The sequence below is a fragment of the Puntigrus tetrazona genome, chromosome 19, assembly GCF_018831695.1.
Source record: "Puntigrus tetrazona isolate hp1 chromosome 19, ASM1883169v1, whole genome shotgun sequence".
NCBI classification, from domain to species: Eukaryota; Metazoa; Chordata; class Actinopteri; order Cypriniformes; family Cyprinidae; genus Puntigrus; species Puntigrus tetrazona.
In genome coordinates, this window is record NC_056717.1 from 6,816,897 (window position 1) to 6,878,026 (window position 61,130).

Sequence of the window (61,130 nt, forward strand, 5' to 3'; positions counted from 1 at the left end):
ATAAGAGCCTCAGCGCTTCAAAACAACATATCCGCGGTCAAACCACAGGAGCATGATGGGAGCTGTGTCACCACACACACACACGAACCCAAGCTCTGCGTAAATGAAAGATGCGGGTCCCTGCGCTCTGGGCAGTAAATGTTACCGTCTGAAAGAATGGGGTCCAGGGATGGTCACAAACGGCTGACTAATTGATAAGCGAGGTCGATGAACTGAGATTTGTTCCGTTTCGGTGGCGATGCTTTAATTAGCATGCTGACAGTGTTCTGGGTTTAAGCCGATGGGGGCTTCAGTCTGCACTTCTGATCTCAGCCCTCCAAAAGCCATGGACTGAGATATCAATTCCATTAAAAACAGGTGATTACTTGATCACGATGAAGTAGGTTTTGCTTTATTTCTCTAACCTAACCTCTCACCCTTCTAAGAAATTCACTAAATAAAAAGCAACCCGTTATTAAATAGGCGTGGGCGATATACCTGATTAACCACAGACTTTTCTCAAACGGTTTGACTAATCGACTATTTTCTCCTTTGCAGCCACACAACTACGTTTGCATGTGTTTTTACGCATTGCAGCTTAAAAACAAGTGATTCAAAGCCATTGAAACATTGGGAATTTTGCGTTGTTGTGAAGGACTTTCGGCGCATTTTGCAATATGCACAAATGTTAAAGAGTTTGATGGCAAACTAAAAATTCCATAAAAACAACTCTCTCCCACCAGTCTTCGCTTCGTACTCTCATCCAGCACCTCTGAGTTTGCCGTGGAGCTGTAAATAAACGGCCAAATCCATGGTTCTCTGTTTGCACATATAGAATTACGATTGCACTTGAAGCTTTCATGAAATTAAAAATTAAACACCCAAATCTGTATTTGGTACCATAACTAAGATGAATTGTATGCTAGTACGTGGAATTCTGGAAGGGGGACGTAAAGATGTGTGCCTTATAACATGTAAAACGGGGAACAAGAAAGTAATATTGCAAAAGTAATGTAAACACTGTAAAAAGGTCACTGGACGCCCATTTTCCATAGGTTGATATGATGCTTTAGGGTCTTAATGAAAAGTCTTTAACATACTTTGGTTAAAATTGATCAAACTAATTTTTTACCCTGCCAAAACCTCACAAATAAATCACAAATCTTTTATTTAACACAAACCAACCACATTAATACTTTGCTAGTCAGCTAGAGATGTTTCATGTTACAGGTCTGTAACCCAAAATGTTTTTTTTTTAAAACTCACTGACGTTTACATGAGAATATCCCATTTGTCCAAACCCGATTTGTTCACATCTGATTTATTTACACATATGAATGAGGCCTGAAACCAATCGGAATCCATGTGATATTTTTCCTGCTTACACGGTCGTGGGCCATATCTGATCTGTGCCACATGGGAGAAAAAAAAAGCGGAACTGGGTCACTTGAACTATGCGGTGTAAATACAGCCTTTGTCTTCCCCTGCACCAGAGTGACACAGCTCACTCAGGGCGGAGCTAAGGTAAGACGGCCTTGTCAATCAACTATGTAAATGTACTTCCACTTTTATACACTTAATAAGAATAAATATATATTTAACCAACACAGTGAAGAATATGTAGCTGTTTTAATACATTTGATTTCCCATTGTATATGTACACTGGGGTTCACCCAGGTTGCATTAATAGCTTTCTATTGTAGTATATTATAAATGTAATTTAATCCTGTGATGCAAAGCTGAATTGTAGGTTTTTAGAGTCATATGATCCTTCAGAAATCATTCTGATATACTGATTTGCTGCTCAAGAAACATTTCTAATGAATGTTTCTTATTCTTACTGTCTTAATATTTACGTGGAAGGTGTACTGCTTTTTTGATAATGATTTCTGGGAGAATAAAAATGAATGTAAATTCATATAAATATCAATCTTTTAAAGCATCCTAAAAATTATTTTAATGAATCCATGCTAAGTACCAAAGTATTAAAAAACTGGCCTCATACCTTTAAACAGAAGTGCAAATCGGATAAAAATGTATCTGATTATGGTGCATCTCAGGCTTGGTTCGAATGAATCAAACTCAAGTTTGTTCCCAACCTTGGTGCAGATCTTTTGGGCAGGTGTTAATACAGCAATGATATGGACCAAAGCAAGTGAACTAGAGGACTTTCCTGGTGTGAATACACTCTCAGTTATACAGGCCTTGCTTCACACACTTAGCTTCATAGCAGTTAAGGTAATTCACTGACTAGCTGGTTTTGAAATATGTAGTTTTGCAATCCTCTAATAGGGAACAACGTGTAAATTGCTTAGCATCAAGTGTGTTTTTAATTCCAAGTCATAGTCTTCTCGTAACTAGCTAACTTAAATGATTCGCTTTTTTTTCTCCACATTAGATTACACTCAGAGAAAACTTCATTACATTGAGGCAACCTTAGCGTTTACAGTGCACTCCAAGCACACCGACTTCAATAATCTACAAGCCCATTACACATAAACACAGACAACCGAGCATCTGGTGAGAGAGAAAGAGAGTCAGAGAGAGAACGGGTGAAACAGCAGGTGAAAATGAGGGTTGCAGAAGTGGCGCTCTCAGAAAACCGCTCTCTCACCAGAGAGATTCACACAATCTGCCACGCAGAGAAAAAACACACACACCCGCAGACACAGAGAGAGTGCTGCACTGCACACACGGGTAAAAACACTCTCACAGACAAAAAAAAAAAACATTTCTGCAGCGCTACCACAACCACAACTGTGGGAAGAGAGAGGAAAATGAATGGCCTCCCAAAATAGGAACAAAACAAAAACATTTTAAAGGGATAGCTCACCCATTCAGTCACTGCCAGTGAAAAAGTCTTCCTGTTTACAATGACTTTTCATTATTTTTACATCACAATGGATGTGAACTAAAGCCTCAAAGCTTCAAAATTGATACAAAAATGTCATAAAAGTCTACTGAAGTCATGACGGCTTTGTTTGAGGAACACATTGAAAGCGCACCTACAGTCTGTTTAGCGTCAAAAATGTTATTTGTGAACTGTATTTTAATTTTTGAATTAATCATTTAGATCGGTTTTGTGAATGGCTTATATGTTGGTCTACTATTCGCTCACAAAAAAATATTGTATGACTACAACATACTAGGAACAGAGCTATGATGCTTTTGCCTTTTTTTGAAGCTTTGAAAGCTTTACTCACTATTTATTGTAATTAAAAGAAAAAGAGTGACCAGAGCATTCTTCACAATTACTCTTTTTGTGTTTCACAGACAAGTGAAAATCAAAATTTTGGGGTGAAATATGATGAACGGTTCTCAGCTGGTATGTCTTTTTTGATGGTGTTGCAAATAGAAATGAAAATACAAGCTTATCGGCTTTTTTCATTTTAAGATTACACCTATTAGTTGCTTATTAGCATGTTTATTACTAGAATATTAGTCATTTTATTAGCACTCATTAAGTACATATTAATGCCTTATTCTACATGACCTTATTCTAAATCCCTTATCCTACCCAATACCTAAACAACAACTACCTTAATTTAATTTAGGGAAAAGTCGCATTTAATAGTGAATAAGTGTTACCTATTCTAAAGTGTTACAAAAAGCACTTTCCTTTTTACTATTGCCAACAAAGGCTGTGTGACCAATCAATATATGCTATTTCAGCACACGTTCATCTCTAACTTAGAAGCCAGCCAAATTTAACAGATGCCAATATGAGCGGCTAACACAACACACCCTCAACCTGAAAACCATTTACCAAACTAAGCTAAGGTCAAATGAAAGTGTTAGGTACCACGAAAACTCACTGTTCAGTCTCAACTTTCAACGCAAAGTCCTGAAGCGAAACCAGTTAAGAACCCCCGAGAAGCACTGTGCAAGACAGAAAAGTACAGAAGAGTAGGTGGATAAAAAACAGAGAGTCTCACCAGTCCGGTGGCAAAAAACACGGCGAGCAGAGCCAGACACGCTCCCATGACGATGAGCAACAGGAACACGATGAGCGGATGCTGCTGGCTCATGCGGTAGTAGGACTCGTACACCCAGTCTGGAGACTTTAGCCCCCCGGATGATGCCACCATGTCCTCCGGACCCTCCAGCAGGTATGCCGTCTGTTGGAACATAGGGTCCGGCTGGACCCCGGAGCCTTCGTCTTCGTCCTCTTCCTCCTGCTGCTGCCGTTCTGGCTCATCCTCTTCCGTAAGGGTGCTCAGCTGCGGCGGCTGGGACAGATGCGTCCCGCGCCAGGGCAGGAGAGAGAGCGCTGCCGCACGCAGCATTCTCCAGCCAACATGATGAACTGAGCAGCGGAGAGCGACTGAGACACGCACGAGAGAGAGCGTGTGAGAGGAGGAGGAGGAGAGAGAGGGAGAGGGAGAGAGAGAGAGAGAGAGAGAGTGTGTGTGTGTGTGTGTGTTTCTTTGACAGGGTGCAAGCTCTTAGTACTACTGACTCTGTGTCGTAGAAAGGAAGAGAAAGTCTTCAAAAGAATGTGGAGGGAAGAGAAGAGGAAAAGGGAGGAGAGAGGAAAGGGAGTGGTGGGCTTGACGGAGATCCAACATGCACAGTATAATGTCTGCAGCGCAGCACGTGGTAAGTTCAGTGATATGAGTTAATCAGAGATGACTGATTAGACACCCAGAGGAACATGTGTCGCTCAGATGTTGCTCTTTCATCACTCGGGAGACTTTTGCACTGTTATGCTTCACTGAAGTATCAACTTAGATATTTCTTGGGTGGAATATATAAATAAATAAAATAACTATTAATTGAGATTAATTGCATCCAAAATAAAAGTTTTTGTTTGCATAATATGTGTGTGTGTGCTGTGTATATTTATTCCGTATATATAAACAAGCATGAGTGTAACAGTTTATAAGCAAGTTAATAAATCCTGATTCTATATCTATAACATATGCATGTTAATACATGTAAATATTTTCAAAATATATAAGTAATAGGGACAGGTAGAATTGTAAACATCAAACAGAGCAGACAAACATGAACAGATACTTGTGAGGATTAAGGCAGGCGGCAATGTGATACATGTGATGTGCCTGGTCCCTCGTCTCCTCACTTCCTTGGATCTAGTCGTTAACGGCAGACATATTGGAGGGCTCCACTGACCAGGGGAATAGCGGAGGTTGGTAGCCTACGATGAAATGAAAAAGTGTCAGACCTGTGGATGGTTTGCGGCCCACATCAAATAGCAACTCTAGTCCTGTTGGTTCTCACTGCAGTAGAACTAGAGAAACCTGATGAGCTCCTGGCTAATGGTTCTTTCACAAAGATCTTGAGGCACAAACTATTTATCTTGGAGACAGGCTGGAGGTATCTCGTGCTTAGCATTGGCTTGTTCGATTTCGGTAATAATATCCCTTTGGATAGGGTAGACGATGATGGTTGGTGAAATTACATTTTCGGTGTGCTGGGTTCAGGCTCTCTCAAATTGCTGTGACAGGGCGTCTGCCTTAGTGTTCTTAGAACCGGGATGATATGTGACTGTAAAGTTGAACCTGGAGAAGAAGAGTGACCATCTAGATTGCCGGGGATTGAGTCTGCGGGCAGGTCTTAGGTATTCCAGGTTGTGATGGTCCTTCAGCACAGTGAATGGATAACCACAAATTAGGGGTATGTTGTTCCTTTGAGCAAAGTGACATTAAATTCCCGGCAGCCCCAGAATCTATCATAGCCTGCAGTAATATAGCCGCTGTGGAGGTCTCTAGAGTAACCAGGACAGTTAAGCAATGATCTGAGTTAAGGGCGAAAAGGGTTACCTGACTGGATCTTGGCATAGGCAAAGATGTTGAGGAGATGTGGTGAGTGTCTAGTTGCATGGGCTCTGGGGTTTCGGGCACAGCTCTTGTGAGCAGGCGTGGGCTAGTTTGTCGTGAACTGAGGAGGCTGTCAATCTAAATTGTGAGTTTGATGAACTGATCCAGAGTCCTTCCCTCGTCATGGCAGGCGTGTCTGCGCTGCGAGAGTACGAAAAGCCAGAGCATACTCGGTTATTACTGCAGTTTTTCTTCTGAGTTAGGATTAACAATCATTCGCCAAACACCTCTCGGCAACATTGAAGGAACTCATGGAAAAAAATTAAATGGAGATCCACTCCAGCGTGTTTCTGGTAAATAAGGAACAAACAGAAGAAATCTTCCCCTCTTCAGTGATATAAGGTGGTATAAGGTGGGTTGTTGATTGACAAGCAGCGTGCATTGAAGAAGAAATCCCTGATATTGAGCCAGATTACTATCGAACTTCTCCGGAAAAGCCAGACAAGGATTTACGCTGGGTAGTGGGGCTGGAGTAGCTGCAATGACAGTGCTGGTGTATTGTGTTGGAGGTTCTGGAGAAGGTCATTGTAGCACCTGTAACATCATAACAAGTTCCTCTATGAGAGGATTTTGCAGCTGGTGGAGTCTGCTGAGCCTGAGAAGACAATTCATATGACAAATGGTATATCGCTGCTGGATAGTGTAGCTGCAAACTTTTCTGTAATAATTCATCACTGGGATCCATTCGCAGCTTTATTAGGGATAGGTGGGTCTGTTTGCAGTACAAGACACAAAACATGCAAGTAATAGGGACAGGCAGAATTGTAAACATGAAGATACTTGTGAGGGTCAGGGCAGGCGGCAATTCAGTAGCAGTAGTCGATATTCAGGCGAAAGTCAGTAGGCAGGCAGCAAACAACAGAATATGTGACGGGTGATTAGTGCCAAGTACAGGGCTTATGGGAAGTGTAGTTAATCTAATATTCACGAGAAAGTTCCCGCTGATGACCCGAAGAAGGAGTGGCAGAGGCTTTCTATGTAATAATAGTATCTTAATAGTTCTATAAAAAAACTTCATACCTATATATATATATATATATATATATATATATATATATATATATATATATATATATTGTGACGGGAGGAGCCAACGACAGACACAGTGGGCGTGGCGTCAGGCCTCGGAGAGGCTTTTTTTTTTATTAACAGAATAAAAATAAATACAAAATAAAGTGTCCAAGGGGAAAGTGTCCAAATAAAAGGGGATCTGGTGTCCTCGCGTCGTGCTCGGGAAAGTGAAGGTTGAGGCCGTGTTCCAGGGGAAGGGTCCAGGTAAGGGGCGGAGTCCGGCGGTCGCTGCGCCCCCTTTTTCTGGTCCGGGCGCGAGGCGGCGGCGGCTTCTTCCGCGGCGCGCTCCGTCGCCGTTGCTCGGGCGGCAGAGTAAGATGAGCTCTGTGTTCTCGGACGGCGGGGTGAGGTCCATCGCGCACCCTTCCTGGACCCACGAGGACACCAGCGTGCATGCACGGGGGAAGAGACCGGTCTCCCGAGGAGAGGCGCGTCACGGCCCTTTAACGGCGACGGCGGTACGAGGCTAAATCCACTTCAGGTGTGCCTCGTCACACGCCGCCAGACCTGAACAATACCACGCCCCTCCTCTCGAACACACCCACTCCCGTCGGGAGCCTGGTGAAGGGCGGCGAATAAAGGACGGGGTGATGGTGACGATAAAGAGGAGGGGCAGCAGACTGACAATATATATATATATATATATATATATATATATATATATATATATATATATATATATATATATATATATATTATGCATTACTTACCAATTATTTATAACTAACAGTATATATAACAGTAAATAACAGTATAAGTAAGATAATTTATTCTTGGAAATTTGAGTAAAATGTTTTAGTTCATAGTGATGAACAGATTTCTTACTTTTGAGAGATCTCCATTATTTTCTTTTCCTATGGGGAGAGACTTACAATAATGACAACATTAATGAATGAAAGACCAAACGCAACAGACTGGTTTAGAAGAGAGGAGAGGAAACAGGAAACATGATAAAACATTTCCTTGTAGCTCCTGTCTCCAAGATCCTGGAATAACATTCCTGTCAAGGTTTAACTTTAAAGTGAAGCTCACCCCGTAATAGAATCCATACTTCACTTCTGATTTAATTTAGCTAATGCTTAGGAATAACAGACAGGGATTTGACAGAAGAAACAGAAACATGTCGTACTTGTTAAAATCACTGTCCCCAGCTGTTGCTCTTTTACCTGTGAGTCTCTCAGAAGACTCTCTTTATGTGCTCCTTTAATCCTGTTGTATTCCAGAAGGTCTTGTGAAGCTGCGAGGAGTGACTGTGATTACACTCTCCAGAGGTAATTAGACAATAAATTGTCTGCTTCAGTTGAGTCAGCAGCAGCGGCGGTCAAGAGCACTGTGAAGAGAGAAACTCCCAGATCTTCTCAACGTCTCAAGGCAATGCCACACTTGCAAAAGAAAGACACAGACTGTTCAGATAACATGAACATGATTAAAACAACTTTCACGTCATTAATAACAAAGCAGTCATTACACCAGCGCTGTTACGAGAGACACTTGAGGTGAAATCATAGCAATCAGTGATTAAACGTTCAACTGAAGACAATTGGAGTGAATAATTCAGAACTTAGTTATTGAATCAAATAATACAGGACTATATTCCATATGCTCATTTTGCCCCTCGAAATGAAATTTAAAAAAAGCATAGTGGGATATAAGAGTAATAAATCAAAGAGAAATCAGATTTGCCCTTAAGTCACCAATTCAAGAAAAGTTCAAAACCGACCAAACCTACTGGAATAAATAAAATGCAAATCTGACTCTACGCATTACAGGTAATCATCTATCTATAATAGACTATTTAAATTCATGTCATCCATATTAAATTGATATGGCATTGTGGATAAAGCTCACTGAAGATAACCCAAAAAATTGTATGCAAAATGTGAGCTTTCTTCGGATGGGTTTGCATTTTTGGAACTTGTACTGAAAATCACTTAGATATACTTAACAACCCAAAAGCTTTTTTTTTTTTTATGTTGCTGTGATTTAAAAAAATGCTCACCAAGTCTCCATTCATTTGAATAAAATACAGCAAAAACAGTAATCTTGTGAAATATTATTACATTATAAATAACTGCTTTGTACAAAGCTGATTTATTGCTCGTCCTTTTTCACTTTATTCAGCTCAGTCTCACAAAGCTGTGCATAAATAGTATGCCAAATAAAAACAAAAACTTGTGGTATTGAAATGCAAAAAAGGGATTTTAGTGTACGATGAAACGCATGTGTTTGGCGTACAAATAATATGTGTTTTTGCGTCCGTATGATACAAAAATTGTTGGCTTGCATAAGATATTCAGTTTTTGTGTACATATGATATGCATTTATCGCACAACCCTACCCATCGCATTTAAAAAGTACATTTTTTGTATATTTTATTTGCCATACTATTTAGACGCTTATTTGCTTGCACTGTTTTAAAACCTGTTTTGCTTCACCACCTTGGAAGCCCATATGGAGTCCAAGTCTGAGGCTTTTTTTTTCAGATGAAACACTTGCGAAGCACTGCGTGGTTGAAAAGTAAGCATTAAAAACCCCTCATTAGATAGTCTCCATTAAAGCTTCCCTGTCTAATGGCTGTGTGAGACTGGCACTCTGCTGAATTTTGACTCCATTGAGTCTGTCCAGTGTAATGGGCTGACGATCTCATTAGATGTACACATCTGAGGAGCTCCACAGCCACGCAAATGCATGCATACATACGTTCACTCAATTAAGGGACAAAGCCGGCCAGTGCAAGCATGACCTTCGCTTGCTGGTGCAAACCTCATCTTCTTCGAGTGCTAAAGGCATCACCAGTAATCTCTAGCCTCCCGTAATGGACGTGACATCTCTACATTGCCCGAAGCTCACTGTTGCCATGTTGTGTGGTATTATCACCAATAGACTTCGATTGGAGAGCTTACAAGCCAAATTGCTGTCCTGCTGAGCATCGACAAGCCTGGATCCCGACTATCTGGGGTACAACACTTGCAATCTCACAGATCCCAAGAAATCAATGAATCTTGTTTTTTTTTAGTTATGCCACCATTAAAAGTTTGTCTCTCACACTCACAACTGCTGCATTTATGGGATGAATATTGTGAAATGTTATTTTTTGAAACTTAGTTTTAATTAAATTTTAATTTCCTCTACTGAAATGTAAAAAAAAAAGTTTTAGCAATGTTGAAAACAATTCCGGAAACTAGCAATTTTTTGATGAATAGAAAGTTTTAAAGAACAGCATTTATTTAACTATAAATCTTTTTAACATTACATAATGATATTTAAAAAAGCTTTTTTTTTAAAGAAAAACAATTTCAACAAAACGTTGAAAAAAAGGTTTTAGCAAACTTACTGCTTCAGCAAAAAATATATCATTACAGGAAAGAAAGCATGATGTATAAACATTGGTTCATTTAAAAGATAAGCTCAAAAGAACAAATAATTCACTGATTTGCGTCACAATTCGCTCACTCCAGCCACATATGCTTTTGAGTATCAGTAAGTTATCAGCAAAAAAATGACTTAAATTTATTAATAATGATATAAATAATTTACCACCTGGGCAAAAAAATCAATTGGTTCACTCCAAGCAGAACTGATATTTTAACCTTTCTGTTTTCACGTTCCTCATTAAACAATGTGTCTTACCTTAAAACCCAAAGGTTCACCAAAAATGTCCTTGTTTAAGAACTTCGGCTACTCATGAGGTAAATAGCCGTGTAAGAGTGATACATGCAGACGACTGTTATCTAAATAATACTGTAGCGAAATAAAGCCCCTTCAAAGAAGCTACAAGACCCTCCTGATCACACTGCAAAAACAACTAAATATTGTTAAATATTGTTTAGATGTGGTGCCCCATCTAAAAGCAATCGACACTCAATAATAAGCTAAGCACTGAGAAAAGTTTAAGTGGGTGGACCTACATAAAACGGCACGGGCCTAGTGTAGTGTAGCCTATAAAAACTGCATATACAGTTCCCCAAAAGAAAATACAGTACAACGGATAATTAACATTTAAATTTTCAACTAATAGTATTTTTTTTTACTATTAGTTTACATTATTTTATACAATATTATTGTTATTACAAAATTAAAAGTAGCTATAGTATCTCAACATTCATGTCTTTTTCCCCTCCTACCAAAATGGCTTACTGTTTCAGCGATCAGAATAGTTTTGTGAGTAATGGCAAAATGTTGTTAATTTAGAAAAGCATTCGCCATTTTTATGTTCTTTAAGTATGTGGGCTTTTTTTTGTCCCATGTCCCATATCATTTGTTTTTTGTTTTTGTTCCTTGAACCGTTTCAGAGCCCCGTTTACCACTGATTACAGAACCGTCTTTACTGACATGATGCACATTACATATCAGCCGATATTTATTGTGCTCACTAAACATGATAACAACATGCACGACTGCTAGGAGATGGGAGTGAGCAAATGATGACAGAATGTTCCTTTTTGAGTGAACTTCTACTTGAAAGCAGCAGCGGGGGGTTTTAATCATTAAGGGAGACACGGCACCATCTCCGGCGAGAAAGTCTAACTTCAATAACTCTATCGAAAGTCTAACTCATGTTCTTTAATACTTCAGTCCCTGCTCGAGTCTTCCATCTCAGTAATAATCTGTCTGAAGAGCCTCTTATCTGCAAGGACAGACTGCAGGCATCTCAAGACGCTCAAACCAGAATCTGCCTGTAATCTCACATACCAAATCATTACTGGTCATTACAAGTCACCGCACGAAGAAGCGTCCTCTTGATACGGACAGAAAGACCAGATGAAAGCGAAAAAGGTCAATGAAGCCAATCTTTCAGGTTCCATACAAATGTCATCCACAGGTCAAGAGGCCAATTCCACAGCCGGCTAAAAAGTTCAAGCCATTGTTAAACTGACCAATGTCGGAGCTGAGAGCGGCTGGAAACGATCGCGCCGTTTGATTGGTGGGTTCAGGACATTTTTAAGACGTAAAAGAGGTAGGTGTCTCCAGCCTTCTCAACAAAGAGCCAAAAATAGACCTTAAACGGGCCAACAAGACTACATGCAGAGGGAGGATGCAGAATGGAGTTAATGGGCCGGGCGGGCTGGAATTTTAACCGCGGAGCATTTTTGTCGCATATCATTTTGTTTGTCATACACACCTTTGGTAATTTGGACATTTCCCAGTGTGTTTATTTCTTTTCTTCCTGTAACTGTGAAGTGATGCATAACATCTGCTGGGTGGGGATGACAGAATGAGAGCAGGGAACAAAGAAACCACTCTCAGTGTGTGTGTGTGATAATATATTAGCCGTCTCGTATGTGTGCATATTCTGCTTTAGATGTTCAATATCAGTAAGGCTCTCTCAAGTCGGTAGCATCACGGGTTGTTTCTCACAGGTCTGTACTGCCCGTTAAAGCTCTACATGCACTAATGCACTAACTAATTTAAAATCTGACCAGTCTTAAACTTTTGTACCTTCCTTTAAAATAGGCCCACATGCACGGACGAGCACATTTGCTCGAGAATTTGGCTAAGAGGAGCAAATTGCATTCCCTGGGTCACTCACTAACCCCTAATACCATTAAGTTTGCTCTAGTTGATTTTTCCTCCTGATTTCACACCGCGTTTTGATGTAACATGTTTGTTGTAATTGGCTAAATTGATGCAATTTACCATGGGTTATGCATTTCTGTTTATGAAAATGAACTATGTACTCTGAAAGAATGAAAGGAAAACAACGTCGCTTTTAATTTCGCATATAAGATAACTGGACTCCTGACTGCAAATGAGACTGATGTGAAAATCTGCAACAGTCATTTCTAATCTGGCTGCCGCTGGCAATCTTATGTGGTTTTATCAAACATCAACTCCAAAGGTGGACTACGGGTCCTGATACAGTGGAGTTCACAGCATTTAATAGGTAAAAAAGGCGAAATGGTAAACGTTTAGCGAAAAGTGACCAGGAATCAGTCCATAAAAGGTTACCGAGTTATCTATTGACTCCCCTGCTACACTGCAATTTATTTTCAGTTACATCTGAAACTAGGAACCTTTGCTGAGATTTATAGTTTAGGCAGACCTTCATTGTAATAAATTAACAACGGAATTCCAATAAAATATATAAATAAAATACTGGCTACTGTTTAATATTTTTTAACAAAGATACATTTTGTTTAGGATAGTAAAACTTAAGTCACTTATGTCAATGTTTATGTTTCTAAATAAACTAGACACTAAAATAAGAGGAAATGTAGCATTAGATATATTCACATAAATGAATATAACCTAATAAAATATTTAACATGGGTCTAAATCAGCTAGATTCTGAAGGAAAGTAGAAACAAATGTAAAATGCTACATAATATTCACATAATAAAATAAAATATTTATCGTAATGCCTCAATGTTTATATTTCCAAATAAACTAGATTCTAAAGAAAGTAGTAATAATCAAACACAATCAATTGCAGTATAATATACACACGTCATGTATATTTATATTTGTAAATAAACTAGTTTAATAAGCATCATTTAATTTAATTAAATATGTATTTTATTTATATTGTTTTACGCTTTAATATTTATGTTTCTAAATAAACTAGACGTTAAAGTAGGATGAAATTTAATATTAAATAATATTCACGTAAATGCGTATAATCAAATATAATATTTAACACGGGTTATATGTCAATGTTGGTTTTCTAAATAAACTACGCAGGAAAACAGGTGGAAATGTAACATGTTACATAAGGTTCACATAATAAAACAAAATATAATATTTACCACGGGTTATGTGCTCATATTTCTATAACTAGACTAAAGGCAAGTAGGAGGAAATGTAATATTATATAACAGCCACACAATATAATCAAATATAATACAGAACACGTGTTATGCATCAATGCTGATGTTTCTAAACAAACCAGACTCCAAAGAAAAGCAGAAGGAGACTTATTACATAACGTTCACGTAATATATTACACAAACAAACCACCACAAGTCCACACCTCCGTGTAAAAAAAATCAAGCATGACTACATAAAGCCAAAGTTAAAATATTTGCCTCCATGGTAACAAGCTAGAAGTAGTAGTCTAATTCGCATCAGGGAGCAAAAGAAGCAGCTTCCCGACATCTCCTGCGAGAACCTCCTTTGTCTTTGGCTTGCAGCGGTGGCGTAACGAGGGAGAATTAATTGGATTCTCTCGAGGCAACTTTCCTGACTCTTTTCACCCCTTATGTCAGCGATACCGAGTAACAACAGTGACGGCGTATCAGGATGGATGGTGCTTTTGTTGAACATGTAATTGGGGTGTCATCAGTTAATTAGGAACCTCTTTGTGTTTTATCCCCGCAGCCAAAAATACGTGTCACCTCGAACGCGTCTAGACTCCAAAAGACTTCTCTTTCCGTACCTGCACCGATAGATAAGAGCCTTTCAATAAATCTTTGAAGATATGGCCTAGTTGCCATATAAGTCTCCTCCTCATCATTGTCTGCTTCATTAAGCGGGGTCCACCGTCAAAAGAGAAAGAATCAAAAGTGACAGGAGCATATTGGGCCCAACCAGAACTCATTTCGCTCCAAAACAAAAAAAAGAAGGGAACCGCTCTCTCTTCAAAGGAAACGAGCGCAGCCATAAATTACTATCAATGCCGTTACGCTTTTCGTGACGCCGTTCAAAAACAGACATGACGGCGAGAATGGACATTTTAATGAAATTATATCAATCGTTTCCCAGCCGCAGGCTTGTGAAAGATAGAGCCGTTGAAACAATCTGGCCGGAGCGAAGAAACCTTCATCTCGAGCTTCTGGTGATCGGATGCGTAGATATCCGACAACACCTCAGCGCCTCGACTCCTTCGCTGTTCACTTCGTAAGCAACATGGCAAGCTGCCGGTTCCAGGTGACACATCTTTTGTCATCGAGAGCTTGTGGTTTTGTGTCGAGGAGGAGAGATACTGGAAATCTCGCATTTACTATGCATTCCAGAAAACAAGTTGTTTACCGCTTATATGGAGACATAGCGATTGTTTCATGAAGTACGATGCAAGTCTATTTTTATACATATTTCTGTGCAGAAAGGAGGCCAAATCTATCCAGCATTATTTCGTATATCCCCCCAAATACGTCTCTCAAAATAGAAAGGCATATTTTATGCCTCAGCAGCCCGCGTTTCGCAGGGCTTCATTACTGCTAGAGCTGCTCGGAGGTGTTTTGGAGGAGACTTTGATTCGTCTCTCTTGCCTATCGGCCCGGGTTCAATTGCTCAGTCCTGTGTTTGACTCTTATCTCTCTGGAGCTTCTTCAAACATCATCTCACGTCGCGAGGAAGAAGCGATTTCCATCAACGGTCTTAACCTTTTCCTTCCTCTATCGCAATCTCTTAGGTATTTTTCTTTTTACACACTCAAAACGTTGGGGTTGTTTATCTACAAAGTTAACCATAAAACCTTATTTTCGGTACAAAAAAAAGTGATGTGATGATACTATAACGTGGCATTAACATGATTTGATTTTTTTTTGTCTGCCATGACATTTAAAGACACTTGAGATGAATTGTAATTTCTTATTTGATGGCAGTTCTAGCTGCTTTCCAGCTACTTCAAAAGCAGTTGAACTCCAGTTACTATGGTATGTTTTGCTGAAGCTCTAGTTACCCTGGTACAGTTCTGTAAGGTTTGTCAATGTATGGCATCACATGAACGTGTAAAATGTGCAGACTAAGTGAAGCTAGCAAGAAACATTCACTCTGAACCCCATAAAGCCTACTGTATCATCTTGAAACACAGCTTTGCTGAAAAGCCTGTCGTTCACAATCGATTACATGCCTTCTGCCACCCGATGAAGTAAAAAACCTTTGTGCAATTCTAAAAATGCTCATCTTCTGGTTGTAATGTTTTTGTTGAAGAGAAGTAAAATGTAAAAATAACATCCATACCGTTATTAATGTTTTAAGATCAACATTGACTGGATTGAATCAGATCATGTTTACTTGAATCACCCATAGATACGTTTTGGTTGTTTTTATTTTAGAAGAAAACCCTTAAAATGTCATAAGAACATTGTATTTTCTGTCATTGTACTGCATTACATTATAAGCTTTTGCATCTATAAAACTAGATTTGTAATCATAAAACAAGCATATATGTGTATACATATATACATATATATATATATATATATATATAAAGATCTTGATCTACATCACATGCTAAAGAATGTATTTTTGAGGTGTTTTTTCATGGACTATGAACTCCATATTGCTGTATATTATACTTTGAGCCATATTAAAAATCTCAGGTCTTTCCCCCCTCCATTTGTTGTTTAAAGGTTCATTAAACTATTCAGTTTATTTCATATGCCAGGCTTTGCGGGGTAACGCTAGGCTAAGAGGAACAAAATAAACGTATTTAGCCAATGTTAGCGAAACATAACACGTAATAATAGCAAAACATCATATATTCTCTTAGTCGCAATAGATCCAATTTAACAGGAAACCGTTTCACAACACATTACTTAGCCGCTTGCGAAACGGATTGGACCGTAGTCCGAGCTAATATTCAGTAACTTCGCGTTGTGCGTGAAACTTCAACAAAGTTCAAGTACCTTTTCATTTTTGGACCTATGTCAGCAGCAACCCGGGACCGTTTGCGTTCAAGCGACAGCGCAGCAGAAACGTCTCTCTCCGCTCCCGAGTGTGTTTGAACGAATCGATTAGGTGAACGATTCAGTGATTCACTTGTAACCCCTGTCCGACATCACAGTGGACGTGATGGAGTACACTCATACAGCCTCGCACCTAAACAGTAGTTACAGTTCCTTGCTGAAAAAGCCAGCGTATGCTAGTTAGGTAGGTTTTAAAGCTAGCCGTGAGCTCGTTGCTTAGGACCCGCGCGTGCTTCGAAACCTACCTTTTTTTCAACAGGGCTTGCTGCTGCTTGGAAATGTTTTGTAGTAGTATTGTAAAACAAATAATAAAAAGTGAATAAGCAAACATAAATCAAGGATTTGGGAATTTTTTCAAAATTCAAAAAAAAAAATTACTTCGCACTTTAACATTTTCATATACTATACCGTGTGTAGTATAGCCACGCATGCACTTGTAATTACTAAAGCTTTATTTTAAAGGCAGTATTACACAGTGCTTTACGTAACATGTACCTACATTTTACTTAGGTAGTCTGTTACTGCTATAAATACCTCATTGAGATTATATATATATATATAAGTCAATAAGGAACAATGGACTTTTCTTTTTCGGTTGTAAAAAGCATTTCACTGCATGTCGTACCATGTATGTATGTGACCTAAAATTTGAATTTGAGGTTCAAATTGTTCCATTTAAAATATATATATGAGAGAGAGAGAGAGAGAGAGAGAGAGAGAGAGAGAGAGAGAGAGAGAGAGAGAGTAAAATCCGGGTTAAAGACCACTTTTTTTTTTTTCTAATTCATGCACATAAGCACGTTTGTTTTTCCTCTTTCAAGCGCTAACTGAAGTCGACTTGTCAAAGTGCAAGCCTACCATCTAGTGGTTAAACCCCCAGCAGAAGTGACGGCTCCCCTCACCTGTTACCCGTCGACGGCCACACAGGCCAAAAAGCCGCCCCGTCTGCACGACTCATTATCCCACGCATTTAAAATCAAACAATCAAGACCGCGAGCGACTGCATGCATGATTTTAAGATGTTTATTTAAAAAATAAAATAGAAAAAAAATTACATAAAAATATTGAAGGAAAACAAAAAACAATTCCTCCGTCTGACCTCTTGGATGCTGGGTGGCCACATCGAGGGCTTTCAGTCAAGGACCGACAAGGAGTGCTTTTGGCCACTGCGACATAACAGAAGTCAGCAAAAAAAAAAAAAAGGGTTACATTTAAAATCCGTCATTGAAATTCAACGAGCGTCACGCTGTAACTAGCAAGTACATCACCACACATGTCAAACCATTACAGAGTGAAACACTTCCGCCTTTCCAACACCTCCAGATTCACTCGGGTGGGGAGGGGGGGGAAACGGGGAGCCATTTTCATTCAGACGAATCACCGATAAAGTAGGTCCTTAAGTGAACCGAAGGAGGGGGGCGTTGTCTCAATGCCTGACCCATTTTGCAAAAGATGCTGGTTCTATCTAAAGCAGAGACTGCTATTTGCCCCCATTGCATTGATAGGCGGGTGAGTCAGGGGTCGCAAGGACAATCCGTGGTCTCCGCATCGGATCTGACTTTGTAAAACGTGTCACGCAAGTTCGTGGCAATCAATCAAAGTCGTCCCATACGGACTTGAAAGTCATGGTTGTAGTGTTGCAACAGCAGTAAAATAGGTTTATTCTCCAGGAGAAAATATCCGCTCCGCAAAAAGGAAAAAAAAAATAATCCAAAAACCCCCAGACAAGACGTCCGGCGGTTTTTCCTCCTCCGAAACCGGACTGGACTTGCATACGGGGGCCTGGGGTCCTCCGACGCGCGCGCTTTGACGAGATTTACGAGCCGCGCGAGGGACGCGCGGGAAGAGAGGTCTTCAAAACCCCGCTTGCATAGTAACAGTGACCTGCATGCCTGCGACGTTCTGAGCGACGGCGATACAGTTTTAGTGTGCCACATACATACAAACAGAACCCCCAAAAAAAATACAATACAGTACAGTACGGGAATAGGTAATTACCAAAAAGGCATGTATTAGCGCAAGTACCTGGCAATAAATGCACGTCAAGATTCCAGAAAGGAATCAAAATAAATTCCCTTTCTCCGCTATAGTCTGATTCGGGAGCCCGCTCAGAAGAGTCGAGAAGGTCCGGATAGGGCCCCTTGCATAAAGCTGCACTGATCTGGAGTCCGCTCGCACGGTCGTGACAGCTTCCCTAAAATAATTCACGTCTCACACTTACCTAGAGCGATTTAAAAAGGACACACACACACACACACACACACACACACACACACTCGCACACACACACACACACACATATATAGATATATATATATAAATGAAAGCGCGTACAGACTAAGGGCTTGAGTTTTTCAGTCGGTCGGTTCTCGGTCAAATCCATGTCCTAAAGCCTCAATGCCACAAAACTACAACCTTACAGATGAACGAGACAAATAAAAGCGACAGAGACGCTGAAGCTCAACGCAAAGCTGGGAAACGGCGACACCTGCAGGCCGGGTTCAACTCGCTCTCGTCCAGGTGCAGCTCACGCCAAGAAGAGGGAATATAAACTCTCAAAAACAGTTTTAAAACAGACTTTTTCCCTTTAAGGAGCCTGTCTGACAGGATCTGTAAACGATGAGCGAAATTAAAAACATTACAAAAATAAAAGTTTTTACAAAAACAAAAAAAAGAAAGAAAAAATTAAATGTTTCCAGAGTGAAGTTATTGCACAAAAAAAGAAAGAAACGTTTGCGTGATGGTTACAGTAAGGTGGGGATCTCTGTAAGCATCTCGAGTGCAGGATTCATAGCCAGCGTTACACAGACATACACCCCGATACAACAAACACACACACAAAACACACACGCTTCGAATCCACTGAATCCAGTTCGTCCCACGCGTGAAGGGTGTCACGTTTAGAAAATGTGAAAACCACAAAACGGAGCATGAAACAGACAGACGCACGCACATACAAAAAAAAAAGCTTAACCTGTCAACAAGGAAGTTGTGGGGTAAACGATCAAAACACAAAAGAAAACGACAGTTCCTGTTCTCGAAGCTTCCTCGGGAAGATTGCACAGGTCGAAAAAACCCCCAAAAAAAGGACTCGACATATACATGCAGAGATTCAGTGGCAGACTGAACTACTTAGCACCACCATCACCACAACTACTGAACGAGGAGCTGGGTTGCAGACGCTGGTCTCTCTGTGCTCGCGCCATCAGCGAGTTCATCGTTTCAAGACGGGACCGGAAGGGTGGAAGAGGGAGCGAGGAGAGGACAGGGAGCTTCGGGAGGGCAGGCGCGACGCCTTTATCTGCTGACGCTGGCCGGCAGGCTGTCTCTCTTCCTGCGGCGCCAGGTGTTGCGGTTGTACTGGATGTGGCTTCGGTTGGAAAGGACGGGACTGTGCACCACGGCGGGGTTGTGGAAACCCTTCAGCGGGAACTTGGGACCTGTCTGCAGGAGATAAAAAGACGAGACGGGGAGCTCAGGACCGTGCTGAACGTCAAACGCACATAACTGTAAAGTCTGGGTGAAGCACTTATTCTGAAAAGTGGTATTTTTTAATTTATTTTTATTCAGCAACAAGATAAATTTAATGCTGCAAAATATTTAAAATTTCCATTCACAGAGGTCATAAATAAAAAGACACCACACAGAAATATTAAGCAGCGCAACTCTTTTCAATATTGATAATAAATGTTCACTTAGCGACCGATTTTACAATCATTTCTCAATATTTTAAATAACTCAATTTCACCAAGAAAAAAAAAAATGCAATAAAAGCTAAATGTTGTGCTCTCGTCTGCATGGTAAACGGCAAATAAATGCAAAAATAAAGCCATCTTTAGCTTAGCCGCTGTATGACTTTTTTTTGTAGTACAGCATTTTTTAAAAAGCTTTATGGAAAGCAAAAAAATAATAATAATAAAAAATCTTACTCAGAGGCACACATACAGTCTAAACATACTTGACATTTTACACACGCCATGTGACCTCTAAAATGTAAAAAGAAAAAAAAAAAAAAGGTTTCCTTTTCAGTTTGGCAAATTATCCTTTTTCCCATTGCCTGAAAAACCACCCCATGCTAACGTAACTTTTTTGCAATAAATGTCAATATTGCAAAAACGGCCAGCTTTCTATAAGGCTTTTTTTTCCCTCTCTCAATTTGCTAATTTTTCGAAAAAGCACTAACGTAAAGTGCGCTTCGTTGTGCATCGGATTTCTTCCTCTTAATTAAAAGTAGAGTTCACCCTGGAATTAAGATTCTGTCAGCTTTTACTCACCACCATGTTGTTGCAAACCTGTATGACTGTCTGTCGTCTGTGGGACACAAAAGATGATAGTTCTGGATCCCATTGACTTCCACTGTATGGTCAAAAAAATACAATAGAAGTCAATTTGAACTGAAACGGTTCGCTTGCCAAAGTCTTCAGAAGAAAGCGAGTCACACAGGTTTGAAACAACATGAAGGCGAGTTAATGCCGATATTACATTTTGGAGTAGACCGTCCTTTTACTACGTCATTAGACTAGACTGAAGTCTCGACGAAGGAGGGGAAAGTCAGGCTCGCGGTCAAGATACACAACATGTAGAGGAGAGCCTACCTTGGGATGGTGATGGGGACTGGGTAGAGGGCTGGGGGGAGCTTGGGAGGGCATGTGGAGGTATGGGGGTGGTCCGTCTGCCATACACACCTGTCTGCCAGGTAGACCGTGGACAGAAAGACCGCCTGGGATGGACACTCTCGCCTGGAAAACACACACAGAGGAAGTTAGCCGACCACCGACGAATCGTCATTAAAACGTCAAGCATCAACCCAGACAGTCCCTCACCTGGGCAGCCGGAGGCATGGTGAGTGCTGCCGTGATGCTGGCTTTGCCCTCGGCCATCTGAAGCGCTGCTGGCAGGGGACCTGGCGGCAGGATCTGGAGAGGGAAGGGGGCTACAGGTGGAGCGACATACGGTGTGGAGTCAGAGTCCTGAAGGAGCAGAAGTCAAATGTGTGAGAGGGAACGGCAACCTAACCTTGTAAAAGCCTGACATATGAAATAACTGAAAATCTGTTCTAAAAAAATGGGCTTTTTTTCCGTGTATTTTTAGTCATTTCACTTCAAATAGCAACGAATGGGTTCTTTTCGTTTTGTATAAACATAACAATGAGCATTTTCCCCCCAGGCTCTTATAAGAAAGGCACTTTAGATTTAGAAGTCATGTCTTTGCAAATAAACTCCATATTTATTTATGTTTGAGTTTTGTATTTGATAAAATCAGGCTTTCCTTTTATACAAAAGACATGCAGCAGCTGATATTAATGAGGGCAAAAGATCTGATAGTCTAATGTAAATCAATTAGATATTTACAAACGCATAAATACGTACATAATACATAAATATCAGTTTTCACCACATGTCCCAAAAATACGCCTACAGCTTCGGTATTTTCTCAATTTACTGAGAGATTAACAAAAACAATCCGCAGCCTGATGCACATTTACCATTTTAACATTTCATATTTTATCAAAATTAAGGAATGCAAAATTAAGATATCTTTAGGACAGCTAAAAAAAAAAAAAAAGTGTTCAAAAAACAAGCCAATTAAAAATATAACATTGTTACACTGTTAAATTGACCGATGATGATCATGATTATTAAATTTTCACAGAAGTCATTTGAAGCCTGTTGTACGCATTATAGTTTTCTAAAATCGAATTTCATGCAGACAACTCGACTTTTCAAATAGTTTCCACAGCAAAAATACACAACCTCCATTAAAGAGAGATGTTTTTATAATTACACTGCAAGGGTTTTTAACTTCCATTAAAAAAAAAAATAAAAAAAGAACAATCAGGCAACAGCAGGCACAAAAGTGCTTTCACAAACATTTTTACAGCCTTAAAAATGTTGACTGTCCCGTGTAAAGCATTGCGTTTATAGGGTTGCATGGACATGGATGAAGGGCAATGCTTACGATATCACTGCCTGACAGCGAGGACGCAGAAGAGGCGGAGGAGTGCTGCTGAGGGCTGGAGAGGGACATGGGGGAGTCTGCGCTGTGAGGAGACACCGAGTCCCTCTGCTGCTGGTCCTCCACACCGACGCCCAGAAGTGTGCCCGTCTCCACCTGCTCCACCGAGTCTTTATGAGGTGGACCTGCGTGCAAAAGACAGCAAAACGTCAGCCATGCAGGACTGCAAAGGTCACATACTCCATTTGCAAACTAACCTACCAAGCGTTGGTTTAATAAATGCATTCATCACATTCAAAGTCGAAAATAAGAGGTGTGAAAGGGTTAAAATGCTGTTGAGGACACTTCCTCGCTACAAGGGCACCTAGAAAGTAGCTCTGCATCAGAAAACATTTCAAATCCACTGACAGCAATGCAATGTGAGGATGTACAGAACAAAAACGCACACACACACAAATATACATGTAGTGTGTGTGTGTTTGTGTGTACATACATACATACATACATATATACATACATACATATAAAAACAAACAAAAAACTGTACGTATGTAGATGTATAAGGGGTGTTCATTTTAACTGCTTAACCATTAACAGACCCGTCTGCAGTCATAACTACATTTTGGGAAGAAAAAAAAAAAAAAAAAAAAAAAAAAAGGTGTCTTTGTATTCAGACGCACCCTTGCTCCTCTCAAGACGAGCATTGTGTCTGCATCCCCACTTCTTTATGATCCACTCCCTGTAGTTGATGACTTCCTGGGTGACTTTAATTATGCGTCCCAAAGTGCTGAGGGGACAAGATAAGTGGAAAATTAAATCAAGAGCTGTGGAGAAGTAGGGTGAAGGTGCTTGTATGCAGATGAGCGCTGTACCTGTCGCTGTCTTTATTGGGGTAAGAACGTGCGAGAGGTGAAACGGCGTGACCCAGTATTATATACGCATAGTCAAAAGTCTCCTTCACCTGCATGGCACCATACGAGCTTCTGCCCACGTCATTACCTAAAACCATCAAACAAAAAGAAAAAGAAACATACATTTTTCAATTATTTATATTCTTCTGTAATTACGTAGTGCTAGTTATCGAGCACACGCTTCCATGCAGCATCAGTATTTTTGCAAATAATGGGAAGATTCTAGAAGATTCCAGTGCTTTCCTCATCATTGTGGTACTGGTCATAAAAGACATCAACTCTGAAATTGAGACGGTTATTAGCTCGCCATTATGCCTGTACCATGTCATTTTCATGGATGAGTAATAACAGATTACCTTGTACAAGTTGTAAACATTTTTTTAAAATTATAGTTTAAATTTAGTTTTCTATTTAACGATTCATGGTTTAGAAATGTTCTAAAATGGTCATCTCAACTTCAGTAAAATGCTTTCAGCATTGCTTTCATCAAATTACTTTTATTGCCTAAAAGCAGATACCAGCAGCAACATCCAATTTTCTCAAGCAAGTTACAAAGTTACAATGGCTTTTTTCCAAAACCTAGTGAGCTGCCTACCTAGACAACATCTTAAGACCCCCCTGGGGAAAATTAATGTCAAATCTGTCCTAAAACATATGCAGCTGCCTTTTTAGATGCTTGGTTTTAGCCTAATTTAACTTCACTGAAAAAGCAATATAAGAATGCATTGTGGAGAGCTTAGTGACCAAAGCAGTTGATAGAACATTTAATTAATTTATAGTTTCGGAAAACATGTAAATGTTAAACTGACCTATTCCTAGAGGCAACTTCATGTTTAAGGGGTTATTTATGAAAAAAAAACAAAAAAAAACAACAACATCTCTCTGCATTAAAACACTGGCATAAAATATTTTTTTTCCTACTTCGATTATTAATATGTTGATCTACATGTTAAAATAAACTGTACTGAAATTAACTGAGCAGATTGTGAAGAATTAGTGAAATTGGTCATTTATGGAAGTTCTAGTTCAGTTAAGACGCCAAACTAGTTGCCAGTGAACTAGACAAGAAGCTCACTAGGTTTTGCCTTACTGGAACAATGACTAGATAAACGGCTTGAAGAGTACCTGGAAGAAGAGGGTCCTCGATACAGAGCATGGAGGGCCGGTAGCCATTACTCATGGCCTTCATGATGTCCTCTTTAGCCATGTAGGCTCCTCCGTTCTTTATCCTGATGCCCGTCTTCAGGTAGTTGAAGTGCCTTCCATACAGCTCGAAGAACTCAATGAGCAGAATGCCAAGGTTCATGTTGGGATTCCTAGCATCGATTCTTGGGTGTAACTGCGGGTGTAAGCCACACCCAAAAAAGTGTTTTTTATTTATAAGCCACATGGAGTTCAAGCCATTTTTATTCTTAAACGCAATCGTCTGCGAATATCGCACCTGTAAGAAGCTGATGACCATCAGGATGAGACTGTAGGAGCTGATTCCTCCCGTGAAGACTTCGTTGAGGTCTCGCTGCAGCAGGAACTGCTTCAGCACTAAGATTAAATAAGGCAGCACGGTATACTTCTGCGTGGGAGAGCAAAAGAAGATCATTTAGACTTCAGGAGCTCCAAACAAAACCTGACTTACACCAGGCGTTAAGAGGCATCTTTAAACGGTTAAACACTTGGATGACCACAGCAAGGTTTTATGTTTTTGATGTAAGGGTCTTCTTACGATACAACAGTGTCACATTACACGCCGACGTCTAGAATATCTAAATAGATTTGTGAAGCCTTGTGCATGTATGCGCCTAAAACGTAGGGACCGCATGCACCGCCTTTCACAGCAGATAAAACGCAGCTGTTCAGAAGCGGCAGAAATATTTACATAAGGTGTTATGATAACTGGGGAAGAGCCAATAAATCTTACATTCCTCCGTGTAAGATCAAAACAGTCTTTAAGACTTTGGGTGTCATTCGCTATCGGAGTGTTTCAAGTCCTCCTGGGAAATTTGTGTGTGTGTGTATGTGTGTGTGTGTGTGTGTGTGTGTTTTCGGAATCCAATTCCGATAGTGTAACATCCCCCCCAAAAAAGTAATAAAATACAGTAATTAAAAAAAAAAGAAAAATTGACTTAATTTGCTGCCATAAAAGACAACTCACTAGTTCATATTTATAGGCTTGGAAGTCATAATTATGGTACTTCACACCTGAATGTCATTTCTACAAAATAAATGACATTTAACACTACTTTTAGAAAATGATGAATAAAAAGAATGTGAAAAAGGTGCTGTAAATGTCATCTTAATATGTTATGCTAAATGTATATAAATAACACTATCATATATTTATTTGTTATTTAAGCCCCAAGCTGTTAAATTTCCCGATTTGTAGGCACTTTGTTCATAAGAGTTCAACTATATTCAAATATGATCTTGCTGACATGAATTAAACATCCAATAATAGCCGTTTTGATCATTTTTTTGTTTGCTCTTACGCTCCACTGATTTACAACATGTTTTGTGAATCAGATGCTTTAATGCCAGAGGTCGCTTTTCCAATTGAAATGGCGAATTAAAAAGACGCCTAATAGAAATGCGTAAAATTTCACAAAAACACCCATATAATACTTTTTTTTTTTTTAAATAGCGCTTACATGAGGTGTTTTCAGTTAATGCAAAAAAAGGAGTAATGTGCAAAAATGTAATGGGAACCGTTTTCTCACATTTATAGGTCACATGGTGTATGTGAAACGTTCAAAGGTTGTCATAATTAAATGGAAACGCTGTATTTTGTTTTTTATACTTTATCGACATTTATAAAATAATCACCAAAGTTGTGCACAAATCAGTAATGGAAATGCACCTGTCGTGACACCGAATCAACCCTTTATTCCTAAACGGAGTATTAAAGAAAAATGTCCTCTGATAGATGCACAGATGAGAGGAGTACAGCAGATAAGCACATGGAAATGAGCTTTAAGGCAGCAGGTCATCTCCTTATTCAAACATCTGCACTGAAAGCTTGCTGACAGATGTTCAGTTATGCTTCAACCTCCTCCTCTCTTTAGTCCAACACTGACAATTTAAGCCTGACATCAAATTCACAAACACGGAGCTAATCTAGGACACATAAGACATGCAGCTACAAGTACATCCTGCCTTTAGCAGGTGTGCCAAATGAACTGAAATAATATATTTATATACATAAATGGAAGCGTCACACAGTGGTCAGCCCCACAGCGAAACGCTTCTTTTCAACAACAAAAACGCTTCAATTTTGTGCTTATTTTCATGCTGGCAGCTAAAGCCGAGGAACATCGCCACACGGCTTTCCAGAGTCACTGCAATAACAGAACTCACATAGACTTCGAAGCCAAACTTTGAGCAGCGGTATATTTGTATATCCTTTGTGTATAATGAATCGGGTCAGAGTACTTTTATCAGTGATGGCCAGGCTGTGATTATCGGTTTGGGACTACAAGTACAGCAGTAAGTAACGCTGCAATGGCCGATGCCCATACAATGTTCACAAGAAAATGTAGAAAGATTCATGCAAAAATTTACATCAACAAAAAAAGGAAAAGAGACATTTGCAAAGCTGAACTGAATTAGATTAGGCCCATGTGTCATTAAGGCTCTAAATACTCTGTCTGTTTCAAAGAAAAATAAATTAAATGATTTTTTATGCTATTTTAGTGGTAAAATGGACAAAAAATAAATAAAAAATACAGAATATGACATGAACTTTATCAAAAGCCCATGCACTACAACTAAAACATAGCAAAACAATAATACTGTGAAATATTGAAATTGAATTTGACTACTTCAACTATTTGAATATAAATATGCAATTTATTCCTGTGATACGAAGATGAATTTCCAGCAGCCATTATACGAGTGCAATACAATTTTTTTTTAGCACAAAATTACCTAACTAAAATAATTTCTTAGCATAAATGTTTTTGTGTGTGTGAGAGACTTTTTTTTAAACTCATTTTTTTAAATATATATAAAAATCACCACAAGTTTTTTTTTTCAGAAAAATGATTGTCAGAAAAAAATTTTACTATAGTCCACTACAGCTTGACATTTGAAATGTCGATTAAAATGTTATTTTTAGAGACTAAACACCAAAAAGCAAGACTAAAACTACTGAACGTCCTTCAAATGATGAAAAATGTAAACATACACCAACACCAAAAGAAAAACCCAGCAAACAATATCAAGACTTTCAGCCCATCTTGAAACAACATTTAGTTTCACACACATTTGTAAAAGAAAAAGGATTTACAAAATCTTTTTTACCTTCACATATTCTTTGATGAAGCTAGCAGCTTTGATGCCCGTCTCCACGTTAAAACTGATGTCCACTTTCACCTCGGTCTCCTGATCGGTCAATTTGATGATTGGTACCTTCAAAATCCAAACGATACGAATAAAACATAAAATCAATGACCAAGAACGAAAGCAAATTAAAAGCAAACCATTCAAAGATGATCCATTCAGGGAGAAAAAAAGCAAGCAACAACCACTGGATGTGAAACCGTTTAACGGAGCGTAGCAGAAGGAAACGTACCGTAGCTTTGTCAAGAACTTTGATGGAATAAGGTTCTGCCACATTGTGTTTCTTGAGCGCTTGCTCCAGCTGCTGCAGGGGAGGTTTCTCCCATTTCCCAAACACCACCAGGTCAATGTCACTGCGGTGTAAAAGAATCAAGCGATTTGTTCAAATCAACCCCGTCCGTGTAGCCTTACGACTAAAAACTACAACATCTTACAGCAAAGCAGGTTGCTATCAAATAAACTCCATTGCATTAGTAGTGTTCAGACGCATACAGAGGCCTACTGACTCACACAAACAACTTCATCCGGGCTTTAAAGTCCATTTAGTTCTTGGTCTGTACAATATTGTAAGCAACGGCTCATTTGTATCACTTCTGCAATTGATCGTGAAATGTCAGTTTGGTTTATGAAAGACAGCTCAGAGGCAAATAAGGCTGGCAGGCCACGATGGCGATGAAGCACGTGCTCGGGAGAGTCATCAAACTGTGAATAGAATCATGACTGTACGGCAACAGCAGATCACGAGAGCGACGTTACGCGTGCCGAGAGCCGTTCAACAACCTCACCGCAGTGTTTTACTTCACGTTCAAGATCAAACACGCATTCATTTACCTGGTTGGGAGAAAGAGTCCAGTGCTGAAGCTGCCAAAGATCTGCACCTGAGTACATGCAAAAAAAAAAAAAACAACATAAAAAGAACATCTTCGTTTATGACGCTAATGGCTCAATTTCATAGAAACCTGGGCACTAAAGCTGGCTTACGTCGGCGGTCGGCCACAACTCCTTTATGACAGACTCTATCCTGTCCACCACCTCCTGTCTCATTGTGGTCTCCTCAGGACGAGGAGACATGAAATTGTAGAAGTCCATGATTTCTTCATGCAACCTTGGAAGAAACGAGAAATGGTTATAATGGAAAAGGCCAAAGGTGCAATTTAAGAGGTCATTTTTGCATATCTTTCAGGTACAATAAATGCATTTGAGCTACAGATTAATAACTTGACTGTTTCAGTGGTAAGCCATCAACAAATTCACATTTCAGATCAGCCACATTTCACAATCCAATAAATTCCCTATGGACAAAATCAACTGCCAGACGTATTCAATGCTTGAAATATGGAAAAGATACTCCAGATGACAATACAAAAATCACTATTAACAAACTCCAAGTGTATGAAAAAAAAACAAAGAAACCCTGTGAAAAATGTAAACATGAAGATCAACAGAACTGGCAAAAAATCCAATGTTTGATGTAGTAGAAATTATTATGGGATGTAAAAATAATTAAGCCTTTACACTTGGCTCCTCCAAACTGTGAATATTTAATTAGACTTGAGTTCTTAATAAACCTTTGCATGCGAAACACTCATCACTAGCAGTTAGTCTGTTCAACATCAGCGTGTCTAAATTATTTTTTTAGTTAACTTACAGACTCAAAAGTACTTATTCCTTTCCCTAGAAATAAGAGCTGGAAAAGCCAAGAAAAAAAAAAAAAAAAAACACGCCAAAATCCTAAACAGTAATTTGCACGTATGAGCGTGTGACACGGACGCTGTCGAGGACTCCACAGGCCACTCACTAGGGTTTGGGACACAGTCGCCGTCTCATTCGGTTCCAGATTCGTTTGCGGAAAAATTCCAGAGGTCTGGAAGCATCCACCGCAAATATAGCAAGTTCACGCAACAGATCCGTCCCTTCTTACAAGCCTACAATTGCTGGGTTACTAAAGACTTAAGCATGCGCTGCATTAAGTGTCCAGTGTTATACTCATAAATCAGTAAACGCCAAGAATGAATCCAGCCGACAGCCAGCATTAATGGACGGGCGATGACAGCGACTGTAACACAAAACTGTTAGTTAAAAGCTGTTGTTAGACTTCCAAGCAAACAACAGCTCACTTGCTGCATTCGTACGCTCGCTTAAAAGTGAGTCAGGTCTGAACAGGTTCAGGTTTACTGATCAGCTGATCCCTGACATCCAGAGAAGTATACAGAGCGCACTGGTGTCCAAGCACTGCCTCGGTTCCAGAAGGATCTCTCACTTTGACAAATCATACGTATAATATCATTTTCCCTCTGTATTATATAATCCACGAACCAAACCAAACCAAGCGGCTACTAGAAGAACCAAAACATTACAGACTTTGACTGGAAGCAGAAAATTATTTTAAACATTTTTTTGGACTTAACGGCTTTAATGCGGGAGAGGATTACGCTAATTAAGCATTTTAAATAATCAAATGAAAGAGATAAATATAAAGCCCTTTTATTTACAAAGAGTTGATTTTGTGTTCACTGCATAATATAAAATGTAATTCTAATTATAAATGCATATGTATATATACTTTCTATATGCATAGCGAGTCAGTGATTAAATCAATAGTTTTCTATATGAACTATATTATTTTATATGAGAGCATAGGGAAGGTCACTTTAATTCGCAGGTTTTTAAAAAAATGGGCCCAAGTGCGCCAAGACATTTTTGCTGTTCTCAGAGTGATAGACATCTCGCTGCTGAATAATATTGCTTTTCCACCAAAATGCCACTGTTGGACATAATCATTTAAAATATAGGTTGCAAAAACGTGATTAACGGCTTTAGGAATTGCATACGATGCCGATAAACAACCTTGCAGCTCACAGTAGTTCTGCCTTTAAAGGTTATAAGTTATCACTGAAAAAATAAATAAATAAATAAAATCACTTGCCTTTAAGAAAATGAACAGGCTTTTCACTTCCAGAACCCACACTAGAGCACTGGAGTAAGCCAATTAGATTTTTTTTTTTAAGTGTTAAGACTGTACATCATAATTGAAACGGTTTCGGTTTCAATTTAGCTAATTAAAATTGTAATTCACTTAAAATCGTGACCCTGGACCACGAAACCAGCCATAAATAGCACAGGTATATTTACATCAGTAACCAACAAGGTGTCAAAATGATTGATTTCTCTTTTATACCATTTATATTATTACCCATTAAATATTTAGCGAATTTCGTACATTTACCAACACTTGATTTTTGATCATTAGGTTATTATGGCTTGCCATTATCTCAGTGTTCACATTGTGTTCACTATCTGTAATCTAAATGTGCATCTTGGCCAACAAAATCAAATCAATCTTATTTATTCAGCTATTAATTGAGGAATATAGCTCAATTTTTTTTTTTTTAAAACACCCAAATTTTACGATCCAGGGTCACAATTTTTATTTAGCCTACCTTGTGTCCGTTTCTGGGTTTAATGAACCCGTGAGTTGACGCAAAAACCCGATTCGTGAATGAACCGTACAAGCACCGGTTCAACCGACTCGCCGACAAAGATTCGAATCAAACGACTGAATCGTTGACGAATCAGAACCGCTAGAAAAACGGTTAATCAGACACGCATTCCACAAGTGACCCAACCCACGGACCGCAGCGGCTCCGAACCGAACCCAGGACACCGGCTAACGTGCTAAAGCTAATCCTCCGGCCCAACACGACCAAAAAAAAAAAAAAAAGGCCCGCCGACACTTTATCGCACACGAAAAGGCCACAGAAAGACGGCGCAACATTATAACGCCCCATCCCGGCCGCCGCTATAAATCAAGCTCATCTCACCCGTCAACCCCCGCGTTATATTTCCTCGTCTTCCACGGCGTGCCGGAGTTGTCGTAATTGCCGTTAGTGCAGTTGGAGATCAGGTAGTTTATCCCGTAGGTGCTGGCCTTATTGTCGCTTTTCCTCCGGCCCGGGTGATGGTGGTGGTGGTGGTGGCTGTGAACCGCTGCCGGATGGGACGGGTGGCGCTTGATGCAACTCTGCTGCTGCTGCTCTTGATGGAAATGCCGTAGATGAGGATGAGGAGGGTGATGATGGTGGTTGACGTTATTCAGCACGCTCTCGCTGCAAGTAAAAACCGGGTGCCCCTTGTTCATATTCCCAGCTATCGTATTAGGGCTTGTAGTCCTTATTTTAGGGCAGCCGGACGCCGGATCCGCCACCGAGCCGCTCTTCTGGGTCATTTCGCCGTCTCCCGTGTTTCCATTTAACGAGAGCGCCGCGGAGCCGCCGCCGCTCGAGATCGCAGAGCCGGCGTTTTTAACGTTAGCGCCGTTGTTCGCATTGGACGCGACAGTCTTGTAAGCGTCAAACGCCGGGGAATTGACACAGAGGTTGTGGTGGTGGTGGTTCTGGTGCTGACCCGTGTTAGTCCGGTTTACCTGAGACGTCTCCCACACACGCATCCATAAAGCGTTCGCGGGACCTTTCTGTTCCGGCTGAATCCAAGCGACCCTCGGATCCATTCAACTCGTCTTTCTAACAGCCCTGTCAAACGAACGAACGCCTTTCCCCCCGTTCAGCGGATAAGTTTGGGTCCGGACCGCGAGGACGGGCCTGCGAACGGGGCCGCGCGAAACCACGGGGAAAAACAACGACGTGCCGAGCGCCGCGACCAACGGGAATCGATCGGTGGCCCTTTTCCCCCGCTAGCGATAAACTGTTAGCTAAACTACACAGTGTTTCCAATATGGCGTAGCCTATCGCCTTGAACCCCGAAATCCAGTACGCATGTGTAGGATTTAAACCATCGGGGCAGCACACACCCCCCGGACTCCGCGAGCAGGCGCAATCGAGCAACCCCACCCTTCTGAGCGGCTCCGAAGCGAGGGACGCGCGGCTCGATTCACAGCCCTGCCTGAAGACGGCGGACGCCGCGAGCGGAGCGACTGACGCGCGCGAGGACGGAGGAGAGCGCGGAGACCGCAGTGGGCGCGTGGGCGTCGGCGTCGGCGCGCGCGAATAACGGCGTGCCGATGCGTGCGGGTTTATCTGGTCTCATCTCCCGTTTGATTTTTAGACGTTCAAGATACCGACACGAAATAGGCCCAAACCTCAACAAACAAGGAACAGATACAGCACAGCTTTTGAATGGAAGAAAATAACTATATAGCATTCCATATGGAGTTTATTAAGTGCATACACACACACACACACATATATATATATATATATATATATATATATATATATATATATATATATATATATATATATATATATATATATGCACTATATATATATATAGTGCATATATATATATATATATATATATAAGTGAATACATATATATATATATATATATATATATATATATATATATATATATATATATATATATATATATATATATATATATATATATATATATACACCCTTTAAATATGCATGAAAATATATTACAAAATATTGTGACAAACAATAACTAAAGCCTTTATTGTTTCAGTATAAAAAAACAAATCGTTCTTGTGTTTTTTTCTTAGCCTCTATTACCTCAAGGTCACGTACTGTAATTAAATCTCCCTGCAATTTATTTTCTCTTGTAGGAATTTCTTTAATACATTCTCAAATATAAATTCTTTCATGAATGAAATCAAGATCATTTAAATAATAGTTTCCATTTTAAACAGTCCTTTGAAAAAAACAACAACAACAAATGCATAAAAAAAGTTACACATGTAATACAGCCGTTTTCTTGACGCCGTGCGGATGCAGAACGAGTTAGAGAATCGGTCGGCGTTTATTGACACGGAAACACTGGAGAAAAAACCAATTATGCAACCCGCTGCTTCCAAAAGTAGCCGCGAATCAGCATTTTAACGTTAAACAAAGCTTTATGAAACCGAAAGCCGTGTTGATTGCACTAGGATAACGTTCAGCGCTTTCAAGTTCAACCTATAATCAGTTTATTGACGGCACGTCCTAATCGGCAAACACGTTACTTTTTTACTCGTAAGAAAACCAGGAAACCCTAGTGGTTACACCGCGACCGTGCTTTCGATGAGAGAACAGGCGTTCTCTGTAGATGATGATGAATGATGAAGAAAGCGGCGAGAGGCTCCTCCCACGGCGATTACGCAACGAGCGCTTGTCGTTCAGCTCACGTGCGGCGTGTGTAACGCGGGGGAAGCCCGGCGCTGTCAGAACACACTTCTCCTGCATGCAGAGACGCTCCATCCACACACAGCACTGTCGACGCTGCTGGCCTTGAGTCTTACTCCCCCTCCCTCCTGCACTTCCATCACTCAAAGCCTAAAGCCTGTGTTGCAAGAGGTTATGTATGCATGCAATGTGGCTTGCAGGGGGATTTCATCACGGCGTTGCCCGGGGCTGGGGTTATTTCTCCAAAGAACGGTCAGACGGACCGCTCGCTGCCCGACGTGACGCCTCCAACAGCTCCGGACTGACCACGGACATCTGACGGGAATCAACTAGGACTCTGTGAACTTCACTCTCAAGAAATGAAAGCTGAAGTGCACCGGTGACTTGGAAGTTTGGAACGATGAAGATTAAGAAACAAAAAAAAAGTGTGGAAATTTACTTGATAAATGCTGTTGTTAACATTAAAAGTTATAAATAAAACTATTACATTTTCAGCATCATTACTGCAGTCTTCAGGATCACATTATAATATATATAGAAATCGTTATAATATGCTGATTCTGCTGCATTTCTTATTATTTTCAATGTTGGAAACAGATGTGCTACTTAATATTGTTTTGGAAACCATGGTACATTTTTTTGAGGAATTCTTATTTATTTGCTTACTAATATCTTAAATGTCTGCTGTTACTCAATGCATCACTGCTTAATAAAATGATTTCATCTGAACTGCAGTTACACCAAACCTTTGAATGGTGGTCTGTCACAGTTTTCATAAAAAAGGAAAATAAAATATTACGCAGCACGCTGATAGTAAGTAGTGTTTTTTAAACATATCAGTTCAGCCTATTATATTTTCTGAAAGGTCATTAACATGAAGAAAACAATGCTCAAATTCAGCTTTTCATCACATAAATATTAAAATAATTTGTAGAAAACACTGAATATTTTATATATATATATATATATATATATATATATATATATATATATATATATATATATATATATATATATATATATATATATATTTTTTTTTTTTTTTTTTTTTTTTTTTTAACTATTTAATCAAATTTTTTTAATGTTTTTGAAATGTCTTTTATGTTTTCATAAAGTCATATTTATTTGACCTACAGCGTATATCTTCAGGGGCGTATGATTAAAAAAAGATGGATAAAATACTGTTTCACGACTGTATAAAATACTTTCTTCGCAGCGGGGCGTTTCTAAGCAGTTACGACCTTCCACAAGCCGGCGTTGATGAGCTCAAGCACTCTGGCTGCCGACAGCACTGACTCACGACACACAACTCTCTCCATACTTCACGCATTACACCTGAAGGGATTACGAGAGCCCACCTGCTGCACGCCAAAGCATGTCAGCCACGGCAAACCATGACGTTACAAGCATCACTTATACACACACACACACACACAACGACAGCTGTAGCCATTTGGACCGAGCTGAATTTGCGACACGATGTTGTTGCGTGAAATATCACGGTAATACTAGCGTGATTTCTTCATTCGGTGTGTATCTTTCAAAGCGCAACAAAACAAATGTTACATAAAAAAATAACCCTATCTGTCCTTTTAAGGCAAGGCATGCACTTATTTTCCTTGAGAGCGGCACTCGCTCTTGGGATACTTCTGGTTATTGATTTTAATACTTCATTTTGACAGCTTCGCGTACCGAGCCTGTATCTTGCACATCACCCCTGCCATCTGTTGAGAAGATCTTGGTAAACGTCTGGGGGGGAAAGTGTTTGGCAGAAGCTGCGTTTAGTTTAAGACCGAATCGATCGGAGGCTTTATGGTAAAGACAAACGACGACGTTCAATAATAAGTCTATTCACGGGTCTGGCCCTGTTGAGATTCATCCAATTTCTTTAACCCCCAAAAAGTGGACCGTTCAGTAGGTTTAAGAGCGACACATTAATCAGTAAACATGCACATTTTAATTCGAAAATCTCTTTTCGTAAAACAGTTAAAGAGATTTTAACACTCGCGTACAGCGTAGCTTTTCATAAGACAGGAAGTCTGTTTAGAAGTGCTCAGTCCGAACTGCCACAAAAATCACCACGAAGAGCCGTTAGATGTAGTTTAGATTAGATGCGTGTATAACGGGATTAATCAAGCCCAGTCTCGTCGCAATTCCTGCTTATTTTACGAATAGCGGCTAATTCGTACGACCTTATTCGTGATGTATCATATCTCACGCAATTATAAGAATTGGTACGGATGCCCTAAACCTAACCCCGCCTCTAAACCTCTTCGTCGGTCAAATGGTACGAGTGAGGTCGTGTGAATTAGCCAACTCGTAAAATCCGTACGGATCGCAGTGAAACAGCGTCCGATTAATGGTACGGTTGCAGTGCATCTCTCTTGAGCAGATAAATCAGGCGTTTCCTCACATTTCTGAGCTTGGACAGCCTTGTATCCATCACGATCAGAAAGTCCATATTTTGCTGACATATTTGTTACTGTCTTGAAGAAGAGGTGGTTAATAGGGAACGTCTGGATTAGGACAGCAGCTGCCTGCCATGTGCATCTCATCTCGTCTGAGACGCTGTATGATCTCTTAAAGGAACACTGATTTTGCACTTTATAAACGTGTGCGTTGCCATGTAATATAAATAAGTGATCCGTCTTGTAGAAGTGAGTAATTGTCATTGTGTAATGCTTGACGCATCTCTTCCCAGTCTCGGTAAATCATGATAGCACTTCCCTTTGAAAACCGTAAAAAAGATTAAGGGTTAATAAAAAAATATTTGCCGTGCATTCGTAATAAGCAACAAATGATCATACTGTTTCGGTGGAAGTGGGGGCTTACCACAGAATCAGAGCACAAACGGTATTAAAGCTTTTCTTGATTTAGGATAGTCTTCAAACTTTGCGAGATACCACCTGGAACATAAAACAACACATTACCAAAGAATCTCCGTTACTTCTATCATCATACAGCAAGAAATGTGTACGGGTGAATCGTCTAGAGCATGTCTGAATCACACTGCACTTAAAAAAAAACACTGAAATATTTCCAAAAAATTAGTAATAGTTTCCTTTCCTCAAATAAAAAGTAATTTAAAATTATATTATATAATAATAATAATAATAATAATAATAATAATAATAAATATAAATATATTTATTTAATTTTTTTAACTGTTATGGGTTTTTTTTACATTTTGATTAGTTCCTGCTTTTTGTCTATATAATGTTTATGTTATGTTATAATGTTAAATATATGTTAAAAAAGTAATGTTAAATATTTGTGGGAAAAACGTAAATGTCAGAATGCAAATCAGCCTAAATCAGGCTTCATATTCTTTTTCCACTTATTCGTGTTTTTTGGATGATTGCAGTCACATTGGGCAAGAATGCACCGTTTCATACAGTAATGTCTTACTTGTGGTGGGCCATTCCTCTGCTGGACAGCACAATGAGAGTGAAGAGAGCAAAAGCTGCACTATGGACCGAGTGACCGGCCAGAGCAAACCCAGTCCATTCCACAATCTCCCCAAAGAAGTTTGCTCCCGAGACGTACTCAAACATGCCCCCTACCAACACAGAATAGTTATGTGGAGACATTCGATCAGAAGACACCTCACAAACAATCTGTTTCCAAAGAAAAAATAAACTATTTCAAGCTTTCATTGCATCACATGAGTCTCATTAAGTGTGAAACCATCTGACCAGCACATTTCTTTTTTAATGTGTCAGAAAAATGCATGCCTGACTCGTCGTGTCAGTAATCACTTATACATCAAATAAAAAAGAACAAGCCTTTGGATTTAAACAAACTGGATTCATTTTAAATGAGTGCTGTCAAACGATTAATCACATCCAAAATAAAAGTTTTTGTTTACATAATATGTGTTTGTACTGTGCATATGTAAGAAAAATGTAACGGTTATACATTATACCTGTGCTATAAATATATGCATGTAAATATTTGCAAAATATATGCTGTAGGTGCATGTATTTATATAAACATAAGAAATATACACAATACACACATTTAGTGTAAGCAAAAACTTATTTTTGATGCAATTAATCGTTTGACAGCACTAATTTAAATCCATTTATTTTGGCTAAATAATGCAATCAGCAGACTCACGTTATTATACATATCGTGATTTATTTATTTTTTTTGCAATTTCATTTGTTTTACAATTTTTGAATTACCCTGTAAAGCTGCGATGGCAGCTTTGAAACGACTATCCTTAAAAAAAGAAAATGATGATTGCATTCGCATCTTTCATGGACACTCACTGTATGGGAAAAGAGACCGAATGAACGTCACAGACTATTAGGATCTCTGGAGCACGGTGGTCCTGACAACTTGCTAAGGCACTGAGTCACAAACAGAAAGGGCATCTATTTTTATTTTCCTTTCAGAGCCAAAGCCAGATTCAAAGGGAAAACTGATTTTTTTTTTGGCATTGCATTAACACTCCAGCGCTGAAAAAGAGGATTCCTTAGCACCGACCGCCCGACTGAGCCGACACCACTGAGCTGTTTTTACATTTAGAATATTCATATCTTACTGTGGTCAAATTAAAAGCCTGTTTATGTAAAATATGCTGCGCATTAACAGTTTAGTTCATTTCAGTGCACAATTTTAGACCACACCTCCCACTCGAACACATTTCCAACTCATAAACCGTGCTGTCTTACCTCTAGGTATCTTATAGCCCGTCTCTCCAGGCTTACGGAGGTTCCTGAGAATATGGTCAGAATGAATATTAATGATGCATCCCAGCAACCAAATGCAAGACCCTGAAAAACAGTACAATTAAAAAATACATATATTATTAATTAATTATTAACAATGTAAAAACAAAAAAGCTCCTATGCTCACCATGGCAAAATATTGTTTTCAAATATATAGAAATAATGAACGCTTCCTATTTTAATCTATTTTAAAATGTAATTAATTCATGATTTCAGCATGATTACTCTTCAGAGTCACATGATCCTTCAGAAATCATTCTAATATTTTGATTGGCTTATTATTATTATTATTATTATCATCATCATCATCATCATCATCAGCATTGAAAACAGTTATTCTGATTCATATTATTTTCAAAGCCATGGTTTTTAAAATATATTTTAAAAGAAATTTCACAAAAACAGCATTTAAAAAAAAAAATACAAATAAAATGTTCATAATGTTGAAAATGAACTGCCATAATGGTTCCTTGCTGAATTAAAGTAATTATTTATAAAAACAAACAAACAAACATAGAATCCAATGCATACTCTACCAAATGATTGATGCAAAGGCCTCTAGGGAACACAGATGGATACTGGGAATGGCAGCTAGCGAATGATCAGTCAACCATGACAGGTCAACGAGAGTTCAGTGAGATTACCAATAGTTACTCCCTGCAGGGGTCAATCTTACAGTAACCAGTCAGGTGATCTGCTGCAATGTGAGAAGAGCAAGGACCCTGACAAGTAACTGCATCTCAATACATTAGAATGTCGTGGAAAGTTCATTTATTTCAGTAACTCAACTCAAATTGTGAAACTTGTGTATTAAATAAATCAAACGAATTGTTGGCCTTCTTTTATTTGTGATGATTTTACATAAGACCCTTCTGCTTTAATTAAAAAAAAAGTTTGGTTGTTGGCCTTCTGGAAAGTATGTTTATTTTCTGTACACATTCTCAATACTTGGTATCGGCTCCTTCTGCTTTAATTACTGCCTCAGTTCGGTGTGACATGGAGGTCATCAGTTTGTGGCACTGCTGAGGTGGTATGAAAACCCTAGTTTCTTTGACAGTGGCCTTCGGCTTGTCTGCATTTTTTGGTCTCTTGTTTCTCATTTTTTCTATTCACAACACCTCATGGATTCTGAGCAAGTCAAGCACAACACTTCTGGCGGTGTGGGCAGGTGCCAAATCCTGCTGGAAAATGAAATCAGCATCTTCAAAATGCTGATCCGCAGAAATTTCTTGCTAAACAGGTGCAGTCACGTTGATTTAAAAAAAAAACAATGGACCAACACTAGCAGACGACACTGCACCCTGAATCGTCACAAACGGTTTAAACTTAACACTGGACTTCAAGCAACTTGGGCTCTGAGCTTCTCCACTCTTCCTCCAGACTCTAGGACCTTGGTTTCCAAACGAAACACAAAACCTGCTCTCGTCTGAAAAGAGGACTATGGACCACTGGGCAAAAGTCCAGTTCTTCTTCTCCTTAACCCAAGTAAGACACCTCTGACGTTGTCTATGACTCAAGGGTGGCTTAACAAGAGAAAATGACAACTGTAGCCAAATTCCTGGTGACTCTTGATGCCTTGACCCCAACCTCAGTCCGTTCCTTATGAAGGTCACTCAAATTCTTGAAATCAATTTTGCTTGATAATCCTCACAAGGCTGTGGTTCTCTGCTGGTTACGCACTTTTTTCTTCCACTCAACTTCCTGTTAACCTGCTTGGATACAGCACTCTGTGAACAGCCAGCTTCTCTGGCAATGTCTGTGTCTTACCCTCCTTGAAGGGTGTCCGTGATTGTCTTCTGGACAACTGTCCCACGATCGTTTCGCCTAGTAAACCGAGAGGCCATTTTGAAGGACCAGAACACCTTTGCCGGTGTTTTGAGTTGATCAGCTGATTGGCATGTCACCATATTCACATTTTTTTGAGATTGTGAATTGGTGGGTTTTTGTTAAATGCAAGCTTAAATCATTAAAATTAAAAGAACCAAAAGACTTAAAGTACTTCAGTCTGTGTGCCCTGAAATTATTTACTACACAAGTTTCACAATTTCAGTTGAACTGCTCAACTTTTCCCATGACATTCAAATTTACTGAGATGCACCTGTAGAGGGAATGCATTGCGTTCTGTCATATGCCGATGGTGCACTATTCCAGCATCAGATCTTAAACCGTATATATTAGAAACAAACACTATATGCTATAGTATAGAGCATTGGCTTTCAAACCTATTCCAGAGGACCCACAGCTCTGCACATTTGGCATATCTCTCTAATCTACTCACCTGATTCAGATCGTTAGGAAAGAGCTCTATGAACTTAATTGAACGTGTCGGTCAAGGGAGATGTGCCAATGTGCGGAGCAGCGAGCCCCCGAGGAATAGGACCGAAAACCACTGGTATAGAGGATAAGCAAAATGATAGATATGACACTTATGCACTGAGTATTTACTCACTAGCACCTACCTATGATGAAACAGGGATGTGTAGCCCAGCCAGGTGGGTAATCTGCATAATGACTCAGGTATCTTGCCTGCAGGTACCCATTATAAATGCAGAAGACGAAGGCCAAGACAAATGAGATGAATGGTGTGGATTTCCCTCCTCGAATAAAAACCGGGTAGATGAGGGACCTAATAGAAATATATGCATAAAATAGTATAAAATAAACACTTTCATGGCAAAATGAGGTTGTTTACTCAAGCATGACTAGACATGCATAGTTGTTTTTTATGTTACAGGGGGGAAAAAAAACATACCTTTGCAAATAATGGAAAACGAACATGAGTAGAAGTAGCTGGTTGGGCAGGTGCATTATCTTTGCACATGGACCCCAGAGGACCAAACTCAAAGGCACCACCAAAGCCGGCAGCTCTTGAACGAACCAGGCGAATTTAACATTCACGGGGAACCCATACCTGCTGGATGCATATCTGCCATAGGGCACGTGCTCAAAGAGCAAAGTCACGAAAGTTATGAATGCCATAACCATCATCAAGTACGATAAACAATCCAAAACGTACACTTCTTGCTCCTCCGAGGAGAATAACGTCCCTAGAACAGCGTCCATAATTGCTATAGCCGCTTAAGTGGAAGAAGGGTTCAGGTGATGTTTTGTAACGCGTGCACAAAACAAACTGACACCATGGAGAGACCTGGAAGACCCGACCATCACAAATAGGGTTTAACCAATCAAGAAAGGCGGTGGGCGGGGCATGTGTGAAAACGCGTCTTAATAAAACATACTGCTAATATAAACTATAGTTACTAATATAAATCATAACCGATTTATATTAGTAACTATAAAAGAGATATATTTTATTGTTCATTTATCTTTTACAGCTGCTTTCCTTTTTTTTTTAATTTAGTCAAATGCAGAATTAAATATTAAAATGCAAAAACTGACTTATATTTCATATAATTTAAACCTTTTTAATTTTTCATAGTTTCACCATGGTAAGTTGTGTTTTATTCTTCTGACAGTGATTTTTTTAGAACGTGAATTTTAGTGAATTTTAAACGTAGAAAAGAAAAGCTTAGGCATATAAGTCAGGCAATAATGCGGGCACCAAGGGATGGGTCTTTCAGTCGAACGTGCGCTTGTTTAGTTTGCGTCACTAACACGTGAGTACAGCCGGAGCCGAGTGCGGTTCTTCAGACAGTAAGTGAAAACGCGTCGCAGGTTTATATCCAAAGTTATATGCGTGTCCGACATGGGCAGGAGAAACAGAAACAGACAAAGACCCCAGCAGAACAGAGACGGGAGACCAGAGGCGAAAAGAAGCAGAGATGATGCTGTGAGTTTGCTAACCGCTCTAGCTTCTAACGCTGCCGATTATTTCTACATGCATACATATGTATGTATGTATGTATGTATGTATGTATGCATGCATGTATGTATGTGTTATAGCGTCGTGAATGTGTAATATAAAACATCTTTCAGTGTAATCTCATGGTAAATGCCATGTATGTCGGAAGTAATAGAGACTCACGTGGGTTTCTTTGGCAGGGCTGGGGAGCTGGATACTCTGAGATCATCAAGGAAAACCAACTCTTTGAGCATTACTACAAGGAGCTGAAGATTGTTCCACAGGGAGAGTTTGAGGAGTTCATGGAGGCCATGAGGGAGCCACTGCCTGCTACCATACGTATCACTGGATACAAGAGGTGAGCTGATGTTTTCTGCAGGTCTGAAGGGGTACTTGAATGTGACTGCCACGGTTGAATTAGGACTTAATGGTTAAAAATACTAGTTAAATTTAATTTACCGCTCTCAGAATAATTGAATACTGACCCTCAGCCACGCTTCTTTCATGGATAGTTAAGAAGACGTTGTAATTTTAGATGTGATTCTGATCTTATAATACTCTCTTGGTGCTTAAGTTTTTTTTTATTTTAAAGCTTTAATTATTATAAGACATGACCAAAATACAGTTTATTTATATGATCCAAATAAAACAAAAATAATCATGCATTTACATGATTATTTTAGTTTTTTTTACGTGTGCACTCCATCTGACTACAAAGCTTTATTACATAAGTTTATTAATAATAATTAACAAGCATGGAAGCTAAAATTTCTGACTTGGTTTACTGTATTTGATGCACTATTACTCCATTTGACACAACTGACATTTTAACTTTCACTTTAGAGGTACGTATTTGGTATGACGTTATATATCGGTGCTCCCCTACTATTTTTAGTGCCGTCAAATGATTAAACGCCTCTAATGCGTGTGTGTGTGTGTAGTCAGAAACATAATGTGTGTGTGTGTGTGTGTGTGTGTGTGTGTGTGTGTGTGTGTGTGTGGAGTTCATGCATATTTATTTATGTGTGCATGTATATGTGTGTGTCACAGCTGAAGAACAGTAGGAACAAATATTAAAAAATGGCACTTTATTTCACAATGCAATGCAATATTTGTAAATGCAAAGTTTCAGAGTTATTTATCCTTATTTATCCATCCCCTTTAATCAGTCATGCCAAAGAAATCCTTCATACTCTAAAAGAGAAATACTTCAAAGAGGTTCAAGATCTTGAGGTGGATGGGCAGAAGATTGAGGCTCCTCAGCCCTTAAGTTGGTAAGATGAATAGACTATCTGCAGCCTATCTACAGTGTTGTACGTTTAAATTGAAACGAACGTCTTTGGCAATCTGTACACCGTCATGCGTTTCACCATGCTGTGGCAGGTATCCCGATGAGCTGGCGTGGCACACTAACCTGAGCAGAAAGATTCTGCGCAAATCTCCACTCCTGGAAAAATTCCACCAGTTCTTGGTCAGCGAAACAGAATCGGTAAAATAAAAATCAGTTCGTTGTGCTGTGCTACTTCATTGTGTGTCAAAGTAGGGTTTTTTTTATGAATGCAAATATAATTTTAATCCTATTTCCTTAATCAGGGGAATATTAGCAGACAGGAAGCGGTCAGCATGATTCCTCCTCTTCTACTGAAAATCGAGCCTCAGCATAAGGTACATCTAAATGTTTTCTGTGTTGTGTTTTTTGCTCTTGGAGAAACGTGAGGTCTGATCTCCATCATCTTTCTGACTAGATTCTGGACATGTGTGCAGCTCCGGGGTCGAAGACTGCTCAACTAATAGAGATGCTTCACTCTGACATGGACGTGCCCTTTCCCGGTAAACCATTGCTTGTTAGTTATTGGTTTTAATTTAAGATGATCACGTCTCATAGTTGTCCATCTCTTCTGCGTCTTCAGAGGGCTTTGTAATTGCCAATGATGTGGATAACAAGCGCTGCTACCTGCTGGTCCACCAGGCCAAGAGATTGAACAGTCCGTGTATTATGGTGGTCAACCATGATGCCTCCAGCATCCCACGTCTGCACTTTGACCGGGACGGGAAGAAAGATGTCCTGTTTTATGACCGGATCCTGTGTGATGTACCCTGCAGGTGAGGCTCTCTGCTTGGACCCGGAGTTGGTTTTATTGACTTCCATGGAAAAGCTAGTTTTTTTTCAATCAAAATACTAAATGTGGAACATTGCTTTGCTTAGCTGAAATGAGTAATTAGGGCTGCATGATCATGGTTGCGTTGTTAATCATGATAATTTTGCACAAATCAAGAAAACGACAACTTGCATGGTTTGCTAGCGGATTTAGTCTCTGCAAAAAGCAGACCGAAAGGAAGCAGACTTGCTGTATGATTGGACCAGAATGGAAAATGCTATATTTGAAATGTTTGCCAGTGCTTTCAGCTCATGAGCACTATTTTTAATTTTTTCAATAATGTAGGGTGTGTGTGTGTATCTGTGAGTGGGGTTGTCAGGTTGGGAAGTTTAAGTAAACCACAGAGCGGAAGATGTTCATTTAAAAAAGCACTGACTGGGGGATTTAAGCTCTTGACATCTGGCAACCCGATTCATGAAAGCTTGTGGAGGCTCATTACCAACGCAAGATAATGACAAATTAAAGTGAAACACCTACAAGATAGAGAACCAGCAAGCAAATATCACAAACGATTGTTTAATAATTGATTAAAGTACAATTTTAAAATAAAAAAATAAACTAAATAAAAATATTAAAGTAAAGCTAAATAATGTTAATAACTAAATAAAAAGCACATACAAAATTTTGTTTAAATGAAAATTATTACAACTGAATATAACAACAAAAGTCTATTCAAATACTGTAATGATATATTAATAATATTTTATTAATATTTATATAATATTTAAGTATATTACACAAACCCTGTGATCTTGAGGTGATGTTTTGAGCCATAGATGCCATACAGAAAAATATGTCTGCTTCAAACCTTTTAAGAATAAAGCTGGAACTGGTTTTAGTATACATGAAATGGGTTTGGTTGTCTTGCATCTGTAAAGTCTTGCTACCTGCCAAATGTTTGAGGGGGGAAAAACTAAAATTCTGTGTTGATCTTCCCTCAAACTTCCCAGAAGCTACAACCTTACAGTCTGGTTTGTGATTATTGGTTGCTTAAAATGTCATCCGCTGGTCTCTTCTAAGTGGTTATAAGCCAAAATGAGCTGAAAAGAGATGGGTATAGGTACTTTTAATGTGGATCATTAAAAACCATTCAAACTGCAGATGCATATTCTTCTGTTTGACTTGGTGAGAGCCATTGTGTTTGTTGTCAAACAGCAGGAAGCTGCTTTCTTGTACACAGATATGAATTGTTTGTTGATTGACCACAGAGTAAGCAGGGACCACAATTACAGATGCACGCGAGCACATGCCAGAGATCTGTGTTTTCAGTGGAGCGGTGAATCTCTTCCCAGCGTGTAACATCATATAGCAGGGTTTATAGCCGGTGGAGTCTATACTTGGCCTGCTGCAGAATCAGGTGCCAAGCACAACACCGTCTGCTCCGTACCAGCAGGCCAAACATCTTACACACACACTCAGTGCGGTCAGCCTGGTTTTGCTGCCTAAACATTTCTCTCCGTCGATGAAATGATTTGAAGTCAACTTTAAAGATGTAATTATGGCTTGCCTTTTTGCCTGTGGAGGATTGCAGTTTCCTAACTTTGAGTTCGTTCCTGAATAGCACTTTTATTTGATGCAAAATTTGCTGCCTTGTTAACCAAACACTGATGTAATTGATTTTCTTTTAAAAATAGCACAAGGCCACAGGAAACTCTTTTAAAGGTACTCTTTTTCAAGTAGCTTAACAACGGGGAGCTAAGAGGTGTGCAAATACATGTTGACCAGCAGGCAGCACAGCCCATCATCATTTTCAGAAGGAATAATCTAATTGGTCGAACATTTGTGTGGTCTTAAACCTTCCACAGATAATGTAAATGCATATTAATTTAGAGCACTTAACTTGGTGATTGCTGTGGTGACGCGAAGACGCTTTGAACCAGCGTAACAACAAATGTTTTTGATCCAGATCACATTCCCTGCGTTTGAATGTAATAAGAATGCTGTAAAATTTGCATTGCATTGCAACTGAAGAGCAAACAATAAAATCATTACCTTTTTCTTCACAGTGGAGATGGAACGATGAGGAAAAACATTGATGTGTGGAAAAAATGGACAACCAGCAACAGCCTCCAGCTCCACGGGTAAGACTAGTCCTGTTCATTCGGCCCGTGTTCAGAGTCGTGTTCACTTTATGCGTGTGCTGTGAACGCAGGGTTTCCACAGGGTCATAAATGTCTTTAATTTAGTGCCATCAAATATATTAAAGTCTTAAATTGTAGACGAAAGTGTTAAGTAGGATTTCAAGAGGTATTAAAGAATAACGCAGCTGTTTTTTCATATTTCACCATGTACATTTCTCAATGGAGAGCTGATGCATATGCACATTTTTAAATTTGTGAATGGGAAGATTAGAATTGCAATATGGCTGAATGTGGTGACGAAACATCAAAAAGTTGTGATTTCATGAAGTAAACATGAGCGCTGCATGTTTAAAGTCTGGTGCTGTGCTACTTTGTGTTCTACAAGTAGAAACGGTTATATTTCTACTAAAGGTTCCACCTGCTGGCAGAGAATGTGCATTTTCAATAAAAGTGGTAGAGTTCAGAAAAATGCAAAAATTGCCCAGTGCTTTTACCCTGCAAACACGCAGAGCTTTATATGTGAGCTGAGAGATTAGGGCACATTAGGTGAAGTCAAGATTTGGGTTAGTTCATCCAAAAGTGAAAATTCAGTTATCTAATTTAATCTGATCATTAAGAAATCTGTATGACCTTCATTCTTCTTAAGAGCACAAATTGTGATGATTTGATGGAATCTGAGATCTCTCTGACCCACAGATACGAAGCAAAGACGTCAATAAAATGGTGCATGTGACAGCTCAGAGTACCTTTTGTGCACAAAGATAATAACAGCAATTATTCTCCCCCAGTTACCGCCATTTTAGAGAGTACCCCAGAACGTAAACCATGTGATCAGCGTTGTTTATGTTCAGTGGACAGTGCTGGCTGAACTTTAGAGGATAATTGTCAACTAAATGTAGATATTTTTTGGTCACTTTCGCACCCTACCCCACTTTTGCCCTACCACACTCATACGGTTTTAATTTTATTTGTGCAGGTCTTAAAAAGGTCTTAATATCTTAAATTTGAGCTTTAAAACCCTGGAACAGTATGCAAACGTTCTGAATGCACGGAATACCTGGATTTGCCTAAATCCGTTCTTCTGGTATGTAGTGTAGTGTATCTTATAAAAATATTAATTATGCATGTATAACATAATCTAATGTCAAAGCTGAATTTACAGCATCATTACTCCTGTCTTCAGTGTCACATGATCTGATGTTGATTTGACGCTCAAGAAATGCTTGTCTTTACTGTCAGTTTTAATGCATTCCTGCATATAAATATTAATTTCACACACACATGTAGATTATTTATTAGATCAGATAAACTGAGTTTTTTTTTCTTGTGTACACATGTATTAAAGTCAAAAATGTATGGTAGTTTTGTACTAAAGAGTATACTGTTCAGTTAGCATTACCCCATTCTGAACACGTTCCAGTGTCTTCATGCTCTCAGATAAACCCAAAAGTATTGATAAATGATGATGGTTGAGTCTGGAGCTTAAGCGCAGTGAATTAGCAGTGATGTGTTTGCTGGAGGAGTGTTTTCTGTACCTTGTTAATAAGAGATGTTGCGTCTGCTTGGGAGGTGTGTGTGTGTGTCTTCTCAATTCCTCTCGCTGTCTGTCAGGCTGCAGATCAGGATCGCCGTGCGAGGTGTGGAGCAGCTGGCGGTAGGAGGCAGGATGGTGTACTCCACCTGCTCTCTGAACCCCATCGAGGATGAAGCCGTCATCACTGCCCTGCTGGAGAAGAGTGAAGGTATGTCTGCTGTCCTCTTTCCTCTGGCTAATGAAAACAATTCTGCCCCATTCCTTTCAAAGAGAGAAATACATCATGCATAAAGTAAATCAAGCTTTATTTTGGGACTTTTTCTTATTTGAATTTATCACATCATCATCTTTCCTTCACCTCCTGCTTTTTCTGATCTCGCTCTCCCGTGGTGGTGGTTTCTTCACTCTTGTTTGTTTCTCAGGTGCTTTAGAGTTAGCAGATGCCTCTGCAGATCTCCCGGGACTCAAATATATGCCTGGAATTACATCTTGGAAGGTAATGAAGCATTAGCCTCCCATCTCTGACATCAATTTCTTCCTGTGAGTTTGCCCTGGTTTATTTCTTTTGCGTTAGCGTGGTCATTTCTCTTCATTATCTGCGGCGCGGACATTATGCTACAGGTAACAGAAGTCCTCACTGGAGCAACTCCCACAGTAAAGCTCTTCTGATAATCCAAGATATCTTGGTAACATTATTAAAATGACATGCCTACACTCATGATAGTCATCCTAACCAAATTGAAAGTAATCAGATCTTGTAATCTGATTTCATCATATAAAGTCCAGACAGTGATGCAGAGTGAAAGTGATGTGTGGTTGGCAGCTCGGAGGCTAGTTTTGAATAAATCTCAGGTGTCCCTAAAATGTGTCAGCTCAAAAACTACCCACAGATAATTTATTATTATAATATAATTAATAATATTATAATCATTTGAAAATGCCTGAGTGGAAAGCAGAAACGTGCTGTTTTTGTGCATGTCTCTTTAAATGCAAATGAGCTGCTGATCCTCGCCTCTCTTTCTAGAATAGGGCTGTGCTTTTAAGCTCATACCTCAGATGCTCTTAAAAATCATCTGTTTGGTTTTGATTATCACGTCTATCCTGCTGAAAACATGTTTTAAACTATATTAGTTAAAACTACGGGTATAGTTTTCTGAATGCTAAGTTCTTTCATGTGTTATTGTGCTTTAATACACGATACACACGTCTATGTTAAAAACACACACAAGTTACAAGTCTCCTCTGAGGCGTTCGTCAGTGCAGCCAAACACAGAACAGTTATCATGTTTACTTGAACTTTCTCCCTTTTAACCCTTTGCCAAAATGGGGAATTCTTATATTAAATCAGTATATTAGAATAATTTCTGAAAGATCATGTGACACTTTAGACTGGAGTAACGACTGATGGAAATTCAGTTTTGTATCACAGAAATAAGTTATATTTTAAAGTATATTACAACAGAAACCCATTATTTGAAATGGTAAGAATATTTCCCAATATTACTTTTCTGCATTTTTGATCAAATACGTGCGTCTTTTGATTTAACATTAGAAACCTCTTTTACAAATCTAACTAATCCTACGGATTAAAAATTGTTTGACTGGTATATTTAAGAAAAAAAAGTCTTATTTTCATGTTGAAAACAATTGTGCTGCTTTTTGTACTGTTTTTGTGGAAACTCTTATTTGAAATGGCAATCTATTGTAACATTTTAAACATCTTTACTTAGTAAATAAGACCATGATCCACACTCACAAAACAGATCTTCAGCGTTTATTTTACATTAATTGCCAAAAGGACAAAACGCAAACGTTTCGGCTCCGTGCCTGCGGCTTCACACACGAGAAGGCCTTGAACCAAAACATTTCTGTATTTTCCTATATGTGATTTAATATATAAAAAAATGCTATTTTCTGAGTGCGGATCATGTCCTTGTATAATAATTTAATAGATGACAAATAGGCGGTGACAAAAAAATTCATATGACGGATGGCTGAATTGCAAACAGCTTTCTGTGACTTTTTTTCATCAGTGTTGTTCAGGTATCAATTTCTTAACAAAAAGGTAGTGTAATCTAGCTCTGTGCTCTTTTAAAGGTGATGACCAAAGAGGGTCAGTGGTTCTCTGACTGGTCAGAAGTGCCAACGAATCGACACACTCAGATCAGACCCACCATGTTTCCACCAACAGACCCAGACAAGCTGGCCAATATGAAGCTGGAGAGATGGTGAGTGTATGTACAGTATATACCCGTCTGTACGGCTTCAGAGCGTTTCTGCACACGCTTGTTGTTCCAGAGCTGTCCTCCAGAGGGTAGTGTACAACCGCAGTAAAAGTGAAGCAATACAGCTCATTTTCTCTTTCATCTCTGGTCATTATGATACGTTTCGGCTTGTTTTCAGTATGAGAATACTGCCCCATCACCAGAACACCGGTGGCTTTTTTGTCGCTGTGTTGGTGAAGAAGGCACCCATGCCATGGAACCGCCGTTTCCCAAAGGTACTACAAACACAAAGTATAGTTACACGGGAGTACATTTATAGTGTATTTTTGTCGTTTTAACTAACACGTCTGTTTTGTTGAATCAATCCACCCTTTTTGCTGGCGTGTGTACTTGCAGCTATGCTTCCATCCAAAGTTAAGATTTAAACTAATTCGCAAAAATGTAATATCATGTTAAACATTCGATTAGCTATCACAAAGAAAAATGTATTTGCTGCAATAAAAGGCACTGTAGGCTATTAAAAAAAAAAAAAAATATATATATATATATATAAAATAAACTATGAGCTTCAGAGTGCTCTGGTCATGTTATTTTGGGAGTTAATTATAGCACTTTGACGAGACTTTGCTTAAGTATTTTAGACTGACACAAACTAGCATTTTACATGCCGTGTAAGAGATCAGTCTATTGGTTCGTCCAGTTTTGCTGTTCCATCGCAGTCACAGGTCTCTTTTTGATGCACAATAATTAATTTCAGTCAAACAATTAATCATGATTAAATTCATGACACATAGTAAAATTTCTTATTTAGCTGAGCATGTAGGGTGTTTTTTTTTTTTTTTTTTTTTAAGAATTAATATGCATCTTGGTGTTTCCATATATATATAACATATTATTATTATTATTATTATTATTATTATTATTATTATTATTTATTCTTTTTTTTAATGCAATATGCCAGAATTGCACTCAAAAATAGGTGGATAGAAAAGCATGGCTATTGTCTCTTTGTCTGTAGCTTCGTAACAGGGAGGTGAACTCCTCCGGTGAGACGGCTCCTGCAGAGGAGCTGCAGACGGGGGAGTCTCCGGCTGACGTCCCGCCAGCAGACGGCTCATCCGCTGATGCCGCTGTGGAAGCAGTGGAGGGAGACACTCCTGCAGAGGAAAAGCCGTCTGTCCCAGATACCCCTGACCCTTCAGAGGTCAAGAAAGATAATGTCTGTGGGTGAGTGTCTTCGGCCAGGTGTGTATGTGGGCGCAGCGGTCACCCTAGTGCTCTTTCTGCTGTTTGTTTGTTCATTCTTTTGTTCTCTGTGGATTTTGAGGCACACCAATGAAGCCATTTAACAAGCTTAAAATTTTATTTTTTTACATTAAATCATGTCTAATACAGTCCTGTTTGCATCAGCTCATTCTTGATAATGTGAAATAATAAAAATGAGAATAAAACAACTTAAACTGTGTTATTTATTATTATTTACTTGTTTTAACTATTACATCTTATACACTGGCCCACAATTAAATTCCTTGCAAAATAACATTTCCACCTGAAAGCTACATCTTTACATAGCTCCTTACTGAGGAAATAACAGGTGTATTATTAAGAAGTACTGAACAGACAAATAAGTAAACTATCTATTGTTGAATAATCTAGTATTTGACCTAATAGTTATTCATGAGAGAATGAATGCAGCTATTGTGCAGTATTCCTTAAGAGTTCAGTAAGAGAGAATTTCAAACCCACTGGCTTTCAGGCGCTCCTTGTGGTGTAGATTTCAGTGCTCCCTGCTGGACAGTGTGTATTACTGCAGTTTTTCTTCAGTTACTGAGGCGCTCTGTCTGTTCCAGCCCCCCTCCTCCAAAGAAGATGAAACTCTTTGGCTTCAAAGAGGATCCTTTTGTGTTTCTGACAGAGGATGACCCCATCTTCCCTCCCATCCAGTGAGTACCTCTCCCCTCCGTTTACAAAGCCTCGCTACTCAATACAAATACTGGGTTTTTTTTTTTGTTGTTTTTTTTTTTTACAAACTCCCATATCTTTCCTGTCTTTTTTTTTTTTTTTTTTTTTTTTTTTTTTATGTCTGATACCAGTGTGTGTTTATGTCTATATGAATGTGTATGCGTTTGTGATGAATAAATAAATGCTATGTGAATTTTATATATATATATATATATATATATATATATATATATATATATATATATATATATATATATATATATATATATATATATATATATATATATATATATTTTTTTTTTTTTTTTTTTGCATACATGCTGTGAGTGGGCTGGATCTTTGTATGTGTATATTTAAAAAATAAATAAAAATAATCCTTTATGTACTATACATCCTAGGTGACCAATCAGATGAATGGATGATATGATCATTATCATTCAGTCACTGTGACTCCGTCTTTTGTTTGTATTGAATGTTATTTATGTCCTCACACAGATGCATAGTGCCACAGAGCTGGCAACCCGCCATTTTGACTTGTTGGAGACAACGCCTCTGCTCCATATGTCGCTGTGTGTTCAGCGCTGTGCGCATATGTGCATTTTTGCTGTTTTTTTTTTTTTTTTTTTTCCTTCTGTCTAACCATCATTTATTTTATGCTGTGATATTTCTTTGTCTGCTGCAGAGCTTTCTACAACCTGTCTCCAGGTTTCCCCAAGCTGAACGTATTGACTCGCACCCACGAAGGAAAAAAGAGGCACCTGTACATGGTGTCCAAAGAGCTCAGAAATGTTCTGCTCAACAACAGCGAAAGAATGAAGGCAAGAGCACACACACACACACAGACACACACACAGAGACACTCTCTCTCACACACACACACACACACTCTGATGGCCCTTCATCAGTGCTAGCAGTGATTGAAGATGGCGTACAGGCAGATGGGGACAGCAGCCTCGCTATGATCTCATCTCTATCTGTGCTCTAGTGCCTTCACATTCATCAAGTATGAAACAACCATCTGCTGCTAATGTAAACAGACATCACTGGAGTTACGTTACAACAAAGAAGCACACTGTAAACACTTACACACCCCATCCTTTGTATTAGTTGTCTTCTGAGCAATTCACATGCTGTAATGTTTTAGTTTGTTGTAATTTATTTATAACTAATTAAACATTAAATAGCATAATTAAATTGTGTGTGTGTATGTATGTATATACAGTGAGATTCCGTTTAACTGAATTAGTTAACATACATTAACAAAATAATAATAATGTTAAAGTAAGAATAAATGTATATTAACGAATGTTAACAAAAAGTACTGTTATAAATGTATAGTTTGGTAGTTAGTGTTAATGCATTAACTATTAGTAACCTGTGGTGCCTTACTGTGTAAAAAAAAAAAAAAATGTGAAGCACTGTTATACATGGAGTCCTTTGTGTTTTTCTACAGGTTATAAACACGGGAGTGAAGGTCTGGTCCAGAAATACTGATGGAGAACAGTTTGGTTGTGCTTTTAGACTGGCTCAGGAGGTGGGTATATGTTAAATAAATAATATAGTTTGGCGTAAATAAATTATGAACCACTTGTGTATCCGCATGCATCCAAAATGGATAAATCCTAAATAAATACTGGACACTCAATAATTTAGAAAAAGGATGAATAAGAGAATAAAGAGTGTTGTGTAGACATGTTTTCATTGCTTAGGCTGGGTACACGCCACAAGATAATCAGGCTGATTTTGAGCCGGTTTCTCCCCTTCCAACAATCCTAGGTAATGTCTTGTTGGTTCTGAAGATCATCTTAACACATTTTCCTGTGGTCTGGTGTTTAAGAGTGAAGAACATCAGAGGCGCCCCAGTAGCGAATCTTTAATAGTCAACATGTTTTATATTTATGATCAGAAATCCTGAAATGAAACCTTATCCAATCAGAAGACGAGCTGACAGAAGATCGAAGCGTAATGACAAACGCAGTCGAGGCACAGCACAAAGTGACGGGGACAGCAGAGATGGGGGACTGCTTGTCGATATGTGGCATCAGATCTACAGTGTTTATACAGCGTGTCCTGTAAAACATGTCTCAAATCTCGAGAGATTTAGTGAGATTTCCCGTGTTCACAGACAGGATGAAAACCTGTTGGTGTGTGGGGTGCTGTCTTAATCACATCACCACACACTATAGGAGCAAAACGGTCAAATCTAGGATGTTGTTTTCTTTTTTGTCCTCATGTTTGTGGTGTCTCTCATTTTGAAAATTTTAAAGGATAAAAAAAAAATCTAGTGTCTACCCAGCCTTAAAAATTGTATTAAAAGATCTTTTTCAAGTTGAAAAGCAGCAGTCTAATCCCAGGGATATCTGCAAGATATATAATGGTTTGATTTCACACGCAATTTTAACCAGAAAGGCTTTGGATATTAAGTTGTACCGCAGTAATCAGTCTATAATTAAAGCACCACTCAGATATCTCGGTTGTCTCAGATGTTTTTTTTTTTTTTTTTTTTGCTCAAAAACTAGGTTTAGCGGTCTATCGGGAAACAAGTTAATCTCAATGTGCCGTTAATAACCTCAGCTTGCCTTCCTGTCTGCTCTAGAGGGAGCTTTCATTACCATTTTCCACTACAGTCTATTGATTTTTAACTAGAGGAAGATCTGTTTTGCGAATTGTGTGTATGTGTATTTATTCTTCCCATAGATGAAGAAATGGATTAAAACATGTCTGCTGAGTTAATGACGAAGGGAAATGCATTTTTGCATTGGACTTAATCATCCTGTGGTTACATGCTTTTCTCAGAGCAGTAAAGGCTATGTGTGTTTGTGTGTGTGTGAGAGAGAGAAGATTGAGTCCTTGACTCTATGCTGCTGTCTGTCTTTAGGGTATTTACACGCTGTGCCCCTACATCAGAGCCCGAATCATCAACATCAGCGTGGAGGACGTGAAAGTGCTCCTCACGCAGGAGAACCCCTTCCTCAGCAAGCTCGGAGATGACGCTCACAATCAGGCCAAAAAACTTGGTGAGTGCCATTCAGAGTCCCGCTGAGCTCGGCTTTTCAGCCCATGAAATCTTTGCCAGGTTAAAATGTGTAGGTTCAGTTATGCAGGTTTAAATAGTAAAAAGTTAAAGAAACTTCAAGAAATCACTATGCATGTTAGCACATTATATTTTAGTTTTATTTTGTAACTCATTATAGAAATATATCTTTTTAAAATTGTTGCCACTGGACTTCATTTCTAGCTCTCAACAATCAGTTTGACATATTTCAGTTTTTTTTTTTTTTTTTTGCTGCTCATCACAGTACTGAAATGCTTTAGTAAGGGTTATTAATGACCTCTTGCACTGGCTCAGGCAATCATTCTATGCTCTTATTACTTGATGTCAGCTCAACTTTTGATACTGTCTGTCAGAAGTTATTACTCCTACGCCTTTCAGAGATTGGCGTCTCAGGAGCTGCATTATGCTGTTTTTTTTTTCCTCCTATCTAACAAACCAGACAATACTACATCAACATGCATAACTATATATCACCCACTGTCCTGCTCGAGCAGGGTGTTCCACAGGGCTCTGTTCTCTGCCCTTTATTAGTTACATTTATGTCCATAGAAATATCTCTATATATTGCATGTATGTATGTATGTATTTGTGTATAGATGTTAGTCTTTTATTAATTTGGTGATACAATAGACTGCCTGTGACACAGTCGCATGTTTAGACCAGAACCTTTTAGCATTTTTTTTTTTTTTTGATGTATTCAAAGTCTTGATCTGAAAAGCAAATGTTTGTTTTTTTTTTTTTCCTCCAGAAATGGGCAGCATTGTTTTACGATACCTACCAGATCCAAAGTAAGTGCTCATGTTCTCACACACGTTTATTGAACAGTAGAGCGAAAAACTTCAGCACTAGTCTCCAGTTTATGCATTGTTCTTCCCTTCATCTGTACCAAAGCCTAGTGAACTGCCTTGTTGTGTATTACCTTTTTATAGGGTGCTTTCTTATTAGACTAAATGAAAACTGTATTTAATTCCAATAGTTTGATGTTAGCATGTTGCTAAGCTAACTGGACAACATTATGGAAAAGTTAAATGTTGTGCGCAGATATTGAGTAAATCAAACTTAGTGTTTTTCTTTAAAAACTGCATTTTAGTTTTCATTCTATCTTTTACAATGTAGATGGTTTCTAAAACACAGTGTAAACGGCATTTACGTCACACACGACACATGTCACATGACCATTCATGCACATACAACCATAGACGTGTATAGGTGCATTCCCTGGTGTTTAAATTCTGCATGCTTGGAACGATCGAATGGGGAATCAACCAACACACATGTTTGGGTGCAACGGCAAGCATAATGTAATTGTTTAGATGGTTGTCAAGGATACACGGAGCAAATGTGGAATATCTCTGGAATTTCTTTTATATGCGAAGGCTAAATGTAGATCTGGCTTGAATTTGAACCTAAATCAGATTTCAGTAAGCAGCTTTGTTTTTGGTTTTCTGTATTTGTGGAGCAAGCTCTTGATCAGGTGAAATCTTAGTGTGCGCTGAGGTCTGGCGGGGAGGTGTGCTGTGTTGTACTTCCACAGAGGGCTCTGTGATGGCACTCCTACCATTCATCAGCCAGTCAGGAGACAAATGAATGGAGATTGAGCACTTTGTAGCCATTACGCCCCTTGTCTGATAATTAAAGGGCTCGAACTGATGCACCCGGCTTCCTCTTCACAGATAAATAGCTCTTCATTGTCTCTCTCAGCAGAAAGCTCATTGTTTGGCCCACCAGACAGTCATGTTTCACGTTGATGGCCCTTACTGTGTAGAAAACTAGTCAATCCAGATGAAAACTGTGTGCTCTCTCTCGTTTTCTTTCTTTTTGTCACGCAAACCACAACCACCCACCATTTTGTTTAGGAAAATCTAGTTTTGTGCCCATGTTTGGCTGTGCTTACACCAGATGTTTCTTTAACAAATATTGATCTTTTCCTTGAGCTTTAGCACACAATACAATTTCATCTCTCTCTTATGTTATAAAAGTGAGCAACAAACACATCAAAGTCAACTGACAGCACATGCAGAGTAATCACAGCATCAGCTGACTTCATGCTTGAACTCTAGCTGTGTGTGTGTGTGTGTTTTAAAAACAGGGGAGGTTCATTTTAGCTCCTAAACACCTTCTGTGAGTGTGTCCTGAAACTCCACCTTCTTTGACGCAGGATTTTTTTCTTTTCCTCCCGAAACTTGGAAGATGATAAACACACAGTTGCAGTGCGACGCTAATTGACACAGCTTGTATCACAGTGTACACTTATTAAAAAAATAAATACATTCTGTCACACTGTGATGAGAAGCAACATGGAACCACAGAAGCTAACTGTTGTAAACATGACTGATGTCATATAGGGATTGCAGAGCAAGACGTGATACTAGTCTTATCACTATTAGTCTATTGATGCTTTTAATCAAACATACTATCAACAGTCTGTGAGGCTTCTGGATTTAAATGAATATGATTTTGAATACATCAGTGGAAAAAAAAACAAATCATGCATTTGTTGGCTGTAATGTTAAGCTGAGCATTTAGAAAGAAATGGGTGAATGTGTCAGATTGATACAGGCAGTCTATTATAAAACCACTAATATTTTTCTGTATTTTGCTAATGACACGTTTAGTATTGGTTTATACAAATGCATAAGGCGGCAAAAGTTTCTATCAAAATAGTTTTGTCAGTTAGCACTGCATTATTCATATACTGTTAGTTACTTGAAAATTACCTGAAAAAGGACCCCTTTTTAGCTGTTTTTTTTCCCATATTAGGGTTTTTCTGCATGGAGAAATAATTTATTATACATTATTATTATACATTTTGGACTTTCTGTGCAATAGCGCCTTCTGATTTTTATTTAATTTTTTTTAACACTGCATAAAAATCTTCAGCACTCCGTAATGTTCATATTGTCTAATTTTAGATGAGGAAGTCTAATTTCTTCGCCCGTGTGCTCACACATCCAAAGCGAACACACAGGGGGAAAAAAGTCATTTTAAAATGCATCTGATTGACAGATGAATTATGGTTGATCTATCGGCCAGGTGCGCTTAAAATGCATGCGCTTGGATTCCCTGGGGGTAAGCAGATAAACTTAGATTTAGATTTCCTTTATGAGGACATTTAATTTGACAGTTAATTGACCCTTTGCAAAACGTTCATATTTACTGTGCATGTTGTTTTAACCGTGCAAAAACGCCAATACACAGTTCAAGTTCAAGCCTGAATTTTAACCTGAATCTCAAACGGCTCTCTTCAGTATTCACAACAAACGGTATGCTTGATAAATGTTCACCACACAGCATTATTGCTCCATTCCTCTTTGTGCTAGATGACATGTCTAAATTAGCCTCACAGCATCATGGGAATCTATGAATGTCTGTTTATTTTCTCATTAATACGAGCCCCCGCAAAGCCCGTACTTCAATATGGACACGCGTGCGCTTGTTCTTGGCGGTTTCATCACCGTGAGTGACACGAGCCGAGAGCAGCTCTGATGTCACTGTGATTAGCGGCGCGTGGCGCTGTGGTGTCATCCTCGTCTCCATCTCCCCATGAAAACATGACGGCCCGTTCCAGCACAGCGCGCCTGATCATCTTTCACTCTGTTTTTCCATCCGCCTGATCACAGGCGCTCTTAAAGTGCCCCGTCACACTCCACACCGGTTCCTGGCGCCGTCTACGCTGTAGCTGATCAATAATTTGCTCATTTTCCTCTTCCCTTCTTCTGTCTTGCTTTCTCCTCTCGTTGCTTTTTCCGTCACTCATTCTTTGGCTCTTTTCCCACTTGCATCAACTTTTAATTTTTTTTTTTTCTTCTTCTCATGTCTCCAGGGATCTCGACGCTCCTCAGTGTCCTATAGATTTGTGCGGTTGGAGAGGAAAGACTTCCATCAGGGCTTTCGTCCCACGTAATGAGCGTCTTCATTACCTCCGCATGGTCGGGGTGGAAGTCTTTCGTGACAAACAGGGAAAGAGGAACGACGGTTCAACAGAAACCCAGGAAGGAAGCACAGAAGATGCAGAGGGACTGAGCAAAGAGCCGGATCTCTTAGAACAGGAGCGAAATGGTTCAGAGTCCAACTCTAATGGCACGGAACCTGTTAGCAGCACTTGTGATGGGCCTACGAGTTAGTCGTCTAAGTAGCTTAGATCAGGAGAAAAATGAAAAGCTTACTAGGACTTCTGTATGTGTTTTTTTCCCCCCCTTGTGCAGGAGCACCTGGTTGGGTAACCTCAGAAGAACTGATCTGGGAAAAAAATTATTTTTATTTCACGAGAGCTTTTTAAAATATTGATTAAAAGCATTTTCTGTTGGATATGTTTGTTTTATGTTGTTCAAGGGACAAATTTAACGGAGCCACATTTGTTACGCTTTTTGAATTAGTGGCTTTACACCAGCTCAGTCTTAATGCGTTTTTTTTTTTTTTTTTTTTTTTAAAACCCTTGTACATGATTTACACATTGTGCATTACGCCAATTTGTTTGTTGTTATACTTTTAAATAAACCGCGTTAACCAATATTTTAATATAGTTTGGCACCATTTTCAGTGGTCTGTAGACTGCGTTTTAGCGTGCTGTATTAACAGAAAAGCCTGTACATAAAAATATCGGGTTTGAATTTGTATTCATAAAGCAGCAGTTGAAAAGAACCTGAATGGCCTACTGCTGTTGTCTGAAGTTATAAAATCCAGCGAATATTCCCCATTAAAGCCACAGGAGGGGGTTTGTGAACGGCAGTGAAATGAACTGATGCTGTAGATCAAAACAATAGCTGCGTTTCCATTACCCTTCATATTGAAATTGCGAATTGAAAATATACCTAATGGAAATGTAAATTGCACAAAAACTCCAATATATCACAGTTTTTATACTCATGAGGTTTGCACTTACAGGTCACCCAGTCTACATAATGAGCCCATGATCATTTTTTAATATGCTATAACCTAGTCATGGTGAAGTGAAGCGTTCTGAACCAGTGAAGCTTTCAACACAAATTGGTCCTGCAGAGTTTAACTTGCCTCAATACACCACCTCACAACTGAAAGTTTCTAGTATGCCTTGCTGGTTCTGGTGTGTTTAATAGGGTGGAGCTGAGCTCTATAGGATAGCGGCCCTCCAGGAGCACGATTGATGTTGATGTGCAATCACTGTCACAGTAATAATCATGACCGCTTTCTTCTGTGGATTTCAACTGACTCCCAAAGTCTTTCCTATGTTGTGTGCAGTATACTGCAGACTTTAGGTCCACTGTCCGGTCAAGGACAGTGCATGCTGACAGCAGTGACCGCACACAATATTTAGTCAGAAAGGTTTGCAACAAACCTCAAATCCGGCCCCAATTCTTGCTTTAACTCCAGGATGGGAAAATTCCACCTGCCCTCGAATTTAGCTTCACTTTTTTTTCAATGCTGTATTTTATAGTCACCCTATATTCGCTATTGACCGCATTAGTCCACTAGTACTGTCCAGTTGAAAAGTGAATTAAAATGAAATCCAGTCACCGAGGGCCTCACTTCATGCATTTTCTCAGATCGGATATCTATCCGATTTGTTAAAATGGTTCCATTTACACTTGATCACATATGTGTGTCTGCAAATCTGATGTAAATCTGATCTTCAGTTCCTGTGCTGTATGCAAATACACAGTTCACGTCAATGAAAGCAACAGAAAATCGCTACGTTTTATTCATCATCAGCTAATAAAAGAGACCACAGTAGGAGACA

At 39.2% G+C, this 61,130-nt stretch overlaps 4 protein-coding genes across 9 annotated transcripts in view; 1 reads left to right on the forward strand and 3 right to left on the reverse strand.

Moving 5' to 3' along the window:
• The window catches only part of adcy2b (adenylate cyclase 2b (brain)), a 51,451-nt gene extending 47,026 nt beyond the window's left edge, over nucleotides 1-4,425 (reverse strand). For 2 of the 3 annotated variants that reach the window (XM_043218253.1, XM_043218251.1), the window contains exon 1: nucleotides 3,915-4,424. In XM_043218253.1, coding sequence (XP_043074188.1) covers nucleotides 3,915-4,265 — 351 coding nt within the window. In that variant the 5' untranslated portion in view covers nucleotides 4,266-4,424. Of the gene's footprint in view, nucleotides 1-3,914 lie in introns of all 3 variants that reach the window. The other variant, XM_043218252.1, reaches the window with a different exon arrangement.
• Nucleotides 4,426-17,989: 13,564 nt separating this feature from the next.
• tent4a (terminal nucleotidyltransferase 4A) lies at nucleotides 17,990-32,792 on the reverse strand. 4 transcript variants are annotated; one of them, XM_043218290.1, is made up of 14 exons: nucleotides 31,539-32,792; nucleotides 28,699-28,822; nucleotides 28,549-28,595; nucleotides 27,950-28,070; nucleotides 27,679-27,786; nucleotides 24,827-24,955; nucleotides 24,511-24,724; nucleotides 23,347-23,473; nucleotides 23,155-23,261; nucleotides 22,478-22,659; nucleotides 21,343-21,489; nucleotides 21,205-21,258; nucleotides 20,794-20,875; nucleotides 17,990-19,963 (listed from the first exon to the last, which is right to left on the reverse strand). In XM_043218290.1, the coding sequence occupies exons 1-14, from the start codon at nucleotides 32,222-32,224 to the stop codon at nucleotides 19,734-19,736; spliced, it is 2,358 nt and encodes a 785-aa protein (XP_043074225.1). In that variant the 5' UTR covers nucleotides 32,225-32,792; the 3' UTR covers nucleotides 17,990-19,733. The 4 variants fall into 4 exon arrangements, with proteins under 4 accessions (XP_043074225.1, XP_043074224.1, XP_043074227.1 ...); XM_043218289.1 differs by having other exon boundaries at nucleotides 21,115-21,258; nucleotides 31,539-32,791; XM_043218292.1 differs by lacking the exon at nucleotides 20,794-20,875 and having other exon boundaries at nucleotides 31,539-32,790.
• A 2,138-nt stretch (nucleotides 32,793-34,930) lies between these two features.
• srd5a1 (steroid-5-alpha-reductase, alpha polypeptide 1 (3-oxo-5 alpha-steroid delta 4-dehydrogenase alpha 1)) lies at nucleotides 34,931-41,764 on the reverse strand. Its single transcript, XM_043217156.1, has 6 exons — nucleotides 41,349-41,764; nucleotides 41,056-41,222; nucleotides 38,540-38,641; nucleotides 37,269-37,419; nucleotides 36,693-36,766; nucleotides 34,931-36,587 (listed from the first exon to the last, which is right to left on the reverse strand). The coding sequence occupies exons 1-5, from the start codon at nucleotides 41,657-41,659 to the stop codon at nucleotides 36,700-36,702; spliced, it is 798 nt and encodes a 265-aa protein (XP_043073091.1). The 5' UTR covers nucleotides 41,660-41,764; the 3' UTR covers nucleotides 34,931-36,587; nucleotides 36,693-36,699.
• A 408-nt stretch (nucleotides 41,765-42,172) lies between these two features.
• nsun2 (NOP2/Sun RNA methyltransferase 2) lies at nucleotides 42,173-60,110 on the forward strand. The gene is made up of 19 exons (XM_043218245.1): nucleotides 42,173-42,386; nucleotides 42,599-42,756; nucleotides 43,568-43,672; nucleotides 43,782-43,887; nucleotides 43,992-44,063; nucleotides 44,144-44,228; nucleotides 44,309-44,501; nucleotides 46,564-46,638; nucleotides 48,250-48,380; nucleotides 48,595-48,668; nucleotides 50,270-50,400; nucleotides 50,576-50,672; nucleotides 51,416-51,624; nucleotides 52,248-52,340; nucleotides 53,042-53,177; nucleotides 53,813-53,893; nucleotides 55,238-55,376; nucleotides 56,163-56,202; nucleotides 59,238-60,110. The coding sequence occupies exons 1-19, from the start codon at nucleotides 42,303-42,305 to the stop codon at nucleotides 59,536-59,538; spliced, it is 2,310 nt and encodes a 769-aa protein (XP_043074180.1). The 5' UTR covers nucleotides 42,173-42,302; the 3' UTR covers nucleotides 59,539-60,110.
• Nucleotides 60,111-61,130: the final 1,020 nt, after the last annotated feature.

Bases quoted from the DNA above. Each gene is read 5' to 3' on its own strand.
- tent4a (XM_043218289.1), bottom strand. From the start codon at position 32,224: ATGGATCCGAGGGTCGCTTGGATTCAGCCGGAACAGAAAGGTCCCGCG. The intron at 28,823-31,538 runs GTGAGATGAGCT...GTTTCTTCCAAG, and splicing joins TATAACGCGGGGGTTGACGG to GTTGCATGAAGAAATCATGG. The intron at 27,787-27,949 runs GTACGTTTCCTT...TGGATTTTGAAG, and splicing joins AAGTTCTTGACAAAGCTACG to GTACCAATCATCAAATTGAC.
- srd5a1 (XM_043217156.1), bottom strand. From the start codon at position 41,659: ATGGACGCTGTTCTAGGGACGTTATTCTCCTCGGAGGAGCAAGAAGTG. The intron at 38,642-41,055 runs GTAGGTGCTAGT...ACTGTTTTTCAG, and splicing joins ACATCCCTGTTTCATCATAG to GGTCTTGCATTTGGTTGCTG. The intron at 37,420-38,539 runs GTAAGACAGCAC...CTGTGTTGGTAG, and splicing joins GGGCTATAAGATACCTAGAG to GGGGCATGTTTGAGTACGTC.
- nsun2 (XM_043218245.1), top strand. From the start codon at position 42,303: ATGGGCAGGAGAAACAGAAACAGACAAAGACCCCAGCAGAACAGAGAC. The intron at 42,387-42,598 runs GTGAGTTTGCTA...TTTCTTTGGCAG, and splicing joins AAAGAAGCAGAGATGATGCT to GGCTGGGGAGCTGGATACTC. The intron at 55,377-56,162 runs GTGAGTGCCATT...TTTTTCCTCCAG, and splicing joins CAATCAGGCCAAAAAACTTG to AAATGGGCAGCATTGTTTTA.